Below are 60,948 nucleotides of genomic sequence, written 5' to 3' on the forward strand. Positions count from 1 at the left end.
AAAATCTGATTTTATTTCCTGTGTAAAATACCGCTTTATCTGCAATGACTTTTTAATGTAAATCACTAAAAAAAATAAACAAACTACAATATTTTTGAATGAAAGCATGCACATGAAAGCTGCACATTATAGCTGATGTATTAGTCTTTCATCGTACCTTCTTCAGCTACTACAAATCAAGGCTTTCATGAAAATACCTGAACTATAACAGAAAATATACTCCTAAAACAGGTCAGTTTCTCAAAATAAAAATACGGTGAAACACTTAAGGAATAAAACGAAAAATAAACTAAACATAAATCAAAAACCCAATGTAGATACTAAATAAAAATAAAAACTAATACCAATGAATTCATAACAGATTCTTTCCACTTCACATACAGGTAATAGGGATGTTTACTGTTTCATTTATCTACATTACTAGTACTGCAGCCCTATTTTTACCACTACACCAACACTTCTACAACTATGACAACCATACTACTACTATGAGTCTGTAATAAAGTGTGTGATTATATTGCCTCCTAGTACCATGAAAGTACAGATGTTTTCAATGCGTGTCATCTTAGAACTTCTGATCATTTTCTGAACCGTTTCACCAACACGCCTACTCCTATTCCTACTTACTTCCACCTCTTCTGCACTTTCATGTTTGGATTTCTTTTACTTTCCTTTAAATCTTCTTTGCACTTTCTTTATTTTTTTCTTTACTCTGACTCAAACTTAAAAACTAATCCTCTTCAAAACTAATCCTCATCCCTATTCAGATTTATCTCACCTCTGTTCAATGAACAAGGACCATGTTTATGCTTTGAACAGTTGCACGCATTGAGTCCAAAAACACTGACGTAAAAGCAGAAATGTGGCGGCGGATGATTATAAAAAGAGGCTGAAGGATAAAAAAGTCTGTAGGAGGGCACTTTCCAGTGTCTGAAAAAGACCAAAGAATCACTATGGGAGACCAGAAAATGGTTATGTAAAGTAACTATATCCATCCGTCAGTGTTTGTGTTGCTTCAGATGAGCTCATCAAAAAAAAAAAAAAGCACCTTGATGAAGATTTTCCATGACAGGAATTAAACATAATATGATGAATATTATTGGACCATGCACATAAACACAGGATTAGGTCCAAACAGGTTGATTCTGTTGTACTTGTGCAGTTAACCTTTCCTTTTGGTTGAGTATAGTAGTGTTTTGAGTTCAACCAGTACATACAATTGGTTACAAAACTAATCACAATTTTCAAGTTAAAATATCGTGCATGAAGCAAAAATGAGTGAACTATGCAAATCCTCAACAAATACTACTACTAACAGTAAATACACATATTTATTCTTACTATACTTTGTTCATAGTATAGGTGATCAATCTAACACATAATGTAGTGATACTGTATTTCAAAGAACACAATATGGGCTTTTCATACATGTTATAAATGCAAAGAAACACTGATGTTGTGTATTTATGTTGTGCTTAACCCCCCCCCCCCAACATCATAACAGTCTGATTATCCATCTTCAACCATTTGACTTGTTCACTCCAATATTTTCACTCAAATTTTATGTATAACACTAATCATATTACCGCCTTCTTTCTTTAGGTTAATAAATGTTTATGCTGTTGTACTTATGCTATTAACTTTTCTTTCTAGTTGAGTCTAGTAGTGTTTGTGTGAAATTGTAGTAACACAGCGCACCTTTAAAAACATTTGGTTACAACACTAATCACAAATACTAAGTTTATATATAGTGTATTAGAGCAAACGGGAGTAAACTATGCGACTCCAGTGGGACAAATAGAATTGACAACAGAAAATATATGCATTTACAACTTTATTTCAACATAACTTGAGACCTACCATATCAAATTTAATAGCTTTTAAAGACTTTTTTAAGGTATTAAATGCAGATAGGTAACTTCAAGACTTTTAAGACTCCTTAAGACCCTGCGGGAACCCTGCTAATGTATACGGTTAATTTTTTTTAAACCCTCAAACACTAGATAGCATCTTGGGCCACTTGACTTCACAACTTCAAATGTTATGCAAAATATGTGTCACACTACATATTTTCTTTTCTTTGTTTTCTTTTTTAACGCTACTTAACAACAAGACATGTTAGAGGTAAAGATGTGTCTTTTTCTGCTTTCTGTAAATCCATTTTAAGATGACACATCCCTGTGGGTTATCGCTCAGGAGAGAAAAACAACTTTTTCTAAGTGGCCTATCTTTTTTCCTGACAGCTAACAGCCTTTAACGTTTCTCTGTATTTCCGCTCCATGAAGTACAGGAAATTAGAAACAATTCCAAACAATCGCCATTATTCTTTTGACCTTGACTTCTTACAGAGGGAATTACTTCAATGCTTTCATCAGTGTGAATCATTTCATCAACACATACAGAAGCCTGAGGTCCTGGTGGTAAATGAATTGACGTCAGTGTGACTGTACGAACACGTGTGTGCGATCAAAGATTAAACGTTCCGTTCCTACATGTGTCTAAGTTTCTTTTCCTGCATGTTAGGTGACTCTTGAGGAAGAGACTTTGTATGCAGTACAGCTCCACCTTTCCTTCCTACAGGACGAAGCAGTGGGTGTACAGGGGGAACAACGGCAGCCCAGGAATGTGACGGTGTTGATGGAGCCCAGACTGAGCCTTGCAGGCTGCTGAGGTCATATTTCTGGACAGAAAATAAATACCACACAGTCCCGGTCCTGCCAAGGGGCATTTAACAGAGTCCAACCCCTCTACTGCTGCTGCTCTGCTGAGGACTGTGTGCCTGTAAGGAGGCCTTATTCTCGCAAAGGCTCTTACAGCAATTACACACAGGAAAGGATAACAACATTCCCACATTTGGCAGTAAATGACTAACAGTCACACAGCACACACTGGCCCTTTGTGACTGATGTTTTCACACATAGAACAAGACAAAAACTTATTCAAAGTAAGTTCAGGCCATTTCCACAAACAGTTATTTATATAAAACTGTTGCAGCATTTCTTATCTATGAAATGAACCACAATAATCAAACAGAAAATGTACTGCCAATTAAAAATATATATAAACATTTATTGTAGACCAACAAGAAACACGGAGAAAACCACAGTGTCTTTTCTAATGAGAATCTAAGATTGCAGGTTCTTTTTCATTCAGCAAAAAATAAAACAAACGCCTACACTTTAAGTTTAGTCTACTAGTGTGCTGTAAAGCTGCTAAAGGAGGAAAGTTATATGTCATGCTTTGAAATTATGTCTGTCTCTTAAATAATCCCTTTTTATTTATAAATCTGCAGAACTGGAACTGGCACAAGTTAAGTAGTGGTAAGTGGTTAGTGTTTCATCACTGTTGTTTAAGTAAACACAGCCAATGAGTCACTTATTACAATGCCAGTAAAGCTTATGGAACAATGTGTCTTCACAGCTAAAAATAAATCTTTACTTTTGATTACATGTTGTAGAGACAGATCCTCCCTTGCAAGTGTCAAAATCCGGGCTCCTCGAAAGGAGCTTCTAAAAAAACATGCATGAGAAGTGTAGTCCAAGAATGAGGCAGTGACGGCTGAGGAGCCTGTGGTGTCTTTTTTCCCCCTCAGTGACTTCACTTCGTTGGTAAGTCTGCAAATTCTGCGGCTGCTTTTTCTTGGCCCGAGAAGCAGCAGCTCCACCAGTCTCCACACCACAGAAAAAGTGAGCTCAACCAACAAGCCTCATTCAGCTGCGTCTTTCCTTCTGCACCCTCCTATTTAATGTGAGCACTGGAACAAAAAAACCTTTCTATATGGAAATTGTTGTGGTTGTGGTCAATGCATACGGTATGTACTGTCGTTCAGTTTCCAGATGTGTGAGTAAAAAGTGGAACCCAAAACAAACTTCAGAGGTTGGAATATGGGGAGAAATATTCCTAAGAGGTGGAAAAGAGCAGGCACTTTATGAAGTCGTTCTAAAAAGAGAGGGAATGGAAAAGAAAGACGTACCTGCAGTGAAGAGGAACACGGCTACTGTGCGGTAGTGTCGCCTCTGCGTCCCCTGACAAAGCGAAATGAGAGCCACCAAAAAGGCCACCAGAGTCGCCACAGCACCGGTCACCAGCAACACCAGGGTGGCAATCTGCCAGTCTGCAGGACAGGACACACACACACACAGGTTAGAGGGAAGGGAGCATGTCAACAAAAGATTGATTCACCGGGCAACACAGCTGAAATGAACCACTGTGCACAAAACACAAAAAACACAAAACAAAAGCTAATCCTACAGAGTGAAGTGGGTGCATGTAGAATGGACTCAGGCCTGCATGAGAGAAGTATCAGGCTTAGAAAACTTAGACTACATGGCTTTAATTCAGTGCGTACAGTTGGAACAAGATCTATTTTTGCAATAATTTCATATACACCAACTTTATCAAATGTAATATGTTTGGGTTTCATTTTTAGTCACTAGATTTTCTCATATTTTTAGAACTATTTGGTGTGTTTAAAATGTGGAACTGCCTTTTCTGGGTGCATGGATAAGGCATGACTGAAAAAATGAGTTGAACATGGAGTTGATTGTCCCCCTGCTGAGTTGTTGCCCATGACTCTTATTAAATAAAGTAAACCTAGATACCACTCACAATGAGACAAAGCAAAAACTGTTAGAGTCAAATACAGCAGCACATTCACATTAGTAATTAATAAGCAAATAATTTTACCCATCAGCATATTCAACCACACAACAGTCGCCTGCTAGAAAACACTGTCATTATTCTGTATTTCATTAATATTCAATATATCTTTATAAAAATATGCAGCGTGTGATTCAGCAGTCCACTTTTATCCTCCAGTTTTCTGTAGCCTAAGGGAGTTTTTCTATCCGTCACACGTCACTCAGCCTTTTCAATAATGTCACGTCTTTTTGCAGTTTTCAGTTGGTGAACCTGGGCTTTCTGTGGCTGCCAGTCTATGTCTGTTTAGTTACAGTGGTTTTCTAGCAGCACAATTATTCCATTTATTTTGAACAAACTGCAGCTGCTCCTGATGGAAAAGTAAAAGACATCACACTTCCTGTTGGCCGCAGCTTTATTCCTTGGAAAACAAGGTTGCAAAACAGCCCGTTTCAAAGCTTTCCTAAAAATTGACTTGAACAGTGAAGAGAGTGAAACCAGTAAAGTACTCGGATGAGAATGTCTCATCCTCTCTAACTGCGCTATGTGCTCGTGCTTTGATGTGTCAGCGTCAGAAGAATGCCTAGCCCCCAAAGACTCCGCTCTAAAGGAGAATTTGCATTGATGAAGCTCAGGGAACAATGCTGACTGGGTGTGTCTCTGTGAGCTCCTGATTCATTTGTCTTCATGATGGCAAGTAGAACATTTACCCGCCAGCAACATCTGAACTCTATTCGATTCAGTCTGCACGAGGCGACACCATATTCTGCAGGAAATACATTTTTCTGCCATCTTTAGTCCATTATGTGGTTGTAATTTTGGTTTGGACTCCAAAAATTCCTTTGTGATAGAAGGGTTCTAGTATCTCAAAGTCATTTCCCTGAGGATATTAGTGCTCTCTGAGGCTGGAGACCTATGTGATGTTTTTCAATTCATGTTGCATTGCTCACATTTTTTTAAGTATTGAACTCTGCCCGATTAGGTCACAACAAAAATAAAATGAAAGTCAAGACTCCTGGGATAGGTATGAGAATATGTGCATAATAAATCTGCATTGCCTTTTGCTGAACTGCCCCTTTAACCTCAACACACCCCTCCACTGTTGCTTTAATGAGGGCTGCAGACTCTCAAAGGGACAAACCCGCCTCCTATTCACCAATACATTCCACAACATTAGCCCGCCACACCGAGGCCCCGTTACATCTAATGTCAGTTTACGATTTCCCTCGGGATCAATAAAGTATCTATCTATCTATCTATCTATCTATCTATCTATCTATCTATCTATCTATCTATCTATCTATCTATCTATCTATCTATCTATCTATCTATCTATCTATCTATCTATCTATCTATCTATCTATCTATCTTTTATATATCTTATGCAACCTGTTAAAACTGTCTATCTCTAAATGTTAGAAACATGCAGTAAGGTTGTGTTCTTTTATTTTTCAATCTAGAGCTGCAACTGTAATTTACTTAAGGGAAGAGTTTTTGTTGTTGTTGATTAACTAACTGGAGCCACTTTAGTCGAAAAATGTGACAAAAGTTAAAGCACTATCGTTGTTTTCATCACTGGACACAGCTCTAAATGAAAAGAATGGAGTTTGACATTGAAACGGCAGTGTTTCTCATACACAGATGACTTTGATTACAAGGCTTAAGAAGGTATGAAGTTATTATGTGATGTTATTATCTTTGTCAATTCGTCATTCATTTATCTATGTTTCAGACTAAACTGTGACAGTTCTGACCTTGTTTTGATTCCAAACAGATCTTTAGTTCAACTACTGACAACACAAATTGTACAGAAAATGGTAATGACTTGTGGTTTTACTGTGGCTGTTTTCAGTATAAAACCAGACCTAAGATAACATAAACATAATGTAAACTATCAGCAACACATGAAGATAAGAAGACACCACTTTAATTTGACCAGCCAGTTTTTGTTTGAAGAGGAAAACTTGATGATACCATAATACAGATGTGTGTCAACAATGAGCTTTATACTATATTCAGAGAGTGATACGGTCAGTCACTACTACATGTAATCCACTAAAATCAAGAAAAATAATCAGCAGTCTATTCACCAGTAAAAGTAAAATGTGTTTAAATTCTATATCTTTTTTTTTTTACAACTCAACTACTGAATTTACTACACATGACCAATACAGTGAATAAATCAAACAAACGCTCCAGCCACCAGCTTGCACATGAGCAAAATTCCTCTAAATCTTCTAAATAAAAGCCGATTTCCTCCCCCGGTGGGTGTTGGAGGGGGCTGTGGGTATAAACATTCCTTTCATGTGGCTGCTCATCTTGACAAAAGACAACCTGGTGGGTCCAAGCCTGGTGAGGTGCACAATGGGAAGATGCTGAATGTGTCTCGTCAAACCCACTCAAAAAGCCTTCTGGTGTGTGGAGTGCATTAACACTTTAAACACCAGAAGGCATCCTGTTGTTGTGATTTATGTTGCAGCATGTGGTAAAGTTTTTTTTTTCCTTGAGTCCCTTCTTACACAGTTTAAGGCACCACAACCTGAAATCACCTTTAAAATAAGTCTGAAGAAATAGTTTCATAGCATTGGTTTCTGTTAATTGACAGTAATTTTAGTTTTAATCAGCAAATACACAACTCTGTTTTTTTTTTTTTGTTTTTTTTTTACAATAAACTCCTAAAATTGACCTCAGTACTAGTTTACGCATCTCGTCTTTGCTCATGAATCACACCTTCCTGTCAGATCTAAATGTTTGTCATCCTTACAACACGTCACTGCTCTGGTATGAATGAGGGAAATCTATCAGCATGAGTAACCCCACTGGACGCACAATAAAAACACAACTAAAACAAACTCTGACTGACTGGGAGATGATGAATACACTGGGCTGCTTTGCAAAATACCACAAATATTCCTCTTTGTGTGTGTGTATGTGTGTGTGAAGGCATAGGATGTGCAGCCTTTCTGTGGTGCTAATAACACACCACGTAAACAAGCCCCTGATAACATGGAAGTTGAAAACCAGTTTATCTAAATCAGGGGTGTCAAACATTTGGCCCGTGGACCAAAAATGATCACTAAAGGGTACAATTTGGGCCAAAACTAACACAGAAGACATTAACAGTCAAAGATGTCACTGAGTCTTGACAACTTGTTTTGATCATAAAGTTAAATATCCTCCTGAGACTGAGTATGTAAAAGGTTTTGGCTTTTTTTACACTAAATACTTGACTTGATTAGAAACAGCATGATGCAACAGTTTTTTTCAGATACATTTACAATTTATTTTATTTTTTTATGGAATGTCCTTTGCAGTGAACAGTGTTTTCTTTTTTTTTAAGTAAAGCTGTGAAACTCTTGTCCCCTGTAGAGGACAAAAATGCATTGCTTGGTCTCAAAAGGATAATAAGTTAGTTTATTTATTTATTTATTTTCCAGATGCTTGTTACAAAATGTTTCGTGTCTGTTGATCCATTGCAATCTGTAAGTTGAAATGTATATCTGTAAATGATAAGCTGAGGCATAATATTGTTAAAATGTACTTATTTTTCAAGTTGTTCATGTTGTTCAGGTTATTCACATTTTTATAATGTAACTACATTTTTTTGCACTACAACAAAGACAAAAATTTGGAGTTGTCATTATTTCTAGGTCATTATTCCATTATTTTACTGGTCAGGCCCTTGAGATCAAACTGGTCTGTATGTGGGTGATTTAAGTGTCAGATTGTGTTCTTAAAGCCACATGTATTACTTGTATTATTGATCATTTCTTCCCTGCTTCTTTGTCTTATACTTAGATGGAACAACTGTAACCACACACTTTCCTCTGGGATTAATAAAGTGTGTGAATGTGCATCCTGAACTTAAATGAGTTTAACCCTTTGATGCATGAATTATGAGGGCCTTAGTCAATATATATATTTTTTTTCTGAGTGTTTTTATTCCTCTTTAGGCATGAAAAAACAATGTGAATGAAATTTTTTAAATGAACTTATTTTTAATGGACATTTTTAGCTGGACACCATGCGTTTAATTTTTGATGCAAAGAAATATCTGTTTAAAATGCTATAGAAAGCTAAGAAATACATATTTTTAATGAAACTAATCTGTTGTTTTCTTACATTTTAACATACTCTAATACTAGTTATTGCTCACTTCATGGAGATAAAATGCAAAAAAAACAAAACAACTTTTTAATTAAGAAAACTGTTAATTACAGTCTAATAACAACTAACAATTGATTTACACTCAAACATGTTACTGCGGATCAGGTTTATCAAGAACAGCAAAGTTACAGTAAATGTATGAACTGTAGTGTATGGGATGATGCATACGTGTCCACTGTGTTAACTGATAAAAACAACTAAAACAACCAAACCCATGAATATACAAGAGAACAGCTGTAGAATGGCTGTCCACTGTAGTGACCACTGTGCATGAAGGGGTTAACAGCTCTGCTCTAAATGTTATAACACACTACAGATACAGTGAGTGCATTGAGCTTTTTTTGACAGTTTTTTTCCCTCTTTGCTGAGATAAAAATAACAGGATCGTGGCCTCCATGATGTGGCATCAGTACTTGTGTTGTCCTCCACGCAAAAACGCCTGCTTTTAAACTTTTCTTTCACTGTTTTCTTTGTGATAAATGTGTCTGAAACCAAAGGCATACACCCAGCAGACATAAACTAAGCCAAAGGTGCAAACACAAACAGGACGACTCCTACCAGATGTGAGTGTGGAGAAGCAGTTCCACTGGGGCTCCTGCGTGGGGCTGCGCACCTCGGACTGGGAGCAGGACTGCCACAGGGACAGGGCGAAGTGTTCGGCGGTGACCCACGCAGGACTGAGCAGAGCCACCACGTCCAGACACAGCGCGAGGAACACGCAGAGCAGGGCGATCAGCTTGAAGGGCCGAAACACGTACACTTCGTTCACAGACATGTTCTCTACGGCCACTGGGTTCAGTTTAAGTGAGAGGAAAGCAGCTCAGGGTCCGTGTGCGTCCTCTCCCACCATAGCCCACAGCCACGCGCGTCCAGCTGGAGGAGTTTAACTACACACTTCCGGTGGAGACGGCCTTCAAAATAAATGCACCATGTGAGGGATGTACAGGGGTTGGACAAAATAATGGAAACACCTTAAAAAATCAACAAAATATAATTTAATATGGGGTAGGTCCGCCTTTTGCGGCAGTTACAGCCTCAGTTCTCCGAGGTATTGATTCATACAACTTGTGAATTGTTTCCAAAGGAATTTTAAGCCATTCTTCAGTTAGAATACCCTCCAACTCTTTTAGAGACGATGGCGGTGGAAATCGACGTCTTACTTGAATCTCTAAAACTGACCATAAATGCTCAATAATGTTGAGGTCTGGGGACTGTGCCGGCCATACGAGATGCTCAACTTCATTAGAATGTTCCTCATGCCATTCTTTAACAATTCTAGCTGTATGGATTGGGGCATTATCATCTTGAGGTGAAGGTGTTTCCATTATTTTGTCCAACCCCTGTACGTGTCTTTATGTTCAGTGACAGTTTTCACTACATCACAGGAGTCAAACATGCGGCCAAATCCGAAAAAAAGATATAAAAAAAAAAACAACTAAAACTAAACTAAAACTAAGCATTTAAAAAATAACGAAAACTAATAAAAACTAACAAACCTGCTTTAACCCTTTCATGAATGAATTATGAGAAACGTAATCACAATTGTTTTCCTGAGTGTTTTTATCCCTCTTTAGGCATAAAAATAATAATTCTATTGATTTTTGTTAGCCTATTTTTATGGAGTTACAAAAATGTCCACTCAGCTGGACACTATGCATTTAGTTTTAGAACCAAAGAAACATGTATTTACTAATATACTGTGTGAAAACTATGAAATAAAAACATTTTTAATGCTGCTGATCTGATGTTTTCTCACATTTTAACATACCTGCATGGTGATAATATGCAAAAAAAAAAAAAGAAAAAAAAAGTGTTAATTACAGTCTAATAACAATTAGCAGTTTTTTTTACTCTCAAACATCTTACTGCAGATCAGGTTTATCTAGACCAGCAAAGTTACAGTAATGGTATGAATTGCAGTGTATGGGATGATGCATAAGCGTTCACTGTGTTGGCTGATATGGAACTAAAACAACAAAATCCATGAATATACAAGAGAACACTTTTGAACAGCTGTCCACTGTAGTGACCAGTGTGCATGAAAGGGTTAATACCCAATTAAAACTAACTGAATTAGAGAAAAAAAAAGTCAAAACTAAATAAAACTAAACTATAATGAAAAATCCAAAACTATTATAACTTTGTTCCACACACATTACAAGACGGTGACAGCACCAGTTACAGTGAGGACAGTGAGGCAGCAATGTAAGGTCCAGTGTGGTCTACAGGGTCTGTAAGGTCCACCTCTGCATGAACAGTGAGTGGACCTGCTTTGTTAGGTACCATGAAGTACTGGTACTAATGTAAGGAATGATGTTCAAAGGGATAAAGTAGATGTTAAAAGGTGTCTGGATCAGCACTTATGTTGTTGGAATGTTCTAAAAGTGATGTTCTAATGTTCTAAAATAGATGTTCCTTTCGACTTACGTGTGTTTTTCTTGTATTTTTTATATTTACTTCTTGAATTTTATACGGGCGAGGAACCAAATATGGTAACTTCACTGACCTTGATTTTCACCAAGATGATAAAAAAATGTTGAAAAATTTCACAAAAGTAATAAAGTTTTGTTATGTCCTCGAATAACACATTAAGGTTGAAATGTTGAATTTCAGAGTATTTCTGAGTGCTCTACAAAGGGTTAATAAATATTATTTTCTTTATATTGAGGCTTTTTATTATTATTATTATTATTATTATTATTATTATTATTATTATTATTATTATTATTATTATTGTTATTATTATTATTATTATTATTATTATTATTATTATTATTATTATCCTTAGTAGTAGTAATATACTACAGAAAAGGCTTTTACTTGAATATATTCTGAGATTTACTCTAAATAACTAAATCCTAATGCATCATTTAAAAAAAAAAAAGTAAAATTAATTAATATATTTATTGAAATAAAAAAATAATAAGGAACTAAATAAGTAAGTAAGTAAGTAAGTAAATTTTATTCATAGAGCACTTTTCGCAAACAGAGTCACAAAGTGCTTTATCAAGTCAAATCAGAATCAAATCAAGTTTACAGAGACCCAACAGAATCCTCCTGGAGCAAACACTTGTGATTGGTGACAGTGGCGAGGAAAAACTTCCCTTTAACAGGCAGAAACCTCGAGCAGACCCAGACTCAGACTAATAAAATAAAAACAAAACAAAACTGGGAGGACGTACATATAGTCAAACTAAATACACACCATTGAAAGATTACTGTCCCATCATGAGCACAAATACAAAACACACACATTCAAAATAATGTGTATGAATAAATAAATTGACTGATTAATTAATTAATTAATTAATTCTAATAATAATAATAATAATAATAATAATAATAATAATAATAATAATAATAACAACAATAATAAATAGTACAAACAAGTAAATGATACGTAAATAAAAGGGGAGAGTATGACAGTAACCGGTGATGCACTGATGTATTAGGTTTTGTTATTTCCAATATGTTAAGGCGGTCACTCATTGCTAAAATAAAAACTAAAAGGTGGGAGTCATTGCTTCACAAACTCATCTACCATTCCTTGTAATACACTGGATACCCTCTCATTAAGAAAAAATGGCAGTTATTTATGAAACCACACAGATAATGTTGGAGCATGAACATAAAGTCAGACATGTAGGATTGTGATGGATGATGTTCATGTTTGCCTTTTGAACAGACAAGGAGCAAACACAAGAAATGCAAAGATTGGATTCATTATTAATCTAATACCAAGAAGCTTTTCAATTTGCATAGTTTTTGTATTTTTACCTTTTTTTTTTTGTACATAAAAATCTCTTCAAAATCATGAAATTGGTCAGTTTCAGTGCTTTTATTTTGAAAACTGAGGGAATAAGGAAACTAGACTTGTTATTGTGGTTCTGATACACAAAGAAAGTACATTGACCATAGGAGGAATCTGAACAAAAGTGATCAGTGTAGTTTCATGATGGAGATGTATATTCTCTGGGAGAGACAAATATAAGACATATTGATAGATATATCTCAATTTTGATGGTCTACTATTGTATATTGCCTATTAAAGCCTATAAGAAGCAGGAATAATGTCAAATTATACATTATAGTATTTTATAAAATGCATTAAGGAATATAAGATCACTCTAGATAATGTGAGCTGTGTACGAAGTGATTAGGAAATTACATAGTGGAAACCTTTAATTTTTATTATTTTATTTTATTTTGTTTTTATTTATTTATTTGGTGGCGTCTTTTACCTCTGCTATATGTTTCAGTGTTTGTTTTATTTTTTGTATGTTTAAAAGACTCAATAAAAATACACTGATAAAAAAAAAAAAAAAAAAGGAATATAAGATCAATGGAGCAAGTTTTCTGACATGATAGTGGTAGTAGTGTGATTTCTGTTTATGGTAAATAAGAATACACATATGTTCTTTTATTTTGTGGCTTGACATCTGCTAGTCATCAGTTAGTGTAGCAGGAAAGGATGGATGAACTTAAATGAGATCTTAATTAAAAAAATATATAATTTAAAGGTTGTAATAGCAGAGTATAGGTTTAATCATCATTTGGAAAGAAATGTAAAGTATTGTCTTAGATTCATTATAAAACACAGTAATCAAAATGTATGTCAGGAGAACATATATACGCAAACCTTAATTAATTATTATTAGATGAACCATGGTGAGTGATTCTATCAGAATTTCAAGGAACATAAACTTGTAGGTTGGAATAAATGTACTGAGGTAATGATCCAGCAGATGGCAGACATGTAACATTTCTTTAAACCACACACTGTCTGCTCTCAGAACATGACAATTGTGATTAATAATATCTGACTACATTGTATACAGTAGAAATAGCAGTTTTACATTGTTTGGATAGGAACGTGCAATGCCTTGAGAAAATTATTGTGACAGATGAACATGTAAGTGTCATTTCATGCTGTTAATCCTGCTTTGGTGTCTTTACAGCGATTGTGTGGGCTGACCTCACTGATATATTCACCTCTTTTGGGAAATAAGCCTTTGATCACTGTTCACACGTGTTCAGTTTAATATCTACTATGAACAGCTGCAAAAAACCTAATAAATCCCCCCAAATGAAATGACAGGTATAAAATCAAACTGGATTTGACTACAGTGGACAGTATTTTAATCTTTTCATGCCTCATTCAGTCAATATGTCTTGAGAAATATTTCTGCCTTCTGGTGAATCAAATAAATGCAGGTTATGAACTCTATGAACTGAGAATTACCAAATATGTGTTCATAGTATTATGTAGTATTAAGTACTAAGTTGGAAACTTTCACTCAAATTATTTTCTAACTGAATAATAAAGTTTCAGTGATGTTCCTTAGGGGACAGGCCTTTTTACCATAAAACAATAGCATGGCAAGCACATAAACAGACTATTTACAGGCAATTTATCCATCTAATGGGTGACATGCATCTGCCATAACATTATTGGCACTGCTGGATGAAATGGTATAATGTTCATTTTATCATTTCAGTGGCATGTTTCAGTGGGTCGGATGTATAAGCCTTCAAGTGAATATTTATTCCCCTGAGGTGAACAGACAATAATGTGCGTACAGGAGTCTTAGTGACTTTAGGGCCAATTTGTGATGTTAAGACTGGACCAAAACATCTCCAAAACTGCAGGTCTTGTCAGGTGTTCCTGGTCTGTAGTGGTTAGTATCTATCAAAAATAGACAAAAAAAAAAAAGGACAACAAAAGGAGGGACAACCAGATCTTAAACCATTCAAGCATCTATGGGTACATAAAATTATTACCACCTGTGTAATATTATGTAGGGCCCGCTTTTTTCCTGCTTTGACTTCAAGAAAATGTTTGAATGTGTGCTGTTGAATCCGGTACCAAAACGTTAGTGGCAAATCTGTTAAGTCCTATCTGTTTTAACATGGGGCCTCCAGGAATTGAATTTGTCTAATGTATCCCATAAATCAGGGGTCACCATCCCTGGTCCTCAAGAGCGACTATCCTGCATGTTTTAGATCAGGGGTGTCCAATCCTGGTCCTTGAGAGCTATTATCCTGCATGTTTTAGATGTATCCCTCTTCCAACACACCTGATTCCAATGATAAACCTATCATCAAGCTCTGCAGAAGCCTGATAACGACAGTCAGGTGTGCTGGAAGAGGGAAACATCTAAAACATGTAGGATAGTGGCTCTCGAGGACCAGGATTGAACACCCCTGTGTTAGATGTTTCCCTCTTCCAGCACACCTGACGGTCGTTATCAGCCTTCTGCAGAGCTTGATGATAGGCTTATCATTTGAATCAGGTGTGTTGGAAGACGGATACATCTAAAACATGTGGGGTTGTAGCTCTCGAGGACCAGGGTTGGTGACCCCTGCCACAGCTGTTCAATTGTACTGAGTTCAGGTTGTCATTCTGTAAACCAGAGGTGGAAAAAGTACTCACATTCTGTACTTAAGAAGTATAGCAACTTGTGTGAAAAAATACTCTAGTAAAAGTAGAAGTAGTGATTCAACTCCTTTACTTAAGTAAAGGTAAAAAAAAAAGTACAACTTCTCAACTGTAATAAAGTATAAAAATAAAAAAGTAAAACTACATTTTTTGCTATGAATGAAACAATAAGTATTGAAAAAAGTGGACCCATGCAGGACTCTGGTACTGACCCTGTGCACAGCCTGTGCTCCTTCTCTCCTCCACACTGATTTTCCTACTGAAGCGATATATTTTACGTACTGTCACATCCTTTCAGTTTGAAATTGTAACGAGCCTATTCTGAGAATGTAAGGAGTATAAAGTACAGATATTTATGCTAAAATGTAAGGAGCAAAAGTAAAAAGTTGCCAGAAAAATAAATACTCAAAAAAGTACAGATACCCAAAAAATCTATTTAAGTACACTAACAAAGTACTTATACTTCGTTACTTCCCACCTCTGCCTTAGACCACTGTTGGTAAATACTAATCACAGTAGAATGAGAAGAACTCCTGCTGCCTAATATATCCCACTCACTGAAATGTGGCACTGGAACACAGTAGTCAACATTATTCCCACTTCACCTGTCAGTGCTCATAATGTTATGGCTGGTTCACAGTAATGTTAGACTTTAAAACTGTCTGTCCTTACTATATGAACATGGACAAAATCCATCTGAACTATTTCTGTGACCTTTCCCTGTAGAGTTTGCAGGTTCTCCGTGTACTCCATCTTCCTCCCAGAGTCCTGTGACATGCACTTTAATAGGTTGATTGGTCACTCCTCAGCGCCTCTGGGTGTAAAATGAAAGAGTGAAAATGAGATAATCCAGCCTTTCTTTCATGATGTTCATTCTTCATTCATTGATTCTTTATACTGGCCCTGTTTCGAGTGAGCACAATATGAACTACTTTCATGTCTTACATCATCTCTCTGAATGCACCAAAGGGATGGTCATTAATGCCACACCTTCATATGTTTGTCACAGAAAGTGGGACAGAGCCTCTTTAGAAAAAAGAAACTACTGCACCTTCAGTATTGACCTGACCTGTGGTTATCTGCTGCTGTGATCTGTATTCTACATCCACTAGAAAATAAAAATGTCAAATAAATACATCTTTCCAATAATCAAAATACTATGAAAGCATATATAATCTGCTAATATTTGTTATTATCCTGCAGTATGCACAACATCTACTCCTTTGAGACATGCTTGTTTGATCATCATGTTCACACTTTTTTGGTCGACTGATTTATTGACCAACTGTCGTGCATCTGTCTCACGATAAATAACACAAAGACATCAGAAACAGCCTTGTTTTTTGATGCTGTTTCTTTCCTATTTTTTCCCCAAAGATTTGGATACCTTAGATTTCTATTAAATAATAAAAATAATAATAATACAGAAATCATTAATCATTGATTTTAGTGACAAATTCTAAAATGTCAAATATAGATGTTTGAGTGTGTTGTATTTTGACAGAGACAGTGACAGAAGTATCAGGAAACCAGAGAGAAAGAAAGAGGCGATAGGCAGTGATATGCAACACAGAATTCCAGCTGGATATGAAGCTCAGGGTGTTGCTATTCATAGTTGTCAAATTAACCCTGTAAGCCCCAGGAATGCCTCTCAGTTGATTTTTTTTTTTTGATGTTGTTATAGTGTCTAGTTTGTCATGATTGTTGTTTTTTATTGACAAAGATTATGCCTGTATTTTCTCCATTTTTCCTTCTGGTGGAGCTGTAAACCCCCTAAAGATTTTTTTTTTCTTTCTTTTTTTTCTTTTTTAAGGAAAGTTCCCCCTGACTCTAGGAATTTGTGAATAAATGGAACAAACAGCATAGATGTAATGTTGATAGAACTTGCAATAAAAATATGATGAATGTGTCTGTTTGTTGCAGGTAAACAGGCTGGAATCATATCAGAACAAAGTCTATAAGTTCCATATGCACCTCTGCAGTCTTCTTGCTCAGTTTAGTTTACTTCCACCCCTATTATTTTGCTGCGTAGATTAGAGGTTTTCAGCCTATCTGACATGAGAGTTTCAGACTAATGCCACCCTTCTCAGTCCTAATAGTGCTGCCAAGCCGCCAGCAGGGCATCCGAGTAGGGGGGATCTGGTATTAGGCGTATCTATGGACAGTGCATTGCTCATTTCCTTTAAATGCCCCTCCTCCCCAACTGAACAGGCAGAGCGCCCTGTCATCCTCCTCCAAAAGCCCCTCATTAGAAAATCTGCCGAGCAGACAAAGCTACTTGAGACAGCACACGAGTGACTCCCCACATGGTGATTTGAGAGAGCATTTGTAATGAAAATCCAGGTCATGTTTTAGTTTTTGGATCCTCTTCTGCCTAATTCTGGTTTATGTGTGAGCCACCAACCTACAAACCTCCTGTCCAGCTTCAGCCACTGTGTTCCGAGTATAATGTCCAGTATTAGGGAAATTACTTTACACTGGAAATATTTGAGGTTACGGACAAATATAACTCAGATGAAAGGAAATGACATAGAAGAAGTAGGCAAATGATTACATTGACAAAGTGGAAAAGCAGCAATGCAACCTGTCAGACTGGAAAGACATGCACTTACATGTTGTTTTGCACCTTAAATATATTGAACATTAGTTGTTGTTTTTTTTAATCCAGGTCTGTTTTTATGCTTGTAACTTATTATGTAAAGTGTGTTTGCTCTTCTGTCTGTCTGTCTGTCCGTCATACATTTCCTCTTTTTTACTTTGTAACTGATCATTTATTTGCTGCATGTAGGAAGAATTCAATCAGCTGATTAGTCACTCAATTATGAAATACTAATATTACACAAATAGAAAAAAATACAGTCTCTCAACACTATAAAGTTGAAATAATTCTGTTTTCAGACACATTCCTTTTTATTCCCATTTATGCACATCAGTAATCACCTTTGACCTGAGTTTCAGTTACACTTCATGAAAAATAAACCACAGTTTCGCAATAGTTTCATGAGAAATGAAAGAATTTATGCTTATATGCAAATATCTTTAACCCTTGATTTAACTTTGGGGCCAAACTGACCCTGTTTAATCATCATCTGTTCATCAGTTCATCAGTTATATAGAAGAAATGCTAGTTGACTACGAGCCAGCACGCAGCCTTAGATCCTCGGGCAGAGGGCTCCTAGCTGTTCCAAAGTCGAGGCTTAAATCAAAAGGTGACCGGGCATTTTCCATCAGGGCCCCTCGATTTTGGAACGGCCTGCCCGAGGAGATAAGGCTTGCGGAATCAGTAACATCTTTTAAGTCACTTCTTAAAACACATTTTTATAGAATTGCTTTTATGTGATGTCTGCCGCCTTTTTAACCTTAATTTTTAGTTTTAGTTTTAAATTTGATCTTGTTTGATAATTAACTTGTTCATACATCTCTCTAATTGTGTTGCTTCTGTTTTAGTGTTTTTATTTTCTTCGTGTATCCTGCTGTTGTGCCCTCTGTCAAAGCACTTTGTAAACTTTGTTTTTACAGGTGCTATACAAATAAAGTTATTATTATTATTATCATCCAAACAGCCCATCAGCCACCAATAGCATAATAGCATCTATTGAGCTAAAATGTTTAATAAGTTTTGAACTACTAATAATACTAACTAATTCTTATTATTTATTTATTTATTTATAAATAAGAAAAAGAAGAAAAAAAAAAAAGTAACTAATAATTCAGGTAAAACACAGTTTCTCAATAGCATCAGATCTATCTATCTATCTATCTATCTATCTATCTATCTATCTATCTATCTATCTATCTATCTATCTATCTATCTATCTATCTATCTATCTATCTATCTATCTATCTATCTATCTATCTATCTATCTATCTATCTACAGAATAAAAACAGCAGGACATTAAAAAGTAAACACATTGTTATGATTCAGCAGAAGTTACAGAGAAGATGATGAAGGCTAAGGCATCTCTGAGGAAGAAAAGAGTCTTTACAAACGACTCATCACATGACGTCACCCTCTGTTGCTCACCAGAGTTTTCCCGCAGCAGCTGCAGCTTATTAGTCTCCGAATAAGCCTCTCAAGGTTTCCTGGCTCTGAATGAGCGTTCACGGTGGCTGATGAGGCCTCATTAAATGGGCCTGTCGTTATTACACAGGTCCATCCTGCTCTTGTCTCTTTTTACCGTAACACCAGTATCACACCATTGTGAGTCATGCTGGGTCACACTGTGAGATGGAGTGTACAGTCATGTTAACCCGTGTTAACTCTAAGGGATCAAGACAGTTCAATCCACTTTACCCACTATATAGTGTGATAGTGGTGTGGAATTACTCTTTAGAAAGTTTGGCACTGACATGACCATTTAAATCACCAGTTATATTAGTCTTCATTTTCATTTAGTCTTCAGTTTAGTTAGTTTTATGAGGCCATATAGTTTATGTTTTATGTTTGTGAGCAACATGCTGGTCTTACTTTAGTTTATTCAGTATTGTCCATAAAGTTAGAATTATTGTAGAATTAACCTCTCTTTATTCCTGTTTATACACATCAGTGATCACTTTTGACCAGGTACAATGATTACATACTGAGTCCCAGTTACACTTTATCTATCAAGAATAAATCACAGTGTCACGATCATTTCATGAGAAGAAGTAAAAATATTTTTTTCGGCAAGCGCGTATATAAACTTGGTGTTTCTTTTCTGGTTTTTGAGTATATGACTTATGGAAGTAATTAATAGAAGCTGAAAAAGTAACATGAAAGAATGAAATACATTAAATATCATATATAAAACCCTTATTTATTAAAGATTCCATTTTGTACAAAAATGTTTTATTCATAAATTATCTTCACTAAAGGAGAAGGAAATTGATTTTGCTTGTATTTCTTTTCGTTTGTGCTGTATCGTTCACCATACATTCTTCATTATCACTGTTTTTGTTTAGTTCAGTCATTTTATTTTGCAGTGATTGTGTTCTTATTTGAGTTAAAAAAAGACTGAATAGACATTTCTAGTTCTAGTTTTAGTTTTAGTCTTTACTTTTGTTAATCACCATGCCATCGATAAAACACACACAGAAGAAAGCATTAAGAATGTCTCATAACATAGTGTAACTTCATGTTTGTTGTATTTTTGGGTTGAATATTTTCTCAGTGTCAGTCACATATTTTTTTTGCTCCTTTTTTGTTTTCAAGCAAAGAAAACAAAAAACTACTATTTCAAATGTTTTTCACCTTTACAACAACGTCAATTTGGTTATGTATTAATATTATATAGAATTAATCAATTTCTTCACTTATTAATGAATTAATATACTAATCTGTTTACCCTCGGTGGCCTATTAGGAGTCCCAGCAGTTTGTTCATCCACAGAGGCAGGAGACAACTGTTCCGCCTTGTTTTACTTAATCATACATTACTAATGACAAGCGGCAGCACATCGATGCTGTTTTCTCCTAAACACTGCCAACAGAGCACATGGGGTTCCCTCAAAGTCACCTTGACACCTCAACCTGTTCAACGGTTGTCATGACAGTTTTTTTTCTTCTTCTCTGTAAATATTTCATTGTGTCCACCAAGTGTGAGCTCAGGCTGCATCTCAGAGCAGCTGAGTTTGAAGTGCCTTGCTCAAGGTCATGTTGACAGTTAGTGTTCAGGGAGGCGACAGCGTGTCTCCGTCACTTCCTCCACTTGGATTTAGCAGCTTGCCAAGGGATTTAAACTGATGGCGGCGTCCCTGTTTTACATTCAAGTGTTACTTCAGTTATGCTGCAAACTGCTGATCTGTGCAGGACAGGGCCGGTGATTGATTTAGGTGAACGTCTTCTGACAGCATCATCATCACTGTTTCAGAATTTCATAAGTCAACGTACAAACAAATCAGAAGTGACAACAATTGGATCTGGGAGGTGATAATAGTGGGTTTGGGGAGGCCTGTTAACCCTTAAAGACCCAGAACTATTTATGAGGTGACTTCCAAATGAATTTTCTCTATATTTCACCTTTCCTGGTTGATTTATTATCATATTATCGTCTGCATTTTGCATTTTTAGAGCAGTATTTTAGAATGAATTTACTGATTCCATAAATGTACATAGAAGTTCTGGCGAAGACAAAGATTGAGATCAAAGCAGAGAAAATTGAAGCAAAACATATATCTAACTTAACCCTTTAAAACCTGACGTATCATCTCTGACACACCCTGCGCATATGCAGTTTGGATGAGTGTAACTCTTTCACTGTTTGTGCAACTGGAAAAATTCCAATGGTTTCTGAAACCTGAGACACTGCGCTTTATAGGCTTTATTGGGTCATTACGGTAATTTCCATCGTACCTAGCAGCTGCAGAAGATGTTTAAACAGTATTATAACATGCAGTAAATTGTAAATGATTGCTAGATTTTGAAAGATCTGGAAAAAAAAATGGGCCAATGGACTCACTCACAGCATATTGTCTAACCTTTTAGTTTGTCAAAATATGAAAAAAAAAAAAAAGTCCAGGCATATCATTTTAGGCTTAGGGTTTAAAGGATTAATATAAAAACAAGCATCTACAACTGTCATTTGTCAAACTCTGTGTGTTTTACTGGTGAACCAATGTTGCAGAAGCTGATGGAATTTCCATGTTCACTATAAAGCCTCTGAATATCCAAATAAAACACATCTGATGCTGCTGAAAAGCTGAGAAATTGCATTTTACTTGAATTATTTAACTTTATTAACAGGATTAGTGGTTGAAAAATTATGAAACCTTTTAGATCAGTAGATACTTGGTCGCTGGTATCTGTTTAGGTATTTTAGGGTTAATGGATAACACAAGATCATACTTACAGGAGTTTGATTTCTGCTTTAGTACAACAATAAATGAAGATCTTTAATTTTGGAGACACTGCAATTAAGCTCAGTGTGATACACAAACAAAAGGAGGAAATATGCACTCATCTGTTATGTAATTTATTGTCAGTTTTTACCTTTTCCTGTGAGTGTGGTTTCTTCTACATTGCAGCAGTAACAATGTCCACATGTATTGTTCTGATCAAGGTTATAATAATTTTGGATTTTTCAGTATAGTTTAGTTTTATTTAGTTTTGACTTTTTTTCTCTAATTCAATAAGTTTGAATTAGTTTTTAGAGGAAGTTTGCTAGTTTTTATAAGTTTTTGTTATTTTCTAAATGCTTAGTTTTAGTTTAGTTTTAGTTTCGTCATATCTTTTCTCTTCTTCACCGTTGAATTCAAATAAATCCTAGACAGGACTCTGCAACTTTCTCCCAACTTTAGTCTCCATGTTTCCAGGTAGAGTGGGGACCAGAAGACGACTGGAAACCACAAATGACAGGAAGTGACAGACTATTAAATATCATATGGTGCCACCAGCTAAAATTGCTTGAGGGAAATAATGAAATATTGATTTTATATCAATCCGACATTGACAAAGACGAAAACGAAGGGAATTTTATCCAGAATTTTTGTATGTTTTAGTTAGTTTTGTAAACACACAATACAGTTTCTGTTAGTTATCGTTTTTTTTTCTTTTAATTATAGTTTTTATTTATTTCAGTTAACGAAAATATTTTTACAATTCTAGTTTTCATCATTTTGTTGGTTTTCGTTAACAATAATAACCTTGGTCCTGATAAATAAATACAAAATAAATGAAAAAATACATGACACAATGACAGATTTGTGTGTCCTTTATGTGCACATTTCAGCTTGGCCCATCTCAGTCACTATGTGGTCCCACTGTGTTCCTGGATGTCCACCTGTCACTCAGTGGCTCGTCCACTCTGGGTCTGTCTGCCAGCTTGTGGACATCTGTTTACTTCCTTCTCCATCAGTCGTCATGGCAGCAACCCCCCTACTACCTCCAGCGGACCCCTCCCATCACCGGCCGGCCTTCTCCACCCCTCTCTCGTGTTTGCCCCAGACACCAGCTGTGAACCACTTATGCTGATTCTCCAGCCCACCTCACCAGGCCTTGTCAGATGAACAACATGGAGCTTATTCTCAAAATGTTACTGTGGTTTGTTCTGGGTTTGGCGGATCTCCAATCTCATGGAAATTGAATACACACATGTAGGTTGTTCATTCAAACTAGATGTGGGTAATTTTGCATATGACGAAAAAGAAGACATGAGTACTGTATCAATTTACTGGACATGAAAATGACCAGCAGAAAAGATACAGATCATATAGTTCACCACTATTCAAGATTCACCTTAGATATCACCACTGGGCTAAACTGACCATGTACATCATCTATCTTGTGCCTGTTGCTGTGGAAACTCTGGCTGACCTGATGTGACCTTCACAGACGCTCTAGTATTTTTTATTTTAGTTTAACCTCACCATATTCAGTCTGTCTCTGAAAGCTAATTCTGCCTAAACTCATAGCATTTAAGAGAGAAACTGAATGAAAATAATTTCAAATTGCCTGCTATTATGGGGCTTTTTATTTGACAGTAATGATGTGTGAAAGCACGTTGAGGTCAAGCCCATTTGAGCACCTTGAATAATTTTAACATACATGTACAGTACTCCCTCTGCTTAATTATTCATTGTGCTTGTACTAAAATGTTACTCACTTCATACTGTGCTTCATGAAAAGAACTTCTACATGTGGCAACTACATGTTTCTTACACTAACAAACGGTGATGAGGATAATTTTTCTCAAGATGCTGTAAGAAATTTTATATTGATATTTATCTAGCTATAATTTTATTTTTTATTTGTGTAATTTCTCAGTTTGGGATAGACAAAGTACAACTATCTATCTATCTATCTATCTATCTATCTATCTATCTATCTATCTATCTATCTATCTATCTATCTATCTATCTATCTATCTATCTATCTATCTATCTATCTATCTATCTATCTATCTATCTATCTATCTATCTATCTATCTATCTATCTATCTATCTATCTATCTATCTATCTATCTAACTGTCTGTCTGTCTGTCCGTCCGTCTTTTTGTTTATAGATCAAACGCAGGTGGAAGTGATGATTTCATAGTGGAGGTGCTGGGTGACACAGCACCCCAGCCCCACATGTCCACATCCACTCATCTTCTTGCATGTCCCTGTCATAATCAACCACCCCAGCATCAGACTGCAGCCAGTGGGCAGCGGTCCTAGGGGAGCTCAGCGAGGGAGGTGCAAAGCAACCAGCGATCAGAGTGAATTAGAGTTATGCGTGACATGCAAAGGAGAGGCTCCAGTATGTGACAACAGCTGAGTTTAAAAGTGAAGCTTTTCTGCCTGAGGGCAGAGGAATAAACGACAAAGAGTGTGCAACCTCCTGTGAAAAGAGTCAACTCCTTTTGTTGGTTCTTTACAAACAGAAACCTCTACTTGGTCCTCTCATTTAAAGCTGTGGGCTACTCACTGTCAAAGTAGAACGTCTGAGTAATGATGTTTGCAGCACATCTAAAATGAAATCCAAACTTTATGGACAAAGTATTAAGGATAATTTTCATAACCTATAAAGACCCAAACAACCACTGGTGACCAAAATCTACTTATCTAAACTGTTTAACACCTGTTGATCCACAAATCTTATCAATCCATGTAAATAATTGGTGTAAAATACAGTTTGTCATCTTTTCATGGTCATCAGATATGACCCATTTGGACGTTCAGAGGCTCCATAGTGAATGTGGAAACACTGTCATCTTCTACAACATTGATTCACCAGTAAAACCCATAGAGTTGGATCAATGATAGTGGATGGAAACACTTGGTTTATGTTCAATTAATGATAGATTTTGCTGAAAAAATTAACTTTTTCTTCAGTTTTTTGTTTTTGATATAATAATCCTCAACTTTAATCTGAGTTTTTATGACCATCAACATGGTCAGCGAATTAAATATAGGAAAGTACCTGATGTTCACTGAATAAACACAAAATACAGAGGATAATGTCATAATAAATGGTGATAAATCACTTAATAAAAGTTGAATATAGAGAAAAAAATATTTTGAAAGCGCCACAAAAGTAGCTATGGGTCTTTATAGGTTAATTATAACTTTGTGGATTGATAGAAGAGACTGTACATAGTGTAGTGATATGTATGATGCATGTAAGAATGAAATATCAGCAGAACAAAAACAGATCATTCAACAGTTTGGGGGTAAAACACACAGTTTCCTCATGTGTCGGCCCTGAAGTCAATGCTGCTGTTGTACAGATGAACTTGAGGGAACATTACACATTTGTATTTTGACCTAGTTTTAAAGCCCGGAGGTTGATGCTCTTAACAGTACTGCACAAAAGTGAAGGCTAGATTTTTGGCCTGATGTTACAGTAGTGTTTTTCTTGATCCATTACCCAGGTGTGAGTATCGTGTGACGCCTTTGAAGGTCTGAATCTCACCTTTCCCGGTGCATGACACTGCCTATGATGTCTCCACTAGCCTGACCGAGCCAGAAATGGATACCGCACTACAATAACTAACACTGTTTTTTTAAATCATTTAAAGAGGTTACATAGCCATGAGGATGAGCAAATCTCAACTTTGTCACTTAATATGACATCATGGGGAAAAGTCCTGGGGTTTTAAAGAGACAGGTGTTTACAGTGGCTGCCTTCAATTCTGCAAATGTTAAATGGCAGAATTTCCACCCAGTATAGTGACATATCAGTTTGGAATATCTATTGTAAGTTGTTTTAAAAGTACAACTTGTTAAAGAAAGGAGTGTGTGTTTCAGATAGAGTACAGTCTCATGTATCCAACCCTATCTTCACACTGTTAGGACTGTGCCAGTGTTGTAAGTAGGTCTGGCATCCTGCACTACCGTTCTAGAATAAGGGTAACAGTTATCTGGGTTATTTGCCCAGTTCTTGGGTGTCATTGAACACAGGATGCTTGCAACAGTGCATTTGCAAAATACTGCCAGGAAAGAAGTAGTTTTGAGGGAACAAATGAAAATGTAGAATCACACCATGGTAGTAAAATGAGGAAAAACTCTTCAAAAGAAAAGAGCACACACAAGAAATATTGTGTGTCTTTGTCAAAACCTGACATTTTCAGTATGTAATTACAGCTCAGAGTTTGTTGTTCTCTTGTGTAGTGATCAGGACTTTCAAAGTGTTAGCAGATAGCAGAAGGAAGGCAAATGATCATCCTGCTACTGCAAGACAGACATTCTCACCCTATTCTGGTAGAGTCCTTGCAGCCAGCCAGACTACATATCATGCACGCATGGGTGCAGGTTTCATTTGAATATTGGGGGAGGACTGGGGTTCCACCCACAGGAATTTTTAAGCGTAAAAAAATCTGCACTTTAGCATTTTTTCTGCATCAATTAATGCCTTTTCGTTATCAGTTTTCAGGGGGAAATATCTTTATTTGCATAATATAAATATATTTATTTGCATAAAGGATATGACATCTCAATGCACCAGGTGATAGTTCAAAATAAAATTTAATATAATGGGAATTTTGTATTGTTTTCAGATATTTATTGCTCAGTTGATCAACTTTTCCCCCTCTTGTCTTTTTGTTTGTCTTTTCAAAATGTCACTCATTTAATCCTCTAATTCCTAAACAGCCACCAGCAACCAAAGCATCTAATGATCTAAAATGTTATTGTAACTTTTCACCCACTAATCCTATCAATGCATCTACATAATCCAACTGAAACGGAATTTCTCAGCTTTTCAGCACTATCAGATATGACTCATTCAGATGCTCCATAGTAAACATGGAAACACTGATGTCTTCTGCAACACTGAATCACCAGTAACACCCATATAGTTTGACAAATGGTAGTGACTGTAGATGTTACTAATTATGTTAATGATATCTTTTGCAGAAAAGTCACTTTTTCTTCAGTTTTCTGTGTTTTGATATAACAACCTTTGGATTTCCTCTGAGCTTTTATGAACATCTACAAAATAAGTGTAATAAATATAGGAAAATACCTGATTTTCACTGGAAAAGAAATCTGAATGTATTTTGTATTTTTAAACAACTGAACTTTAATGGCTCATATGCGTTTCTCATATGTGATACAGGATTTCTACAGTCTATGATCAAGACCGTTAAACATAAGCAGAAAGTAATGAACATAAGCTGTATTTGGGGTGATTTTAGAGGGTCTACAAGACATTTTTGGCCTTAAGTTATGAGAATATTAACCAAATCTGTTAGAATAGAGAATGAAACTTTGTGACAAAATATGATTCGTCTGCTCATTTTAGGTGTTTACTGGGATGAAAAAATACATATATTCTGAATACTGAGGGTGAGGGTATGTGCTGTATATATAAATATAAACTGTCAACTGATGCTTCACATGTGAGGACAGATCTCTGCAGACAATACAAAAGGAAAACACTTTTATACCCAGAAGCTGCTATGTCAGGAGCTTACTGCATACATTAGACACATGATAATAATAATAACAGTTGACACATAGGATCACATCTTAAAATGAGAATGTCATCTTCTTGATAAAAAGAACAACAACAGTACAGGAAAGACCATAACAGATCAGGACACTTATGTCAGACTAATGACAGAGCACGACAGGGACACAGAGCCATTTTTCTATGTTTAACTCTTATGTTCTGAGTTAAAATGTTAAATAAATATGTTCCTGATAATGAAACAGACAGGACAGGAAGTCAAACACAAGCACTGAGCTATTCACTCTTTTATCTCCTTCTGACAAAGAGCTCCACCAGACCAAAACCAACTGCATCAAACTGTGTTTTGTGTCAAAGGGACACACTCCAGGTGATTTAGTTTCAGCAGAACACACAAAAACAAACACAACCTTACATGTTGAAGGAAGTTTGGATGAAATTCCAGAAAAGGAGATTTGACCTTTGCACAGACAGTGAAATAATAGTCACATCCTGACATCTTTCAAAGGTTCTCTTTCATCCTTGATTCAGTGGATAATAACCTGCTTTAACTCATACATGCTTTTCCTGTGCATGTACCTTTTTGGTGATAGACTGATGTGAGCTCCACCCCAACCAGCCCACTCTGGTACCTCCAGTATTTCCACAGTGGGCGGGTCCAATGCTCGTTGGCTTTAGGACCCAGTGGCTCATCCAGTGAGGCAGGCAGCGGCTCGGCTCTCAGACTGAGGCAGACAAAGGCGAGGGGAGAGACGGCGTGCCGCTATCCTGCAGCATCGACGCACACGCACCCTCCCCGACGCGCACTCCCTTCACTCCGCAAGCAGCGACGCAGGTGAGTCCGCTACTGGGTGGGATCATCCACCCACTTTACTGCTTAAAACATAAATGAAATCCGATTGATTTCCAACAGAAATGGAAAAAGATAAATGTCAGTGTAGTTTTTTGAGTGTGGAAAATTATGTTTTCTTAAAATCTGCCTTTACGCAGGTGGTTTGTGTAGGTGTGCGCGCACCCGGCCCCCCTTTTCCCCCTAAAAAACTTGCATTTTGAGCCACTGCTCTGCCATGTGCACACACTAATCTAACATAAATCTTCAGAATAGTAGAATAAAACTTTTTTTCTTTTCTTCTGTGGCTGTGATTTAATACTAATCCTTGTGATTTGGGGTTACCTTTCAGATAACGCATGTAGATGAGCTTTGGTGAAGATGAGTGAGGAGTCATAATGTGGTGCTGGTTTTGTCAGGAGTGTAGTCACAGGGGTGTTGTGTGGGAGGCTCAGTCAGGAACACAGAACCAGCCAAAAATATCAATGATAGCCTTTAATGACTGCAGTACTGCTTAATACTCAGGCTTTAACTGGAGAGAAAGCATGTGTTTTTACAGTGAAGGTAACCTGATAACACATAGGCTACTGTATTGATCTGTGTATGACAAGTATGATCATAATGTCATGTAGGCTTTGATAGTACTCGTGATTAAAATCTGGGCTTGTAGAGCTAGTACTTCCATGTACTTTGTAGACTCATGCTGGAGAATAAGCCGGCTGCTCCTCCAATACAGCAGCAGTGATGGTGATGTCACTCTTAAGGCAGGCACCCTGTTTGAGACAATGGACTGTCCTAGTTGATGCTCCACTGGGGAAGGGTCACAGTCAGCTCTGCCATTAGTGCAGCAGATGGGCTCGAAACCTGGCCTTTGTCAGCTGAGGAGCACATTAAGTCCCTCCCCTATCAGCATGCCTCTTATAAACCCGGTCAGCAACATGGCCAGGGGTTAACAGGGGGTTGGAGGACTGGCCACATGGATGGGTGGCGGCAGTAAGCTTCCTGCTATTTTATGTGTCCATTTTAGTATTTGTGGTCATCTGTGTACCACTTCATATTAATGTATACCATATAGACCATCAATATAGAGAGGGAAATGAAAGAATAGTAGTGTTTCATTCATTATTTTGCACCAAAGAGCTTTTATGATCTTAAATGTTCTCATAAAACCCTAGCAGCGGAGGTTGAAGTTAAAAAGCATCATGTTAAAAGCCTGTTCTCCTGCCTGTTGTGTGTTTTATCATATAAAACTCCTGCCATGTACAAAACCAGATCTGACATATTTATTTAGATTTTCCTAAAGATATTTTATCTTCACTTAAGAACTATAAGAGATTGTAACCAAAAGCCTTTTCATTAAGAATTTCCAAAGAATGTTGTAAAATGTAATGTTTAATGACATAAAATGAGATACAGTGTTTCCAACTCTATCAAAAAGGAAAGGCTGATATTAGGGCTGCAGCTAACAATCAGTCACATGAATCTATGAATTGTTTGCTTTAAAAAGTGAAAGAAAATGGCAAGGAAATGTTTAACAAAGCTTAAAATGACTCCACAAATGTCTTGTTTAGTTTTCAAGCCAATTTACTGCACAGAGAAGAAAGGAACCTGGAGGATAATCACTCAAATATTATCAACATATTAAAACATGCTGAATATTAATACTTCATTCAGAGTGTGACCTCAGTGACCCCACTAACAACTATAGAGGCTTTTTATAATTTACAGTATAGCAACAAGTCTTGATATCATGACATTTGTGTTATTTTGACATTCCAATTCAAAATGCGAAGCAGTGGAGGCCAATTATTGACAGGATTTTCTTTTAAAGACAATATGGAGATTATATCAGTGGAGCAGGGTTTTGACTTGGTGCAGAAAACTTCCTCTTTTGTGCTGTTGTTTTATGGGTGTGTGTCGGCGTTCAGTTTGCATGTTACAGTCCAGTGAGTTTTTGTGGCTACTGACAAATCTCTTGTGGTCATAAAGAAGGAGGCTTGATGCAGAAAATGTGGTTTTTCATCCAATGGCATGAGAGTTCTATTGTTTTTTTGACTGAAGATAAAGAATAATAAATTGAGGGAGAAAAATCTTAAAATCTACATCTTTAGAATAGAATTTCCTTCAAATGACCAAAGCTTCCTTCAATGGAAACTGTCAATTTAGTCTAAATATAGATAGAATTAACATAAATGTAGGTAACTGTACAGACACTTAACTTAGTTTGGAGAAGTCCCTTACTCTACGTGCATGGTTCATCTTGTCTTCATAGACTCTCCGGAGCTGGTCACCACCACCACCACACATCTTCCACAACCATCACAACTTTCTGTCATCATGGAGCTAGACTTTGGACACTTTGACGAGCGAGACAAGGCAGCCCGTACTCCTAGGGGTGGACGCATGAATGGACTTCCCAGCCCTACCCACAGTGCCCACTGCAGCTTCTACCGCACGCGCACTCTGCAGGCCCTCACCAATGAGAAGAAGGCCAAAAAGGTGCGCTTCTACCGCAATGGAGACCGCTACTTTAAGGGCATCGTGTACGCCGTGGCCAACGACCGATTTCGCACCTTTGACTCTCTCCTGGCTGACCTCACACGCTCCCTGTCTGACCACATCAACCTGCCGCAGGGCGTCCGCTTCATCTTCACCATCGACGGCTTACGCAAGATCTCAACCTTGGATGAGCTAGAGGAAGGTGAGAATAACAGTAGCTCTTACCATGTCTGATTTAATGCACCTCCTTAATGACATGGTACACTGTTTGCATCGTCAAGAGCTGCAGTACTGAGGTTGATTTAAGACTTTACAAACAACCAGGTTCAAGACCTGCAGTTTCTAATCATTTTCTGTACTGGTAAGATGTTGCAGTGAAATATTTCCAGTTTGCTGAGATTAGAAGTGTTATCTGTTCAGTCTAGACCTCTGTAATCTGTTCATATGATGCATCAACTTCTAATCTGAAGGGTTAGGGCAAGGCTTTGGGACAGACGAATAACATGGTCCATTTCTTCAATCACAAAGAAAATCTACCTCTAAAAAAACAAAATAAATAGGATGAACTGTAAATGATATGCGTATGTCTCACAGGTTCCAGCTTTGTATTTTTCACACATTTCTTAACAGCATTATGCATAAGAAATATTTCGTGGTTTTGCTCTCAAAGGTTTTTCAAACATACTAATAAAGCAGAAAATAGTTTAATCTTGGTTTTAGTGAAGCTCTGTGTCCAAAACAGCAGTAAATACATCTCTCTACCACTCACTGAAGGGTTAATGTTCATTCATAGTTTGCATTAGCATGTATATCTTCAGAAGAACTCACAATTCAAGAGACAGTTGGTAATTTTATTTTATTTTTTTTTTTTTTACTATCAAACCTCCTCAGCAGCATCTATGAAACTACCCCTTATGTTTCTTCAGCTGCTGTGAAGAAAAAAAAAACAGATTCAGCAAGTCTGGGTATTTTACAACATGACATTTCATATTTCATTCTGTTCAGGGAAGTCATATTTCAGTGCAGTCTTTACAGTAACAAAAGCTCATATATGGAGGTTAAGTTGAGGTTAAGTTTTTAATACCTTATATTAATCCTGGTCACTCCTTTTTCAAAGAATCCATTGTTTCTTATGAATAATGATAGGAATGAATTAAAACATCTAGTATTAAGAAGTGATTGATTCCATTCACTAACCTTTTATTGGTGTCTGAAAATGGGACATGGTTTGCACAGAGTTTGCCTTGGGTGAAGCAAGAAGATAAACCGCAGCTTAATTTGTTCGAAATGAAATGATCATTTCTCCTACTTGAGCTGCTTAGAAAAAAGTGAGTTCACGCAGTGCAGATGTGCATGTGTGCACATGTGTGAGCTGGGTGCAGTAAAGTAGGGGTAGTACAGTTCACACTGTGTGTGGTGGGGGGCATTTCATTGTGCTTCCTCTTGTGGGGTGTAATTAATTGCTCAATCTCCCCTGCACTGTGTAATCCTGTTTAGTCTTTGTCTTTGCTATAATTTCTCTGCATTTGGCCTAATTGTTGCCTTCTGGATTCCCATTTGCCAATTTTTCCCTCCACCTCCCTCCCCTTACTGCCCTTTGTCTGTACTTCACTCTGTCTGAGCAAGCTCAGCACAATCTGCTGTAAATACTACATGGTGATTTAGAGAATTTAAAGACAGATTGGTGGTTGTAGGAAAGTAGATTGGCAGTGCAGCCGAGGAGTATTTTAGGCCCTGACAACATTTTCCCAAAGTGAAGAACACTAATGAACCACTTGTACCTGACCTGGTAGTCATACTTGATGAATATGTTCATGTATATTGCTAAAAAATCTAAACTCCTCTTTAGTGTCTGAGCCTCCAAAGAAATCTGTTAGTGTAAATACCTTGATAGACTTTATCTTGTATTAGCTATGGGCAGCTCAAGACCTGGTGTGATACCTTTTACTTTTTACAGGCACAAAATCTTGCCCCTATCCTTAAAAAAAATAAATTAATTAAAAAATATAAAAAAGAATTTGGTGAAATAATAAATATGGGAGCCACTTGTCCCATTTTTCTTGTTCAAAATAATTTTTGAAGTTTTCCAATTGGAGGAGAATGTGTGAACATGGACTCCACACATACAAGTGTTGGAATATTTCCTGCATATCCAAAAGTGTGTTGATCTTTCGGCCACGCATTCCTACACTCAGAACTCAACATAAACACAAAAGATTATATTTGTCAAAAACTGTGACTTAAAAACCCAGACTGAGGTGCATATTTCTAATGCATTCAGGTACAATGTTGAAAGAATGTTCCTAAGACAAGAATTAATGTCTTAATTGGAAAATGCTACATCCAATAATGAACAGGACGGAACATGATGTTTACATGACTCAGTTTCAGAGTAATGATGAAATACTGTAAATGCAGTGACTGATTTCTGCTGAGTTATCACAGAAGGTTCAGTTTCTGTCTATAGCTGGACTTTTGGATACATTTAAACCGTCAGTAGTTTTCCTTTCGGGTCAATAATCTTGCTATTTAGCTGTGATGTTTGATTAATGGGAGATGAAATCCAAGAAGTCAAATAATTTCCCCCACTGGTCTCTATCTCCTAATTTAAGTTCCTGGGGTTTAAATATTTCTCAGAGAGCGCCTCTGGGATTCTCAAGTGTCAGAGTTGAAAAGCTCGGAGTGTAACAACACACTAACCCAATTTTTCTCCTCCTTCTCAGGGGAAAGCTATGTTTGTGCATCAGAGAACTTCTACAAGAAGGTCGACTACACAAAGAACGTCAACCCCAACTGGTCTGTGAATGTTAAGGCATCAGCAAGTCAGAAGAACATGCAGTCCTTAGCTGCCAAGGCGGCCAACGAGCCCAAGGAAGGCAACAAGGACTTTATTCGACCCAAACTGGTGACCGTGATGCGCAGTGGTGTGAAGCCACGCAAAGCGGTGCGTGTTCTGCTCAATAAGAAAACGGCGCACTCCTTTGAACAGGTTCTTACTGACATCACAGAGGCCATTAAACTAGAAAGTGGTGTGGTGAAGAGGATCTACACACTCGATGGCAAGCAGGTAGGTTTTACAGTCGGCTCACATCACCCTCTCACTTCTCAACATTCAAGTTCAAGGTAGCACATGAAGAACAGAATATATTCTCAGGTCCCAGTAATAGGATAAGAACAGGATTAAAAAAACTAAAAATATCTAAAAAAAAAAAAAAAAAAAAAACCCAAAAAAACAGACAAATAAAAACATACGTAAGTAAAACACATTCAAAATCTAAAATTCAAATGGATCAACCTGTCACGTCAGTCGACACCAAGCAGCACTTGTGTAATATGATAAAGAACCCTCTCTTACAGGAATAACTGGAATAAAAGTAGTTCTATACAGCCTGCAAGCAGAGCTATACAAGAGGAAAATTTGTGGTTGAGATTGGGTACAGTTCTTCTTTCATAGATCCACCCACACCCAGACTCATATCGTCCAGATCAAAGAAAACAGGAAACAGAATTATTTGCTTGGGTATGTAAAATGTTCAGCGGTTCCATTCAACTTCATTGACTTGAAATAGACACAGAAGGATGTGGACAAAATGCCATTGTCCTCTCATGTCCTCAGTCAGTGGTGGTACAGCAGGTTCATGAGAACTATGAGCATCCATGAGAACGACCTCTGTGCACAATGACTCTCTTTGTCTGCCTCTATTCTGACTTTGAGGGCTTCATATCCTCCTGTCTTGTGGTTCAGGTCATTGGTGTTCTGTCTTTTAGCCTTTGTGTGGAGTTACTTTTTAGGCCACTTTTTTTTGAGTCCATCAACCTTTTGAAAAGCTCAGTCTTTAGAAGCTCAGTCCTGGGAAGCTCTGTCTTCTGCTCAGGATGCTGTTGAATTAGTGAACAAAGGACCAAGCCCTGTATTGTTGTTTGGACATTTTGTGCTCTATTGTTATTTTGGATGCACATACATGTTGTAGTAAAACCCTGAGAATATGGATCTTTACATACACTAGAGGTGGGACAAAATATCAATATGATTACATTACCTCTTGCAATATATTATCGATACACTGGCGCCAGATATTGATATTTTTGTTAAAACCCCTAGCACACATCTATATGGAGGTTGTTTTAATGTTTATACCCATATTCACTTTTGTTGCTTCATTTCAGCATGTAAAACCACAATGGATGGAGTAATATATAATTCACCTTTTTCTTTCTTTTTTTTTTTTTTACAACTAAAGATTTGTATTTCAACTGGTTATCTGTTGATTATCTATCTGGTTCCAGGCCCTAGTTAGCATAGTCACTATTGGCACAAATCTAGGACAGTAAAACTTGTCACATTTCCTATTTGAGAGGCTAAATGTTTGTGATTTGGATTAGCTCCATGTCCACAGTGTCCCATTTCTACGGGCATCTAAAAATCTTGTGCAAAAAATAAAATGTGACTCATTCTGGACATGATGTGTTTGTAAAAGCCCAAATCCAGATCTGATTCTAACCTCCCAATCTCACACACATGTTAAAGTCTAAAATATAGATATGTTCATGTGAAAGAGCCACAAGGAAGGGTACAGTGTCCTCAATAACCTTGACTACTCTCTGGTGATCAGTTACAGCATCCTTTTGACTTTTTTAGCCAAACAGAATTCAGGGCACAGGAATCCCCATGAGTAGAGCCTGTGGAGAAATGGGTTCTTTCCACTAGTTTGCAGTGAGCAGTAAAGTCTTGCATTTTAATTAGACCTGTATTCTATGCAGCAAAGCATGAGATTGAGGCTAAAACATATTAAGCGTAAAGATCATGTGTCTGTGTATCAGTATCATGGTTTCATACCTAATGACCATTGGACAGAAGGTGTGGCCCCAGTCACATGCAAAGTATGAAGTGTTTTAATGTTTCTTTTTGTGCTGTTCTGGCTAATTCTACCTAGATTCAGTCGTATAATCTGCTTGCACTAGACGATGACTTGATTTGGATATAAAGATATAGAAAGTGCGTATACAGACTTAATTTGTTTGATTTTTATATGTCAAAAAGTACACAGTACAATCCAAGACAATGCAAGATAAGGGAGTTAGTTTTCAGGCTCCACTGCAAAGATAATTGAAACATATTGTCAGTTCAGTTTGTTAATTAGGCTCTTTGTTGTGACATGTGCATGGTGACATGACAGATGTCTGAAAAAATCCTAAATGAGGCTATTTTTGGTATTACCGCACATTTCCTGTGAAGTCTCCTCTGAACAATAATGCATTTAGCTGAAAAGCCAAGGAACAGGAAAATGTAATCAAATGATCTATGGGCCAATCTAGCTTCAACTTGCTGTAAAAGTCACTCCCTGGGGAGTTCTATTGTTTTCTGAACACATGGGCTTAAGTTAAAAGGGGATCATGTTTAATTCATGCCCATGCTTTAGTGGAGCTGTCATAGGGGACAAGTACCACCAGTGTGGGGGGGTTTGGAAAGGTCTGTCAGTGTCGGATGGACTGTCTTTCACTTTGATCAGAAGAGGTTAATTCAAGAAGAAACACATGACATATTAGTGAGCAGCAGTGTGATCCGTTAGGAAAAAACTGCACATCTGTAAAGCTTCAGTGGCAAATTCTCAATCATCTAAAAACGGCATTAGTTCTGCCTTTGTTGATCCAAAAAATGAGTGATGACGTTGCTTTTTTCCGCACTTCCACGCTTGTCACACCTGTCATTTGCTGCATCGACTGTAATTGTGCATTCAAGACTAATGTAACTCAGTTAATTAACAGAAGCAGGGATGTGGGAGGAAACGTGAAAGCATGTGTGGACATGAACGTGGGCATCTGTTCGTCAGTCCTGTCTTTGATATGGTTAAATGTTCGCTGATCCTCATGTGGAGACCTTTTCCTGTATCATTCATTACAGATGGACTGGAGACCGTGTCCTGCTGGGCGTCTTTAGGTGTTGTATGGATTTTCCTCTGTGTTAATAAGGCCCTGAATCACATGGTTTGTCGGAGTAGGGGAGGGGCAGTGATATGATAGATGGGGGAATTTGATTTTAATGCGCTCTCCCAGGGGTGCAGTCTGACAGCCTCAGGACTCCGACAGAAACCCTTTAAGATGTTCGAGTGCTGCATGGAAGATGGTCATTTTTGGTGCTTTTTTTTGGCATATGTTTGTGTTTCTTTCAGATGTGGTTTGATCTGGTTACTCTGTTGTCATGAATTTTTAATAATGATAGGTTACCACAAGAGGATTTTAATGGCCTCTTCTTGGTAGTTGCCAAATCTGAGTAGATTGATTCTGTTGTCATCACTGAAGATTATGACTGATTATCTGAAAATTAGTTTCCCTATTGATCTCTGATATGTGCCAGGGATTCCCAGTTTCATTGCACTGCAGAGCACAGAAATGTGAGAAATGCCGCACACATTATTGCGGTCTCTTTGTGTGCAGAGGCTCACTGCAGCTGCTCTGTGGTGGAGGTGATATGGTAGAAGCAATATTGATGCAGTGCCCGCCCCTCCCTGACTCTGCACCGATCCTCCTCTTCCCATTCCATTGCGATAGCTGCTGGGACCGGTTGCTAGGAGACCACATCCCAGGCACAAAGAGAGCCCAGCTGGTGTGGACTGGTCTGTCAGATACCACATCCTGTAGTGGGTGTGAGAGTTTACTATCTATGCAAGCATTTGGTTTAAAAATCCCATGTCATGTTTTCTGTATTTTTTACCTGTATGTATTTTAACATCAGGCGTGATTGGGTCTGACAATGATCTGTGGCACATGTACATATTAAGATCATTAAGATGGTTCATGTTGTGTGTCACAGAATTTTATAAAGATTATTTGTGATTCCGTGTTGCTCTATTTCCCTCAGTCCTGTGTAGACTCCAAAGACAGCTTGCCGTCCTGTCTTTGTCAGTATTGTGAATAAAATCACTCCCATTTTCCCCTCAAATGCTGGTGCTTTTCACTTCAGTCGGGAAGGGTGGGGCCGGTGGATTCAGGAGTCATTTTCCATCCTTAAAGCAAATTAGGATCATTTTATAGAGGCTGATGGGGAGTAATTATTCCTTGTGGCTTTCAAAAAACACTTTCTGATTTGCCCTCATTGCTTCTAAAGACTACATTAAATCAGAGAGTTTAATTAATTGCTGGCAGACATTTTGTATTCATTCCTTTTGATAGGTGTCTGCATAGGAGAGTAGTTATGATTTGCATCAGAGATCCTCTGCTGGTTCATTGGAATTGCTTATTGAGAATGTCTTTGTCTCATAGATGCCAGATCTATATGTCATTTATGGTGTATTGTAAAGAAACATTCTGATATTGTGTTATTTGTTCTGAATCCTCAGCACTGCAAAGGGTTCAAGGGTTGCTCATTATTCACAGGGGTTTTCGTTTACATCCCCTTAAAATAAAAATTAAAAATTGTCAACAAATAGTGAAAGAAAAAGAGAAGTGGATGCTTTGGGCATGCTTCAGGCACAAGGTCACATTGTAATTGTCAAAGAACAAAAGATTCGAGTTACCTTTAAATGTTAATAAGTCACAGTAAGGAAAATTATTCACTCAATAAGAGATGGATCCAGGCATGGGTTTAGGGCTTCTTAACGACACAAATTCATCCAGTAATGGGGAAGAAAAGCCTGCTTCTCCTTGCTTTATCAGCGCTCTTGTAGACTGCCTACTCTTTGCCATGCTGCAGAAGCAGTTGTCATGGCAATAAGCTCCGCTGTGATGGATTCAGTTTGTGACAATGGTTGTAATACGCTGAGTGTGCTCTTTACATTGAGTCTAACCTGCCTGCTCTCAGCTCCTCAACCCTGTTCACTGCAGCCACATTTCAGTCCCACATGCACACCCACATGTACTCTCCCACACACTGTGAAACGGAGGCAGACGAAGGGGCGTGGCCCACATGATGCATCTTAAGCAGCCGTGTAACCTGCGTCCCCTTACAGTCGTCTATTCCTGCAGGAAAACCACATCAACAAGTGAGCATAACCCGGGGGGAAGAGGAGGAAGCACAGTTTAATAATGCTGAGGTCACATCAGTCAGCCAAATGGAAAGGCTGCTTCCTCAAGGTTTGGGACGGGTGGGGTTAAGACAACATCAGGCACCAGCTGGTCCCCATGACTGCACAGATATTGCTGCCTGACTGAGTCATCTGTGCTCCAACTGTATCCAGAGCACCTATTGACACTGTGCCGCGCGACAGGGTCACAGACGGGTCAGAATGGCAGCAGGTGACTCAGATATCCACGAAAAGCCATATTTCTAAATATTGGCTCCCTGTCCTTTTTAATTGCAGGAGCAGACTTTTCTTCTGTGCTTACATCTATTATCTAAGCTACTGATACAAATACAGACACCGACATTATTTTTAAAACTGTTGAGGTTTCAGTCCTTTTGTATTTTGTGCTGTCTGACAAATGCTCCGCAGAACCAGAGGCATCGAGTTTATCGTATACCAGAGTATATTCCACTCACCAGAGGCACTCATATTGATTAGGTCCATGCGCCTGCAGTGAGAAGAATTTGTGTAGGAGTTCCTCTAAGACTTACAAAGCAAGGGCTATCGGCCATCTTTCAGCCTTTATCTTTTTTTATACTTCCATTTTCTTTTTCATGGTTCAATAATGGTGCAAGTACACAAGACAACATTCAGTTTAAAAGCCTAAAATGTAATATTTGTTCAGTGGAAGATTTTTTTTTTTTTGGCATTTATTTACTCTTTGTCTTTTCTGCAAGGGTAAGTTAAATGTACTGCACTTTACACCCTTTCTGTGGACAGAAGTACTGAAGGCTGTGCACACTTGTGAAAGCTGCATCTCTCATCTGTTTTGATAAAGATAGAAGGACATCCTTTATAGCTGTTTCAGTTATTTGGCATGTTTCAGAGCTGAACATATCAGAGTAATCACTTATGGTTGATTCTAGAGATCAGGTATTTGCTGACTCATTAAGAATGACTGTTCATCAAAAGGCACCGATAAGAGGAGCCACCCAGGCAGAGGGAAATTAAAACTATGTAATGCAACATTGAAAGGATTTGCTTCTGCACAAAGATCATTAACGCGACTGTGCAGAGTCCGAGATAAGACAGACCTTGAGAGTCATCAGTCCTTTTTTCACTTCTGCTCTAACTGTGCTGCCAAACGGATGAGGTGAAGTGAAGACAGACCAGCTGCCTGGAGAAGACAAAAGACTCATGAGCTTTGTTTGGAAGAGGAGGTTCCTGCTGCTTCACACAAAAGCTGTGCCAACTGGAACTGTTGTTCATTAAAGGCTGAAATGTAAAATGTGTTTCACCGACCAGACTGTTAAAGTAAAACAAATTACAATGAGTTTTTGGCATTTATATGAAATGTGCGCCTTATACATAATCATTAGACAAATATGTTTGAGGTCAAATGACAACCTAATTTATGTTTGTGTGAAATATGACCTCTCTTATAGATGTCGTAGATCTTATTACCAATCCATAAAACGTGAAACATTAGCGTTTACGTCAGTGTTGCCTCCTTGTGCTTTGTTTTGCACAGCAGAGATTGGAACTATTTCAGCTCTACAAATAGAAACAATAGAAAATAAGCCTCTCTTCTCAAATTCACCATAATAAAGACCTCATCTTTCATGTGAACTGAATGAAACTTCTATGACCGGTGCTGATTGGTCAGTGTTGGGCTAAAGGAACTCTGAATTATTCAGTTGTTGTGGTCGGTGGATCCCTGCGTAGCTGCTGGTGGTGTTGGTGGTTTTGGGGGTCATGTGGTTCTGACAGCTGGTGAGGCAGAGATTAGGGATGGGCTTGGTGGGACAGAGGGTAGGGGGCACCTGGAGTCTGGAAGGAGCCAGTTTCTCCATAAACTCCTCCCACGTTCTGCCAGGAAATGTATACAGTATATAGACATACATGCCACTCCATATTCACTAACCTTGTACATAGATTAGATAAATACAGACTGTGGAAAAAGCACCAGGAGATTTGGACGAACTCAATGTTTGAATGGCATCACGTCAGTCTCCTCCAGGAGATGCGGTGGGTCTTGTTAATGCCGTGGACTGACCTTTTCAAACTGACAGATGATGCTTCTTAGCTTATATCTGACGGTTTCCACGCTGGCCTACCCTTTCCTCACTGCAGCTGGGTTTCAAAGCAACATTTTGTATTTGATCTCCTTTCATGTAAAGCAGAACCGCTTTCTCAAAACATTTCTACCAGCTGTAGACAGATGTCAAACTAAAACTCTGTTATTGAGTCAGAGTGAGAGAAAAAAGCAATCTACCACATAGAATGAACACAAAATCGCATTGTGCATGAGTTTGTGTGAGAACTTTTTTTAAATGGTATGGATTATTATTTGGTGTAATGGTTCGGGGGGGACTGGGGCTGTATAGATAATGTGGGTCTTAAGTGATCCCTGTAGGGAGTAGATTAGAGGGATTTCTTTGGATTCAGTGTTTTGGCTAAGGCCTTTTAAGAAGGGTGGATGTCTTCTGACAAATGGGGATGAAATATTATCCTAAAGCAAACTGCTTATTCACTGTGTCAGTATATTCCTGGGATTTTTGCATTAAAAGGTCTACATGCAGCTTTTTCGTTTTTATTTAAAATTATTACTTATTCATCAGACATAATGTTGAAGTACTTAAGTTGTCTCTAGAGTTTACATGGTTGCAGACAGCAAACCTACATCAGGTTGTCTTTGAGTTAATTTTTTTAGCTTCTTAAACCTGTGATGATGCCAGGTTGTTGTTCAGTGATGTAGTCATTTGCATATTTACAGTGTATGTCTGTGCAACAACTTTGTTTTGGGGTATTTAACTAAATTAAATCCTTCAATTACATATCAGTGATTCTTCCTGTCTGTTTTCCTCAAAAAGTCAAAGTTAACAGAGAACCGAATGATCATTTCAAATGGAGATAATGTCAGGAGAGCTTAAGGTACCAGTCTGCAGGATAAACGCTTTATCCCTTTAATCAGCTTTGTTCTTAAAGCTATTAAAACATGGACCAGCCACTACTCTCTTGCTCTTTCCCACGTCGTCTTCTTCACCCATTTTAAGAGGTTATTCTGCAGGGGAAAGAGCACTTACTGTGTCTCCATCTTATGATTGAGTGTCAGCTGCCCTTGTTGCCACACAACAGTTTACCTTATGAAAGCACCATGTATCTAATCTCTTGATAATGTCCACAATAGAGGCACTATGTGCAGCCCAGACAAGCAGCCCTGACTGAAAAACCAATTAGATTCTGATCCCTGGAGTCAAACACCATCTCTGTACCTCAGCGTGGATCTGCTAGGCCTGTATCCAGGGAATCTTATGGGACACAGAGAGGGTACAGCTGTTGGATGCCACGCCAACCAGTCACCAACCCACACTTTTAGCGTGTCTAGCAGGATAGAGAACCAACATGGCAGCTGCAGGGGTGGGGTGTTCCCAAAATTATCTGCAGCTCATAGTTTGGATGTGTATCACAAAGGAGGTCAGGATGCAGCTTGACTTTTCTGGCAAACGTCCCAACAAAGGATAATCTTTCAGACTGTGGACATCTCTGACAAATCTACAAGCTGTGTTTAATCTTCATCTGAGTTTGCATTTTTAAAAAAAAACGCCACCTAAAACATTTTTCTCCTCTTTCTCAGTTGGTTATTTGTCTGGAACTAGATGTTAACAGGATGTGAAAGCCATATTGGAAACAAGTCTCAGCTTCTGTAATGAAATTTAATTTGTACCGGTTGGGGGGAGACACCCAAACAACCAAACGGAAGTACAGCTTTTAACTTGAATGGCTTTAATAGGCGTGTCTGAGCTGGTAACAGTTCCAGTATAAAGTAGAGTAGAGAAGGTGTGGCTTGGAGACATCTGTCCACTAAGTAGGACATATTGTGTCAACAGCTGCTATAGAGTGAAAAGACCCTGGGGAATGAGGTTGATTCATTTAAACATTACAGCAAAGGTGTAAGATTATACTCTGTTTGAGCTTTTTTGTGCCTTTTGTGTGTGTTTTTTGTTACACCTACTGTTGCTCAAGGCAGATTAACATGACAAGTAAAACACAAGGTGACTCGGTAATGAAGCTGTGTAAATCATCTGACACGGATGGCCTTATTTTAACCCACCGAAATAATCTGTGTGTGTGTGTGTGTGTGTGTGTGTGATTAAATGTAATCAGCATTTATTCTAAAAAATTCTGCAGTGGAATCTATACAAAAGACATTGCGACACAGCATTGAGTTTCCTTTGCACAGCTTTTAGCATCACTTCATCACATTAGAAATGCCTGTAAGGGTGACATTTTTAATTAGTTCTGAATCAGCATTTCAAATTTTCTTCATTTAATTATGAATAATACCATCAGATGAATATGAACAGTTTAGTTTCCTCTAGGCAGATCTTGAGTTTTCTTGTCTTCTACTCTATTCTAACCCTTCATATATTCGGCTTTCTTTGCTTCACAGGTTACTTGCCTTCAGGATTTCTTTGGCGATGACGACGTCTTTATTGCGTGTGGACCAGAGAAGTTTCGCTATGCGCAGGACGACTTCTCTCTGGATGAGAACGGTGAGTGTGTTCCCATCAAATCTGTGTCTGGATGCTTAATCCTGACATCACTTCCTACTTCTGGGTCTAATCCTTTTTCTTTACTCTGTATTAAATATCCTGCAATACTGTGTTTCTGAGCCCATAAAACACATCCGATTATCATTCTACCACTTTACATGCGAGGAAAAAGAGCAGAGGAAGTAGATGAAGCCGATAAGTCTTAATCAAATGAGAGAAAACTGAAGTTTGGCGCTAGCTGATGTGAGTAGGGTAGCGGATCTTTATCTTTATTACAGGTAAAATGTGCACTGATAACTGTATTTTAGCTAAATTTGTGTATTAAGTTACAGTAAATGAGCATGCAGGCTCTGTTGTGACAGAAAATTTGAACCTGGAAATTGGTTTTATGGTGACATAATGTCACACTTAACAATTTGGTTTTATGCCAGAGTATTATTAACTACAGTAAATAATACGTGTTGATGGAAATGGACAGTACTGATCATGAGCAATCAAGGAGATCAATAACAAACCTTTGAATTTAATGTAGATTTGGAGGAAAAATCAAAGTTTTATAATGCGAATAAACCCATAAAGCTTTAATTTGCACTGAAAGAGCCATAAGAAATGTATTTTGAGTCGATTTATGCTACTAGATATAAAAAAAAATCAGATGAAGGTAAAAAGGCTGAATATTAACTCTGATAATGGGTTGTCTTCTATTGTAACAGAAAATATTTAAGCACTTGAAATACCCATGTCGAGTGCAGCATATGAAAAGTAAAAACTGTGTTCTGGAAATGAGGCTAAACATGATCTGTGACCATTCATGCCGAGTATATTGTGGTAGGAAAAATGTGTATGGAATGGAGGGCAACAGAGAGACAGAGACAGAGGGAGTCAGAGAGTGCAGCCGGTTATCTGCAGCCAGCAGCAGGGATAGAAAAAGGTAGAAGAAGAAAAGCCATTAATCTACCTAGTGACAGGTTTAGGCCAGCTGATCTGCCGCTGCTGATACAGCTGAGAAACAGGAGCAAATATGTGAAACCTCCTCTCACTCTGTCTCCCAAAACCCTATTTTTAACTCCCCATTTCCACCTCATGTCCCCACTCGAAACACTCACCATCTGATGAAACATCATTTAATCTGAACCGAGCACTGATCCAGGGATGTTGTCATTTCTGATCTATCCTTCATCTCTTCAATTTCCCTCAGCTTCTTGTTAGATTTTAGTAGCGCTGAATGGCAGTTCACTTATAATGATCTGGGTCCTTTCCTGCTTGCGTACTTCCCCCACGGAATCACAGATAAATTGTTTCATTCAGTGTGTAATAACCTTGGGGCAATGCTAAATAAAATGGCTGTGTGTCTCGAGCAGGCAGACATCAGTGAGTACATCTCTGTAGAAAAGGAGAAAAAGGGGGGAGTCTTGTGTGTGATACCTCACACGGACATGACTCCACACCAACTGTTCATCCATAGCACAGATCATTGACAGTAATTTATGGTCAAAACCTGATCATTCACATACTTCTGAGCTACCATCAATGTGCTTTTTAAGAACTTTCTGTCCCGCATGTGAAATACTTCACACACTGAGTTATATCTTTGTTTCATTGTTGGTTTGGCAGAGTTTCCAGAATAGATTACCATCCCTTGTGGTTACATCTCACACTCTTTATGCTAAATATAAGACTAGGCAGATGGGCATGCTGACAGAAAAGCACATGTGTACCTGCAGCGGCGACATCATTTTAAGCTGAGACTGAACCAGCACACATTCACACTCGGATAGACTATCTTTGAGGCTATTGAGGAGACTAGACAAGCTGCCAGTCTGAAGATTTGTCAAAGGCATGGTGGCACACCTTACCCACAACCGCACATGAATGCATGTCTGTATCCACTAGTGTGTGAAGGTTAAGAGGGAGGGAAGACAGACATGGCAGGATCCCGAGAGACGGAGGGAGGACAGATAGTATAATTAGCATCAATAGTGGAAAAGAGGGAGGGAGGGGAGGGAGGGGAGGGGAGGAAATGGCTAGAGAGAAAGAAAAAAGGAGTCTGACTGAACAAACATGCAGAGAGGGAGGAGAGGCAGTGTCTGGAGTCTGCCTACCCTGATTAAACAGTGACCCAGAATATGCTGCATATATTTCTGTGTCATTTACATTAATGATCTGTGCCTATACATTTAAGTCTTTGAGCTGAACGTTAGTTTCTGAGTCTCAGACAGTAAATACAGATACTCTGCATACTCTGTTTACAGAAGGAGACATAATACAAAGAGGCATTTTGAGGAAACTCTGAAAACCATGCATTTTTTGTAATACAGCGTAAAGATTCTAGATTGAAAGCTTTTTTTATTGGGTTACCAAATGTCAAAGTCAAATAAATAGCATTGCTGTGATAGTGAATTCATTTTTAAAATATAAATGGCATTAATCTTGATTTCAGCAAAGTAAAGGGAAATGCAGAGGAGAGGTGAGAGATGTAATAAGATAAGGGGAAAAAAAACACGAGATAAAAATTACACAAAAGCTGAACAAAAATAATGACATAAATGGCAAAAATCATGTAAGATGCAAAACCAGACAAATGTAACAAGGTGAAAATGACATGAAATGAAATGATGTTAAAAAAAAAAAAAGAAAAATGGACTCAAACACATTGTTTTGACTGTAAAAACATCTGTAAAAATAGGAATTGTTGCATTTCATTATGTATTTTTGTACACTGGGGTCTGGGAGATGCATCTGATTGATTTTTGAGTCTCAAGCTGAAAACCTTTGGGAACACTGCGATGTATTCTCCCAACAACATCGTAGCAAAAACAGGGGTTGCAGAAATTTCCCTATTACCCTGTTAATAACCAAACTGAATTAGAGTTGAGATCTAACCCATGTTATTGTGATTTATTTTCTTCTTTTTAATGCATATATTATATAGTGTCGTATTTACCTCATCAGTGACCGTGTTTATTTACACTGGAAAAACTATTACCAATGAGTTTCAGTGGGTGTTATAATAATTAGAACCAAATATTATGTGATAGTTTAATGAAATAACATCCAACCCTGCGACCCTAACTGATATACAAAAGTGTTTGGTGTTGATGTGATTGATTTATTTTTATAGATGAATGGATTTCCAGTAACATGGATCTTGCTAGTGTTTTTATTTGCATTGAATTTCACTGCGTTATGTTATTTCCTGCTATCAATCAACATGTCAGGTTATATACTAAGCACTTATCTGGAGAGTGAATAAATATGCTCACCCAAAGGACAAACACTTAGAGGAAGGATTGTCAAGTGATGTGATATATAGGTAGAAATTTTTAACCTTCATTTTTAACCTTCTACGTGTTTTTGTTTTTTTTTCCACAGAATGCCGGGTGATGAAGGGACCCAAAGCTCAGCGTGGTTCAGCAAAGAGCCCCGGTCCAATCAAACGAAGCAAGTCTCCTGCTGAATCGAGTGAGCCTATTATTTTCTGATCCACTGTGTTATCTCTTCCTGTTTGAACAATAGCAAAATCAAGTCCTAGTTTACTCAATGAGGCAAAACAAAGAAGCCGGTTCCGTCGCTGGAAATAGAAATATTATTCCAAATTTCAGCAGTGGAATGAAGTAGTGATGAACTGGGGTTAAAATGGGATTAAAAAAATAGATTCTGTATCAGCTAAAGGTGGTGGAGGACTAATATTGGTTATAGATTGACTGTTTTGTCAAATTCAGCATCAAATGAGGGCTAGAGGGACATGTTTTACTGTCAAATGAACTGGTTTGGGTTTCTATTGTATATCTGATCCCATTTTTATACAAACAAATTAAAATCCTGGTTCCTCTGCTGTACTTAGAGTAATGTTAGCTCCTTAATCTTAGTAAAACCCTATAATGCATGAAAATGAGGATGCGGGGGAAAGCCAGCCTTTGTTAACCAACAACTATCTGATGAGATTTAGGGTAACACCACCAGCGCAGGTTCTTCTTTAAAATAAAAGTCATGAATAAAACATAGGAAGTAAACAAAGAGTGTATAACAGCTTTCGGGTATTTGTTTGAGAATAAGGAATTTTTTAACATTTAATAATATCCAGGAGGCACTAGATCATAGTGGAGTCACCGGTGTTTGCTCAGGCTTAAATGTTTCATGTTAACAACAGCTCTTAACACTGTGAAACAGAGCTGTACCTCTCTGTTGCTCAGTTTCCATAGAGGTTTTATGGATGCAACATTAGTTGTCAGAGCAGTTGGTGCCATGAAATGTGATCTGATGTAGGCATGAAAACAAAAAAAGCAGTTTTCTTTGACAGCTTTCTTAGGTGACAGCATGTGAAACCAGGAAAATATTGTAAAATCATCACTGGTGTTGAATTATACATACATACATACTACATACGTTCAAAGCTGCAATAAATCCTCCTCCATACAGTGATGACATAGGTTTGTTTAAGTGTTCTGAAGTATGAGGAAGTGACAGTGGCTCCAGCAGCTGTGAAACTGAGCAGGTGAGCTGTTAAATCCCCAGAGGGATGCTACATTCACAGTGGAAGCGCTGTAGTAATAGTTCACATTACATACCACTGGAGGCGGGTGTGGGGCTGGTCTTCTTGGTGTCCAAAACCCTTAATCATTCAACAATGGTATTGATTATTGATGGGGAGTGTGTGGCCGGTAGTACAGCAGATGGTCAGCCAACATGTTTAGGAGGCATTAACCACCTCTGTATCAGCCCAGAGGTCAGCAGGGGGGTGAATAGCTGTTTAACTCGCACTAAAACTTGCTCATAATTCTGTTGAGACATTTGGAGCTTTATAGTTGTATTGCTTTTTCTCCATTTGTGTTTATTTTGACACTGAAACAATGACAACTAGTACTAAATCAGCAGAGTTTTGTGCTACACTGCATATTATTTAAGGTAATTTTTTGATTATATTGTCAGTTTTACAGTAAGCTGACTCATCCAAACTGGTCAAATGGTTTATTCAGTTCATTACAGTCAGTTTATTCACAAACGAGTAAAATGCAATGATGTGAGATATAAAGGATATTTGTGAATCAGCCTGGTAAAATATCTATAGTTTGAAAGTCAGGCCCAGACTAAATAACTATGCAGTAAAATGACTTCAACCAAGAAGGCACTTAAATCTAATAAAACACAGGGTGTGGATTGCTAAAACTAGATTTATAATTGCTAAATGGTCAACAGACTTTTTTTTTTTGTCAGTCAAACCATTAGTTAACACTAGAATCACCAAGAGGTCAAATTTACCCATGGCTGGTGTCCACTCAAATCAAATCAAATCAAATCAAATGAGCTTTATTTGTCACATACACACTCATACATTGTACAGTGTGCAGTGAAATGTATTGTATGTCTCTTCTCCGGATACTTACACACAACCAGACAACAAAGGGCAACAGCATAAAAGAAACAAATAACCCAGTACATGATAAATTAAGAAGTGTATGAATATAATATGATTATAAATATAAGTGTATTGTATGTGCATAAAGTACACTACTCTACTTCAATAAAATGTTGACACCCTACAATTTGTAGCTTTTCCATTAAACCGTGTTGTACGTTCTGTTTTGTTAAATACATTCATCATACACAATACAAATATGGGCGGTTATGCCTCTGTAGAAATGCACTGGTTTGTAAGCATTTACATTTAAACATTCTAGGTTTTGACGCAACAGTATTTGTTTGTGTGATATGAAAGATACGTCAAGTCATTTCTGACACTTTACAATGAAAGAGGCAGATTTATGAACCAAACAAATATGCAGATATTCTCCTCTTATATCCATTTTCATTCTTGTTTTATACTGATTTGTACAGAAATTTGCAAAGTGATTTGTCTTCATAAAGATACATCATTATAAAACCAGACAAAACACGACCGTTTCAACCAGCTCGATATGTAAAGTGTCGAGAGATGGCTTTTGTTATGATTTGGCACTATATAAATAAAATTTGATTGATTGATGGACATATTGCACCATTATTACATAATGTGGCGGTACAAGCATGTATAATTTTCCTTTAGTTTATTGGATTAATATTGCCCCAAATATCATTACAGTAATCTATACAAGGGTTAAATAGAGGCTATGAAGTCTGATATAAGGCTACAAGTGCTGTAAATGGAAGAAAAAACCTCAACTTAAAAAAAAAAAAAAAAACATAAATATGAGTAATGTGTTGGACTTCTCTGCCTTAATAAACTTTCAGTGCAGTCTAAAGGAGCCATTGCAGCCTGCTTAGTACCAGTATTACTCTCTTTTTGCCTTGTTTCTCTCCTACAAAGGCTGCACTGGGTTTAAAGTCTGAACTGTGTTGTGTATTTCCACAATAGAAGGGCTTAAATGGTTGCAGTCTCTGGTAAAAGTGTCCATGTTGGATTTGGTTTTGTACAGAGGATAAGTAAATCTACCAGGTGTAAAATTCCAGAAACAAAACCCTGATGAGTTGGCCGGTCTAAAGAGAAAAGAGTCCTCCGATCCTGTAACAGCTGTACTCTGTTTTTCCATGGTAATGTTAAGGGACATTGATTTTATGATAAGATAATGGGATTTGTGACGTGTGTTTTTATTGGAGGGTTTGTCTCATCTAAACTCTAGGGGTGTTTATCAGTCTGAGTGGTTCAACGAAAGCAGCGGCATTAAGTCGGTTAACAATGACGCTTTATCCACGTTGTGTTTTCAACTCTCATTGGCTCAAATTTACACTGACCATCTGGCTCGCAATTCTTTTCATCTTTTAAAGACAAAAACTCTTTTAAGGCACTTAACACTCAACTACATCACATCACAGCGCTCTTAGATATAAACAAAATGTCCCACACAGAGAGAAACCTAGCAACGTGGCAGGACGCAGAGGGAGTGAATGAAATGTCATCTAACAAACACAGAGCTTGTGAGTCATGTAGACCTGCGTCGGCTGCGTCCGTCTACGGCGCAGCCAAGTGAGGCCGCAGTTCAGGGATGACTTTCTTATGAGCCCATGGACAGGGTACAGGCCTCTGGTACGACACTTTCTAATTCACACTGCTCTGTTTACCTCCTTTGTCCTGCTCCCCTTCTCCCTTTTCTCCTCCTCTCTGCTCACTGGGCTCTCTCAGCCAACGGGACGGGCTCCAGCAGCCAGCTCTCCACCCCGATTTCTAAGCATTCCCCCACCTCCACCCCTACCAGTCCAGGCCTCAACAGCAAGCAGAAGGTACCTGGACCTCTCTTTCCTGCTCTAACCTGTCACCTTGTTGCCTTTTTTTTCCCTTTATATCCATCATCTAACGCTAGAGGTGTTTTAGTTTTATTCCTTTTTTTGGTCTTTCAGTTTGGTTTTACTTTATTTGTTTTCAGTTTTGCTTTTATTTTTAATGGTTTTGGAGTTTTTCAGGTTTTATGAACAAAGCCTTGATTCATAGGAGCTGAAGTACAGTATGTGGGGTGAAGGTAGTCATGACATCAAATGTAATTTTCATTATTCATCATTTTAAAAGGCTATTTTATTCTTGAACACCATGACCTATGACCTTTGCTTGGAAAATATATAGAAACTGGGAGATAAAACCTTAATGACAATTATTGGCATGGGATTTTGTATCAGATAGATAGATGGATGGATGGATGGATGGATGGATGGATGGATGGATGGATGTACTTTATTTATCCCAAACCAGGAAATTACAGTGTAGCAGTAGCCTGAGACATATTCATTAACAATATATTACAACACACACCACAGCAAACACGAGTAAAGACAAATCTAACATAAGAGCAAATACTATACACTATAAATCAGAAGTATAAAAATATCTGGGTAGAATCTGGATAATAACTGTAATGCGCTGAAAAATAACTGTAATATGCTGAAATAGAGCTGTAAGGTGCAAAACAAGTTGAAATATTCAACTTGGTCAGATAATAATTCTATTACATTGTGATCATTTTCCTTGGAAATGGTAGCTAAGATTGTCATATAACAATTATCATTTCCATTTCCATAGTGTTAAAGTACATAAAATGTTTAAATGTTTAGTTGTTTTACTCAGTTTCACTCCTGACTATTTTAATAGTGAACATTTTAGTATTTTAATTGTTTTGAATGTTCTACCTCTGTGAAATCTATTCTGAAAAGATATCTGGTCAAAGATTGGCTTGAAATAAACAGATTAGACATTTTTTAGTAATTATCAATACTAACTAACATAAAAATGTTTTATGTTAACATTTTGCCAGTATCACCCCAACCTAATCAAAAATGAAGCTGATTCTGTTTTAAGTAGGGGTTGGAATTTTAGTTTGGTTTTTGAGAAATGTTATTTTTTTGTAAGTGACTGTGTGCCTACATGAAGTTTGTGTTGCACTGAGAGTCAGTCTTAAACGCTGTAGAGGAGCAGAACAGAGACACTGAAAAACTCAGAAACAAGTGTTGGGATTTTTTTTTTTTTTTCTTTTTACATAGAAATCAGTGCACATGAGTTATCATGGATGTCATTGGCTTTAACCCATAAAGACCCACCGCTACTTTTGTGATACTTTTCCATATTTAACCTTTAAGTGATCTATCAACATTTATTATAATATTCTCCTCTGTGTTTTGTAGTTTTTCAGTGTAAATCCAGTATTTTCCAACATTTAATTTACTGATCATATAGATGTTCATTAAAACTCAAATTAAAGTTGACAGTAATTATACTGTACTAGAAACAGAAAAAACTCAAGAAAAAGTGACATTTTCAGCAAAGATATCAATAACTACAGGGTGGGGAAGCAAAATTTACAATGAATATTTAGTTGTTTTTTTCTCAGCAGGCACTACGTCAATTGTTTTGAAACCAAACATATATTGATGTCATAATCATACCTAACACTATTATCCATACCTTTTCAGAAACTTTTGCCCATATGAGTAATCAGGAAAGCAAACGTCAAAGAGTGTGTGATTTGCTGAATGCACTCGTCACACCAAAGGAGATTTCAAAAATAGTTGGAGTGTCCATAAAGACTGTTTATAATGTAAAGAAGAGAATGACTATGAGCAAAACTATTACGAGAAAGTCTGGAAGATACTATTAAAGAAGAACGGGAGAAGTTGTCACCTGAATATTTGAGGAACACTTGCGCAAGTTTCAGGAAGCGTGTGAAGGCAGTTATTGAGAAAGAAGGAGGACACATAGAATAAAAACATTTTCTATTATATACATTTTCTTGTGGCAAATAAATTCTCATGAACTTCAATAAACTAATTGGTCATACACTGTCTTTCAATCCCTGCCTCAAAATATTGTAAATTTTGCTTCCCCACCCTGTAAACATAAAACTAAGTGTGTCCATCCACTGTCATTTATCAAACTCCATGGGTTTTACTGGTGAATCAATGTTGTAGAAGACATTGTTTCCATGGTAACTATGGAGCCTCTGAACATCCAAATGGGTTATATCTGATGACCATAAAAAAGTGACAAACTGCATTTTACACCAATTATTTACATGTATTGATAGGATTAATGGATCAGAAATTATTAAATATTTTAGATCAATAAATGGTTTTGGTCGCCAGTGGAGGTTTGGGTCTTTATGGGTTAAAGTGGAGTTACGTAATGTCAATCATAACCAGGACAAAACAGACTCCACAAACTTCATGTAACCTCACAAATATGAGCAAATCTTACATATTGAACCTGTTTAAGACATTAGTGTTATTTTTAGAGTTTCCTTTCTATAGTAGATATAATAAACACTCCTTACTGTGTATTTGAGTGTGATTGTTTTCTTGTTGTGTTTGCAGGACCTTTACCTGCCCTTATCTCTGGATGATGATGATTCCCTCGGTGAATCCATGTAGATGCTTCTCCTGCAGCCTGCATCCTTTTGGCCTGAAACACAGAAGTTTTTTTTTTTTTTTACCTCTGCTGCTTTCCACCTTCACTCACAGTGCCACCTGTTGTCTAGGAGAACCACTTTTTGTCTCTCTTTAAGGCCTTAGCCACCTGGGCTATGACACCATTTGCTGCTTGAGAATGGCACGAACACAAACCTTTTTTTAATCTGTTTTCATGGTAAAATGTTTAACCATAACAACAATGAAGTTTGCGCGCCAACATTCAGACACATTTCTACGTGGGGGTTAACCACTGTTTCACAAACCCTTCAATTAAAGCAGATTTCATGGTGTAAAAAAAGAAAATAAAAAATCACTTGATCACAAACATTTTTTTCTAAGATTCACTCTGACTTGATGTTTCATTCACAAATTCCAAGCAGCAAATGGGAAAAATTGTAAGGGTGTTAGTTAAAACTGGCTCAATTTTTTGTATCACTTGTATTCGTGGTGTTCCTCCATGTCCTCCTGTCCTTCTGCCCTACGGTTAAAGGTGTGAAAGTTGGTAGTTTCCTTCTCAAAGGGAAGTCCGCTAAGCCAGATAAAGTCTTTCTAGCCCACTGTAAATACTGTGTATAGCTATCTACCATAACATCTCTGCCCAGTGTCTGTTGCTGTTCTTCCATAACTTCACTACAATATGTGTCTAATGACAACTGCTCATCATAATACAGGGTATGGTCAAAGCAGAAGAGCCACCAAAAGTTAGTTCTGTCAGGCTTAGTGTGAGGTTGTGTGGGATGCAGTTCTTTGAATATGTATGAGAGATTAGAACATTTTAAGAGCCATAAACATTTTGACTCACAGCATCATGTTGGCAGTAGTTGGTGTTCATATTTTCATGTTCAGAGAGATGACGATAACAGCCATGTAAGAAAAAGCATCCCACATATGCCGTTTGTGCTGGTGTCTTCTCTGTTTTTGCCCCATGCATTAACATTAGGCCACACATACATACATACATACATATATACATGCATACATAGGGGGTATGTAGATTTCCACAAACTGCAGTGCATGATATTGATGAATGATTTTGATACTTTGGGCATGTAGGACCTAATGGTATATAAAACAACCAAAGGAAAAAAAAAATTAGGCCTTTTTTTTTTTAAAGTCAACATGCCATTATTTTACAGTAGTAATATACTCACAAAGTTACAACTCTTCCATTAAGAACTGTGTTTTCCCACTCCCCATCTATTAAACTTTAAGTGGGATTTTTATAGAACAGTGAGTGACATTTAAAGATTAAAAACATAAAGGTGTCAAAGCCAAAGTATGCTTTAGTCCAAGATTTCTAGAAGAAAAGGGAAAATATGTAATTTTAAAGACTGTAAAATGCTCTGGAGGAAGCACACTTGGAGATTTATGCATGTTCCTTTCCACTTAAATCATGCTTATCTGAGGCAGTTAGTTTTAGCAGGGTGCTGAACAGTAGTGGGATTCCTCATATTTTGCATGGCTCAGCATAGCTCTCAGATACAGGGGAGATGAAAACATGTCTAAATCTGTGTGGGTTTTGAAATTTTATAAAATGTATTAATTTATATCAAGGGTACTTGTTTGGGATTTTTTTCTCTAGTTTTTTTTTTCACTTGCTCACATGAGCTACAGACACTAGTACTATTTTCAAGCCTCTGTGTGCAGCTTTTTATCACCATTTTCTTTCCTTTTTTTTTTCTATATTTACAACCTAAATCGCATATCTTGCGGATCTACTGTAAAGAGATTTCTCAGATTTTGCAGGGAATTGATCCTGAGAACCTCTGAATTGGACGACACTGAAGCACAAAGCAGGGAATTATTATTATACATTACAGCAACGAGACACTTTACCGTCTACTTGCCAGCATTGCAATGCGTGACCACAATTATTAATAAAAATAAATAAATAAATAATGCTGCACGTGTAGCATCTTTTAGATTAAATCTATGCATTGGAAATTAAGAATAGTTCAAATCCATTTTTCTTTTGTGTGGGGAATGGCCTTTTGTACCCAATAATAAGAAATGAGCTTAAACTGAAATTTCCTTGCAGTTCTTTCATTGCGATGATGTAATGGTCTGAAAGTTGTGTGTCTTGTGCCTGCCCTCTGGTTAAGCTTCAGAAAGCTGTTTTACTGTGTACTCAATACAATCCACTTTATCAATCTGGTGCTGTAAGTTACACCTTTCTCCTGCAGGGAGCGCTGTCACACCAGCACAACTGCTAATCCAACAGCAGGGACCCCTCACTTTACCCACCATTTTGTACAAAAGCCTCATTTGTTGTCATTTTTCCAAAACCGTCAGTTCTCTGTAATCTTACCTGATAATAATGTTCTTGTTTCCTGATTATTTTCTTCAGATAATACAACTCTACAGCTTTTAAAACATTAACAGAAAACCTTGGTTGTCTCGTGTAAAACCGGCTGCCACCATGTCAGATGGATGGTGTGAATTCATCACCTACAGTGGTGCCTTTTTTTTAGATTACTGTCTTTTGATAAGAATACTAAATGGGACATATAAAGGCTTGTTCTTTGTTAACCGCTCTTTGTAAAACATTTATAACGTCTTGAATGAGGAGGCCTCTCGACACATTTTGTTTGGTAGAGTTACAGGACACTTTCTCATGGTGTAAATATGCTCCCCTCCTGTTCTCTTTCATACCTACGCCTTTCTGACTGAATGAATGATCTTTTTTTCTTGGAAATTTACAATGTCCTTTTTAGTGGTATTTTGCAATGTCACAGTGGCTTGTTTCAGTGCTTCATTCAATGTATTAACCGGTATCCTTTTGCAATTAAAACAGTTGTATTTCACCTCTTTGTGTTTGAGTTTATTACAGCAAAACACATGTACATAAAATGCAGAGTGAGCATTGTTTAATGTGTATGAAAACATCTACTGAGAGACATAAATAGATGAAAGAATTGTAACCGAGTTAAAAATAGTGTTTTGTTCATGTGTAGATCACCACAAGGCCATCTTTGTCACCATGGGAACTGGAAATTTGTCTCTCACATTATTACCACTGAGCAAATGTGTCAAAATAGTGAATTAGACTAAATTGTAAATATACAAATGAGCACAAATGTACAAACCACTGCTGAATGATCGCATTAAAATGGCTATTTTTTGTACAGTTAGACAAGGTAAACAATTCCAACAATGATTTTCATATTTGTGAGATGCATGTAGAGCTATATACTTACTCTGAGTAGTTTTTTTTTTTTTTTTAAATCTATTTTTACTACTGAACATATCCATATATACACTGTCTGCTGTGTAAGTGAATAGTTTACATACAGTACAAATCAACTTTTTCGGTCCATTGTGCTGTAAATATAGTCTCCCTTACATATACTGGGAGTATTTTGTGGATTCAGTGATTCAAAGGCTGACCACATTCCCTTATGCTGTTTAAAATGTGAAACACAAATGCACAAGTTCATTAATAACATGCACATATCTCTGTTCAAAATTACACATTTATTGCAAAATATATTTCTGAGTTGTAAATTTAATTTATGTAAGCTGTGTTCCTTTTTTTTTTTTTTTTTTTTTTTTTTACTGTAGTTAATATTATAAACTCTCCCTCTGACTCACTGGTTTTGTCCTGTACTGGAGTTCTGGCGGCATCTGCTGGAGAGATGCATGCAATGAGGGCTCTGCCATCAAACACTTAAATTCCTGCAATCTGATCAGTAGTTATGCAAAATTTGTACTTTGCTTGCATCAGGTTATGGAGGAAATATCTACAAAACAAAAAATTCAGACATCAAGTGACAATTTTAAATAGAATATAACAGGTTGTAAGGTGTTCTGTGCTGCTTTCTCATTTAATCTGGTCTCTTCTGGGCCAGTCTTTTTTATTCTTATGTCCTCTTCTTTTGCGTGAAAGCAACCTTTATTTGTGCATGAGACACATTTATTATATATTTATAACTCCCTAGGCTTTGGCACATTAAGACCAGGTATAACATTTGTGTGCTTTTAACTTTAAGATCATATGCAATGTTTGTATATTTTTTATCTTTTAGACTGTTCATCTTGGTGAAGGTTGACAGTTCTGTAAAGTTTTAAGTTCTAAAATACCATAACATGCATTTTATCCCTTCAACATCAAAACACTGCACAACAACTTTTTGAACAGAATAGTGAGGCCAAAAATACTTAACTTCCCTTAAAGTTACTTATGAAAAATATGAGGATTTTATTATTTTGTTTTATCACCAACAATGTAAATGTTAAAGCATTTAATGTTGTTCAGTTTGACTTTGTTTTTGTAGTATACTCCTGCATCAAATATATTATTTTATTAAAACATTGCAAGTAACCTTATTATATTAAATAAATATAGTAATGTAAAAATATTTGCCTCAGAAATACAATGGAGTTGAAGTTTACAGTGGAATAATGGAAACTTGAGTGAATATACTTAGTTGCATTCCACTACTTTACAATTACAAAAATTAATTCACATGGAAAAGGGAAAAGTGTCCCAGCATGGCAGGTTTTCTGGACAGCAACAGCTTCCATTGTTAAAAGGCAGCCTTCACATAGTTGAATACTGTCTATGATCTCACTTTGACTATATTAAAGGAGGTCCTCACACGTAAACCACACTTAAATACACTTAACCACAATAACCAAAAAACTAACAGATAAACATAAAAATTATCTTTACACAGACAATATTTCCATCCTCTCTGTCATAGTCCATAACCCCTCAGTTTTCATCCACTCAGTTTCTATTGGAACCTTAAACTATTGTTCCTGTGACTGGGGGACTCTTTCAGCCGCAACACCTGTGAGACAAAGAAGGTAAGTCTCATCACTTCTCTGCACCATCCACTGTCAAGTTTCAATCCTATCTATTTAAGAAATGATTAATTGTCTGTTTTTGTCTGGTGTTGTATTTAAAAGCATATTTAGCACAAGTACATCATATTATTATTTAAAAAGGATCAGTGACTCATTATGAAAAGGTCATGTGACTCATTTTAATGGTTTAGTGAAAGCAGAATTAGAAAGTTACACCTTGTTTTGGTTGATAATTGTTCGGCACGAAAAGATTCATAGTTTGTATGATAATTAATTCATATTTTAGACATAAAAACTATGCAGAAAGAAAATGAGCCATTTCTGTCCCACTTGTTGCCTATTTTCAAGATTCAATAGATTTATTGTCATATACACAACAGTACGGAGATATGAAATTTGTACTTTGCCCTTCACATGAATAACGTAAACTATTAAACTAAAATGAAATATAGGAAATAAACTGTATAATTAAAGTAAGTTAAACTAAACCAAAAGGAAATAAACTGTATACTAAGCAAGGAAAAATAAATAGGTACAATAAAATAAAGCGACTATTCTGTGCAAAGACTAAGTCTATCAGGTGCAAAAAAAAGTAACGCTTTTGCATTTTTCCAGAATAAAATTCCTCTGCTTCTTTCTTGTTTGTATTCATGGGAAAAAATGATCATGGTCTGGATGAATCCTCTACATCCGCAAAAAAAAAAAAAAAAAAAAAGAAAAACGCCTACGAGGATGAGAACATAAACACAGATGCAACTTTCAGCAACAAAAAAGACATTGATAAACTGTGTCTAATTAGTGTCCTCCTGGCCTTTTTGAGTGAGTAAAGCAACTTTTTCTTCCTCTCTAAAGGGAGGCAAGACTTGAAAAATGTGTTGCAATGCAAGATTAATTAAAATAAACATTTAATTTCTGCTTTATCAGCTTTTTGTTTGGCATTGTTCCCAAAAATGAAGAGACAACACTGACTATCTCCTACTGTAAACATAAAGATCACAAATATTTAACAAATTAGGAGAATTAACTGACTATATAAGGCAAAGTAAGGACATCTTTTTTATTATTTTCTTTTTTTTTTTTTTTTACTTCACTTAAACCTACTTAACATCAAATATCAGCAGCTAAAATGTGTTTTGCTGAGTTTCCCCTCAGTGTTTCCACAGTTGTAAGACGTGAGGTCACAGGGTCTGGACTGTTATCAGCTCAACTGGCAATTAAACAATAAACTCTTCATATGAAGCACAGGAGCTCTATTTACCTCTCTATTTCCTGGGTACAAACATTGGAAGAGTGTTTTTTGTTTCAGGCAGAATGAAATACAAAATGTCAGGAAGTGGTTCAGTAGCCGTTGTACTGAAATCCTCCAGAGCAGAAGAGTGCTTGTAAACAGAATTGGAGTGAATCTGTAATCATTTATACTAGATAACGTGTAGTATAAAAGAAGTTAAATGTTAATACAACCTAGTGTTTGCCACAACCAACCATAAATGCTCTTATCTCTGACGGCACCAACACTGTGCTTTGTTGCCAGAACATACAGACATGTTCCAAATAGTTGGCACTTATACAGTCAACCCACTTATCATTTTCTCAGATTTCACTTCTTGGCGACATTAATGGTTAAAGTTCACCGCTGTCTGGCCTCGAGAGAAATTGCCTCATGTTCACAAATATTGGCTGGAGGGTTCGCAGTCTTATAAGACAGACATTTCACTGTGACCTCGTCTCATCAAACTCAAACACAGCATCCATTTGTCTCCAAATATGTCTCTTGGCTTAGGAGGGTTTCCAGGAAACATGACCAAAAATATTGGTTAATAATGATAAATATCAGTATGGGACAAATCTGTGAAAGAGTGCGAACAAAAAGCAGATGTAATTGTCTTTGCAACAACAAAATGAGAAGTTTAAATCATTACAAATGGCCCCAAGAGGCTGTAATGTTCACTACTGATCACTAAAATGTTAGAGAGGGTAATAATAGTGGCACAATAATTTTGCACTTTGTTTGTTTTCCACCAATATAGTAAAGTGTGTCCTCAGGGTGGCACTAAAGTACCACCAAAGACCTTTATATTCTCTATAGCTTTATAATTCACTGTTGCAGTCTACTTTTATATGATATCTTTATACATGATATAGTTTCTCTGGATATTTGTCTTGAGGCAAATAAAGAGGGGTCCTTCAGTGAAATCCTATGACTTCAGGGAAGTGCGACTGTAACCAGTAAATGTCAGAAAAATCTTTTTAAATACATTTCATCTGCAAGAAGACACTGAGTTCACTGAAAGTATTAGGGTTTATCCTTAGGGGGCCTTGTCAATTTTTATAGACAGATATTTTAACAGATGTCCTCCCAGTAGATAAGATGTTTGTCCTTGACTAAACTGTTGGCAGGACATATGACAGATACTACCGTCCCCAGACTGAGGACGTCAGTAAAACTTAGCTGTGCTTTGTAATAAGTGACCAAATATGGAGACTGAAACAATATACTGATTTGTTATCTTAAGTGTTGATGTGGACAATACTGTGCATAGTTATTTCCCCCTATAGCTTTGATTTTAAATTGTGTTCCCACTGAGCTCCTTCAGACATAAAGGAGGATGAAACCGCAAAAATGGACTTTATCTGCCCTTCATTCAGCTACTGTTGGGTCGATAATGAGAACAGAATGGACTGTCATAGTCACGACTCGCCTCTTGTTTGAGGAGATATTTGCATTCTCTTCAAAATAATCCGTTTCTCATGAACTTCT

General features: G+C 37.2%; 2 protein-coding genes across 3 annotated transcripts in view; one reads left to right on the forward strand and one right to left on the reverse strand.

Moving 5' to 3' along the window:
• LOC115433607 (transmembrane protein 47-like) overlaps positions 1-9,666 on the reverse strand; it is a 10,716-nt gene extending 1,050 nt beyond the window's left edge. The window contains exons 1-2 of the mRNA XM_030155093.1: positions 9,364-9,666; positions 3,974-4,114 (exon numbers count right to left, since the gene is read on the reverse strand). Coding sequence (XP_030010953.1) covers positions 3,974-4,114; positions 9,364-9,580 — 358 coding nt within the window. The 5' untranslated portion in view covers positions 9,581-9,666. The remainder of the gene's footprint in view (positions 1-3,973; positions 4,115-9,363) is intronic.
• An 18,646-nt stretch (positions 9,667-28,312) lies between these two features.
• Positions 28,313-56,185, forward strand: LOC115433276 (neuronal migration protein doublecortin). Of its 2 annotated transcripts, XM_030154593.1 has the most exons (7): positions 28,313-28,447; positions 30,714-31,142; positions 33,664-34,007; positions 43,394-43,496; positions 46,869-46,958; positions 50,614-50,711; positions 53,286-56,185. In XM_030154593.1, the coding sequence occupies exons 2-7, from the start codon at positions 30,779-30,781 to the stop codon at positions 53,340-53,342; spliced, it is 1,056 nt and encodes a 351-aa protein (XP_030010453.1). In that variant the 5' UTR covers positions 28,313-28,447; positions 30,714-30,778; the 3' UTR covers positions 53,343-56,185. The 2 variants fall into 2 exon arrangements, with proteins under 2 accessions (XP_030010453.1, XP_030010454.1); XM_030154594.1 differs by lacking the exon at positions 50,614-50,711.
• Positions 56,186-60,948: the final 4,763 nt, after the last annotated feature.

Source organism: Sphaeramia orbicularis, chromosome 14 (assembly GCF_902148855.1).
Source record: "Sphaeramia orbicularis chromosome 14, fSphaOr1.1, whole genome shotgun sequence".
Lineage (NCBI taxonomy): Eukaryota > Metazoa > Chordata > Actinopteri > Kurtiformes > Apogonidae > Sphaeramia > Sphaeramia orbicularis.

Coding starts and splice junctions, on each gene's coding strand:
- LOC115433276 (XM_030154593.1), top strand. CDS start 30,779: ATGGAGCTAGACTTTGGACACTTTGACGAGCGAGACAAGGCAGCCCGT. Junction 43,497..46,868: donor CTTCTCTCTGGATGAGAACG/GTGAGTGTGTTC, acceptor TTTTTTCCACAG/AATGCCGGGTGATGAAGGGA. Junction 46,959..50,613: donor CAAGTCTCCTGCTGAATCGA/GTGAGCCTATTA, acceptor GGGCTCTCTCAG/CCAACGGGACGGGCTCCAGC.